This window comes from Strongylocentrotus purpuratus, unplaced genomic scaffold (assembly GCF_000002235.5).
Source record: "Strongylocentrotus purpuratus isolate Spur 01 unplaced genomic scaffold, Spur_5.0 spur5_scaffold_1, whole genome shotgun sequence".
NCBI classification, from domain to species: Eukaryota; Metazoa; Echinodermata; class Echinoidea; order Camarodonta; family Strongylocentrotidae; genus Strongylocentrotus; species Strongylocentrotus purpuratus.
In genome coordinates, this window is record NW_022145594.1 from 19827257 (window position 1) to 19899345 (window position 72089).

The 72089-nt window shown below is 38.2% G+C and overlaps 2 protein-coding genes across 2 annotated transcripts in view; both read right to left on the reverse strand.

The window, feature by feature from the left end:
* The window catches only part of LOC105436805, a 9947-nt gene extending 7162 nt beyond the window's left edge, over nucleotides 1-2785 (reverse strand). Inside the window, exons 1-2 of the mRNA XM_030978591.1 lie at nucleotides 2744-2785; nucleotides 1398-1455 (exon numbers count right to left, since the gene is read on the reverse strand). Coding sequence (XP_030834451.1) covers nucleotides 1398-1455; nucleotides 2744-2785 — 100 coding nt within the window. The remainder of the gene's footprint in view (nucleotides 1-1397; nucleotides 1456-2743) is intronic.
* Nucleotides 2786-27047: 24262 nt separating this feature from the next.
* LOC105441805 lies at nucleotides 27048-38533 on the reverse strand. Its single transcript, XM_030978593.1, has 3 exons — nucleotides 38347-38533; nucleotides 29069-29147; nucleotides 27048-27384 (listed from the first exon to the last, which is right to left on the reverse strand). Exons 1-3 carry the CDS (start codon nucleotides 38531-38533, stop codon nucleotides 27090-27092), a joined length of 561 nt encoding a protein of 186 aa, XP_030834453.1. The 3' UTR covers nucleotides 27048-27089.
* Nucleotides 38534-72089: the final 33556 nt, after the last annotated feature.

Here is a 72089-nt window from a genome sequence, read left to right on the forward strand (position 1 = left end):
ATAAAGTACTATGTAATTCGAATATTAGCGGCAGTCTTCCGCTAAAGAAATAGACTAACCACTTTACTTATAATATTGCTGTGTGCTGAAAAAGTTCAGTGTCATGTATTATGATGTAACAAGCGGCAGTATTTCGTTTTAGAAATATACTTCAACTTTCGACTGTAAATTGTTGTACATAGTTTCCGCAAGCTAGATCTTAGCTCGTTTGAATAAACGCTTTTGAAAAGTATCCATAGTGTTTCCATTGTTCTTTGTTTGAAGCCCTATTGTTCTCTTGTGAATCACAGTTTTTAAAAAAAGGTCTATACTTCGATTTTGAGACGTTTGATACATAATTTGATCATTCGACAATACTGATCATTTTCACCCCCCCCCCGGTTTAAGCTCTTGCCAAACACTTACATGATTGTGAGGTATTTTGTTAACAGATGTTTGCGAGAGAAGTGGCTGCACCTCAACAAAATGGATAATTGTGTTGGAAGTGAACTTCATGCCAGTTCTTGTCATATTTGTTTCTACTTTGCAGACCAGCATGCCCTTTCAAAGTTAAAAAATCAAGGGCTGGCAGATTTTGTGAAAAATACTGTGTTGAAAGTGCATTAATGTAGTAGATTTTCAAATGTAATCAATGCTATCTTTTTATTCAGCTACATGCAGAATGGAAATGCGACTGTGTACGTGCAGTAACATTGTAGTACAAGTACCATGGAACCCTCGGTATGGTAAAACCATGGTAACGAAAGGTACGGAAAAAACCATGATAACCATGGTTCTTTGTCCAAATTACCATCCACCATAAGAACCATGGTAACCATGGTACTGAAAACAATGGTAATACCATGGTTTTTGTTCTGGGCACGTCACTAGTACGTGAGGACTAAATAATGTAGAAAAAAGAGGACAAAACATTGACTATAAAATCAAAATCAAACCTGTTCACTTTTGGAGGTGTTTTAAACTTTTAACATACCTTACTTCGGACATGGGGGGACATGGGGAGTTACAAAGAAATAAATCTTCTTTAGAATACCAGGGGGTGTTTCATTAAGCTGTTCGTAGAGTTACGCATGACTTTACGAACGACTTGTATATGAAAAGCCAAATGGGATGCTCAATCATTCTTGATTATTATTTATTAAGTTGAACAGTGCAGATGTAGATTAACATTCTTATCATAAAAAACATTTTTAATGCAAAGTATATTTTTGGCTATAATTTAATTGAGGTTATCGGAAATATCAGAACAAAAATTGGGCATCCTATCTGGCACTTCATATACAAGTCGTTCGTAAAATCATGCGTAACTTTACGAACTCTTTATGAAACACCCCCAGAACACATGGACTTGGCAACGTTATTCAATGGCTACAAGTTATGCATACAAACCTCCATACTTCCCGTACTTCCGTAACCAGACAAACTAGACGACAGTCGGTTGAGTTGCTCCCTTGTCTGAAATGAGTTGAGGAAGAATTTAAGAGAATTTATAAATCATGTGATCCCAACAAGACATTTAGTGATTCCAAGTACGGTGTTCGGTGTTGGTGTTGGTGTTGAGAGCGCGGAAAGGATGTCGATTCTATGTCACTCACCTTTTTTTTGTTGCTAACTTGTCATTTTATATGGGTTACAATGTCGTTTATCCATCTAAGGGATCGCCAGTAACTTAAATCCTATTAGTTTTACATACAAGTATATCTTTATTGTTTTATATTGATTTTACTGTCTTAATTCAGATACAAAAAAAATCCCCCCAAAAAAGTATCATCCCCATATTTGTTGCTCTCATTGTCCATTAGTAGTTATCTACACGAATGGCTCCAACAGGGAAATGACCGGCGTTTACCATTTATTAAACGCGATGTACCCGTAATGTTCTTTTTTTTTATAGATCAGTGAAGCTCCATCATATGAAAAGAGTTGAGGAGGGATTTAAAGTCATTTATCAAGTATGTGATCAAAACAGGTGATTAGGACTCCTCAAAGGATAGTTTCAGATCCCCTCAAAGTCATATCAATGGTATGGGAAATTTGTGTTTTGGCAATATGACCCTTTAGATAAATAACATCTGTGTAAAAAAAAGTATAACTCCCATATAATCATATATATTTAATCATATAATCATATGTCCAAGCATTGTGTCGGGTATCTAGGTAACAAAAAATATCATTGTTTTTAATGGGGAAGACTGAATCATATAGCTTTCAAAGCTTTTCAAATAAGGGGCTAGGCATTTTAGCATACTCAAGGCAATGAAAAACCGTGCCTCTTCATAAAGTAAAAATACATAACGGGCTTTTAAACTTGGACCCAAAGTAAGTACACAAACCTCGAATGGGCCAGCCAGTTTTGCAGCTGAATCAACAGAATCCGTTCCTCCTTTCCGCAATATCAACTGAAAATAAATTAAAGCATAATATGTAGCTTCCTTTCAAATTTATTTACAAAGGAACACAAAGGAGAGTTAAAAAATTTCATTGTCTACTGACAGAGGTCAAAAGTTAATTTGTCATCATCTCAGAAAGATGCACATGTAAACTTTAGGTTCAGTATAACGTTACGTTTGTTCCCTCACAAATTATGATGTTCAGAACTTCAGACACCTACAAAATCTATGAATTTGAGTAATTCGCATTACATGGGTACAAATATTGTCAGATGCTTGTCCAACTTGAAGAATTGTTTAATTACTCCTGTGTTACTTTTATGAACCAAATGAAGAGAGTTCTATTTACATACCTTTGCCTGCTCTATAGGCTTCCTAGCTGGATCGTCAGCCATCTTTAATGTCTACCAGATGACCTGCATGGAGGATAGAAATAGAATTCGGGTTGACAACTAGTGGCAAAATATTGGAATATTTGTTTCTGCCAGAAAGAGCTGTTGGTAAAAAATAAAATGCAGTGACTGTCCTAATCCTATTTTGTCTGATTCGATTAGTTGAAAAGTAAATTCCACTCTAGCATCAAGTTGACTGAAACAGAATCACACGACGTATATCAAACAAGAGAAGCAGTTCAGTGCCATCCAGTTTGAGGAAAGTTAAAAGAAAGTATCAATTTTTAAGTTGTCATTGATCAAACACAAATTGAAGACTCTGTGACATACCAGTTGATTTTGTGATATTTTCGCAAATTACTCCGGTTGTCTCATTTTCGCTCGCTGGAACATTGCTAGCACAAATCACTGACCGATACCTCCTGGACGGATCATCGCCCATTCCAATTCACTATACGTTACGTACTAAAAGGCTGTATTGTCCGACCGTTCATGAATATTCATGTTTTTGCTTACCTCGACAAAATGTTTGCTTTTACTAAATGGAAAAATGACGGTGGGGGGTTGGATGAAATGGACATAATGAACCAAGCAGAAGTGATCTATGATAATTCATGCTTCTTATCCTTCGTGTGCTTGACCTATTATCTTAAAATCGCTCGGCAAACTGAGTCCAAAGTTCGACTTGTTTCACATGTGTATTATAGGCAATGACGAACTTGCAACCTATTTTTATCAAATTACGGTGGGTGAACTTTCAAAAGTCAATGGGACATGAGGGTTCCAATGAAAGAGTTAGTGATAACGTTCGTCGGGGTGGATGTGCTTTTCGTTTAATTTTGGGGGTAAAATTCCAAAGGCTAACATGTTAGGCTGCTGACTCTGATGATAGGGGGCGTTGTGAAATGAGACTAAACGGAGCTATATGGAAAATATTCTATGTTAATTTTGATTTTAAGTATAATATAATCATTATAACGTAAAGGCTTATCATTTCATAATTAATATAAATCTCATATTATTCGGTGATGTCCTGATAATGGGTTTCTGTCACAATACTGTAGATTAGATTTGTTTTATGTATTTGAATTCTTATACGGAAAACCCCCCAAACCAAACCATACTAAGATCAAGATTACAAATGCCGTGTGAAGATCATTTGATCTGGTTTTCGTTTGCAACTTCCTTAAAATAATTAGTGCAAAGCACTAATTGCTCTAAATTTGTTCTAGGAGAGGGAAAGGGTCGCAAAAGGGGGAAGGGTGCAAATTATTAACCCTACAACTCATTATCTTTCCTGATTCAGACTGGAAATCGTGACTATAACCGGGATCCAGACCTCATTTTAGTTATCACTTGACATAAAGCCTACATCATTTCTGAACACACATCATCTCCTACACAACATACTGCCCCCTACCATTACGTTTTTAAGGGGGTGGCATTTGGTGGAGGGAGGGGTAGGGTGAAAGTTCTGAACCTCACCATGAAGTATGAACATGTTTAAGACGCAAGTCATGTCTGTCACCTGGATAATAATATCTGCCCTGACTTGACGAAGACAATAATATCTGCCCCGACTTGACGAATACAATATTATCTGCCCTGACTTGACGAAGATAATATTATTTAACCTGACTTAACACAGATAATATCATAGGCTTTGACTTGGCATAGATGATTTATATTTTCTCAGACGCACTACTGATACTGCATTATATAATGACGAAAATGGAATTTTGTGTGTGTCTGCAGACGTCAATGTGAGTACCTAGCTGGGATCAAGAGCTCTGGATTTGTGGTAATGAGAGAAAAAGAGAGAGAAAAAAAGATCCAAACTGTGAGTGAGAGAATACCGACTGATGATCGGCGCAATGATGGAGGTGAAGTGTCGGGCGATAATGTATCAATACATGTATTCATGCATCTGTGCCGCACAACTATGAATATATATATATATATATATATATATATATATATATATTACTAGGGGCGTCATTAGAGGGACATTTGGAGTGAAAAAGTGAGTCTTTAAGTAGACACTGTCATTGGGAGGACAAAGGTTTGTACGTTTTATTTATCATAGAAGCCCGGAAGGCCAATTTCGTTATATATAATATTACTTAAAGCGTCATTGGACGGACATTTGGAGTGAAAACGTGAGTAATTAAGTATACACGGTTGTAAGGAGGACAACAATTTGACAGACAAGTTTTAGGGTTAGGGTTAGAATTTAGGATTAGGGTTATGATTATGGTTAGGGTAAGGGTTAGCATTGTTCCGATGTTCACGTAATGTACCATATATGGTTATACATATATATATATATATATATCCTTTAAAAGACCCCTATCTATGTAGCGACTGTTGTGTTGTTGGTTATCCGATATCATGTAATAAGAGTGGTAAATTTCATCTTAACCGTTTTTAAGATGAAAATATTGCCGAAGAGACGTGACATTTTATTCCACAACTTTTACCAAATAATGCACTGATTATACACTTCAATAACAAGCTGATGCAAATATATGACTCGAAATCAGTTATGTAAATCACAATGAGTAATACAGCCAATTTCTTTAATCTTTATTTTACATTTATCGTTGATGAATGGTTTTACAAAGGCCATTGTGATGAGAAGTCCAGGTAATCAATATATATGTTGATTTGTTTGTATAACTTGTGATACCAATATGCACCTTCTTGGAAAAAACAGTATATTTTATGTACTAAAGAAAAATCATGCCTGTGTGTCCTACAGTAGAAATTACCATTTTATCTTTGACCCAGAATGATATTATTTCTATATTAAACACAAACATGTTCAATAAACATTCAAGTGTTCAGAAAAGAAATTAAGCAACCTTTGTCCTCGGACCTGATACTAAGGGGGTGCGGGTGCATGCGCATGTGCACACCCCCCCCCCCTCCCCCCGCTACCGACAAGCTGTCCTCTAAAAAAAAAAACAACAATGCAAACATCATAGGTAGGACAAAGCAATTATTAGTGAAACCCTTTTGATTTTCAGACAGATAAATACAAAAGAAATCCCTACAATGGGAGAGTGGACACCCCACCCACACCCTTCCCCGCTCAGGCGCTTAGTGCTCTAATGAAAGTTTCCACCTCACATAATGTCTGCAACCCCACCCTATTAAATCCTAGTGACGGCCTGGTCCTTGATGATGTGAATTTAGTACATCTAATTTTATTAATTTTCACAAGTAATAAAGTAACAATGCCAATTATAATCCTTGTATTATTAACATGTAATAGCTAATTGATATCGTTGGAAGAAAACAAATCCTGAGGAAGAAAGACAAATAAACCTCCCCCCTAATTGCTCAAAACCCCAAACAAACAAACATTATAATTGATAGCTGTATGAAGAAAAAAAAATCATATAAAAATAACAACACAATCTTGTGCTTTATTAGATACATAAATCTTATAGTTTGCACGGCTTTCTTATGCCTCGTTGACACTTGCCCGCATTTTGGTCCCGCACTGGGGCAGTGCGGGACCAAAATGCATAGCTCTGTTGCGTGCCAATGCGTGCCAATTAGTGTCACGCAGGGTCACGTATAATTTACGAATAGTTCACGCAATGCATAACCACCAGGACACGCATTCGTAGACTTTGCGCATAGCATGCGAAAACTGCGCGGGAAGTATGCGCAGCCAATGCGCAAATTGTTCGCAAATTAGTCGTTAACTAGTCGTGAACATGCGTGCCACTAGGCCATCGGACACGCATCGGCGCGCACTGGCACGACAAAGCAGCGCATATGGTGCGCATAGTTCACGAACGTTGCGAAACAAAATTGTCGTGCCAAAATTTTGAACATTTTGAAAATTCTGTCACGCATTTTACGCACGGCCCGCATCCGCCCGCATCCTCCCGCACGCTACCACGAATACTTCCCGCATTGGCACGCAAGAGTACGTGTCTATGCGCAAACTATGCGCAAACCAAAGTGCGGGCAAGTGTCACCGGGGCATAAGAGTGTCGAAAAAAGTACAGACTAGGCTTTTAGACTTCTCCCTCTCTCTCTTGTTTGCTTTCTCTTCCCCTATTGCCATTTTTGCTATTTGCCATTTGCCATTTTGTTATAAATAAATTTTTATTCACGGTGCAGCAAGATTGTAGCATGGGCGTATAGTCCTCCAGGGTATGGGGATATAGTCCCCATCCCCTTAACCAGGGGCGTCGCTAACAGGGGAGTGTGTGGGGGTGCGACAGTCCCCACCTATCAGGATATTGTGCTGCCGTCGGGAAAAATGAGAGGGAAAGAGAAAGAAAGAAAAAAAAAGAAAGGAAAAGAAAGGAAAGAGAAAAGAAGAAGGAAAGATTTTTATAAAAGAAAAAGAGAAAGGAGAATAGAAAAGGAAAAGAAAATAAATCAAGGAAGAAAAAGAGAAAAGGAAAACAGATAGAGAAAATTAAACAAAAGAAACGGGGAGATAAAAGAAAGGAGAGAGGGAGTATGTAGAGTGAGATGTATAATGCCGTTCGGCGGGCGATTTTTCTTTTTGTACTACGACTTGTTCCTTTTTATCTGCTTTGACGACAAGAGAGACCACAACTATAATACTAGGCGTTTTGGCGTGCGCCAGTAATCTAGCTAAAAAAAGTGGCAGTTACAAACTGATTCAGCCGAGGACGTAGGTTCCAAACTGAGTCACGTCTTTCGGATGGTGACGTATGAAGGTCGGTCCCCAGGCTTAAATAATCATATCTGATTGATACACGTCTTTAAAAACCCAATACACACACACACACACACACACATATTTTTTAAAAGTTCAACCCGCAATCATTAAAAATTATTGCCAATTGTCATTGCATATCATTGTCAACCTTCAAATAATATCAGCAAAAGAAAACAGGGGATCAAAAAATCGCCCCACCGGGTTTCGATAACGCCACACGGAATGATTGCTCACTTTGGTTGCACCTTTGTTTAAATAGTTACAATGCTGGCTAGTCTTTACGAAATAAACTGTATATTTATGATGTCGAGGAAAATGACCACGTGCACATGCGCATCGATAGATAGTCCGTATGAAAATTTGCCCCCGGTGTGACCGCGCCGTTTGTCCTACCAGTTTCGTTTGTCCGTCGGACATAATATGCGGGTTTTCTGCTCGCACGGATCGTCCGAGGGACGATCCGTGCGGTTTGCTATCCGCACATTCTGTCCCCCCATTGTTTACGTGTATATTTGATAAAAGGAAGCAACTCGGCAAATCAATGTATTTAGACTCATTGTAAATCATGTGGTTGACATTTTTTTTCTAGAAATTACATAATAATAACTCTCCAATTTTGTTAAAGCAAATGGGCCAGTCCTTTTGAAAGTAGAAGTGAATATTTTCTTTAAAACCTTTATTCTATGAAGGCATACTCGTGATATCGGCCCCACAACTGTTGTAATCGATTATACTTTTGTACGTGGCTTCGTTGTTCAACCAACTCACTACTAGTATATACTCGTGATTCAGGCCCCGCCCCGCCTCAAGTATTTGGGGGCTTTTCGAGGTTTAATGAAGGAGTTAAATGGGAAATAAAAGTGATTAAAAATGGGGTTGAAAGTGAGTGGGGGGGGGGGGGGGGGCTTGAGCCCCCAAGCCCGCCGTTCCGCGGGACCTGACATGTAGGCCTCTAAATAGTTAATAAGCACATTTCTTGCCTGACTGTAAATTTTGATATTTGTCATTCTCCAACAAACGCATAAAAAGTATAATTTATTAAAAAAGTGAGAAAAACTCCCGGAAAATTAGGCCATTTCAGCAACATCTGTGAATCACTGGTATCAAATTAGAACAAAAAATATCACTTTTAAAGTTTATTTGGGTGGGGGGGGGGGGGGGGGGTAGTAACTAGCTGAATACTTACACCTATAGTGTCGAGGGGCTCTTTCTTTATTTTTTTGTTCGGTAATAAACAAGGTTAGTTTATGTGGGTGTCACTCAGGCGCGGATATACGGGGGGCAACGGACCCCCCCCCCCCCTCTTTGAAACAAAAGAAAGGAAAGGAAAAAAAAAGAAAGGAAAGGAAAAAGTAAAGAAAGAAGGGCTGAAAATACGAGAAAGAAGTGGATTCAATCAGGGCGCTCACTTATCTGTATCAGGGGGAAAATTACACGGGGGCTCGGGGTGAATTAACCCCCGAAATGCCAAAAAGAGCCCCCGAAAGTCATAAAAGTAGCCCCCGAAATTTTTAAAGTATTTTTCCCCGATCCGTATATGGGACAAGGCCCTGGAGCAGCTAGCCATACTCCGATATTTGGGTCGTTTTCCGATCAGAACTAGCCCTAACTATCATTCCAGGATTTTGTTTCAGAACCTAAGACAAAGTTGCCCAATCCCTTTAAGTTTCAAAAAGTAGACTTCATTGACCTGTACATAGGCTTCGGAACCGGGGGGGGGGCTTAGGGGCACAGACCCCCAACAAAAAAAATATTGGGGGGGGGGGGTTCAGATATCATTGAGCCCCCCCCCCCAAAAAAAAAAAAAAAAAAAAAAAAAAAAAAAATTGATGGGGCTTAGATATCATTGAGTCCTTAGGGGTTAAGATACCATTGAGCCCCCAATATTTTAAGTGGGGCTTAGAGATCATTGAGCCGCCCCCGATACTTATTGCAGGGCTCGGATATCATTACCCCCCCCCCCCCTCCTCCTCCCCAATCATTATATTCTAGGTATGAAACTTATGTATACCTATTAAAACCCCAAAATATTTTGGCGGGACTCTGATATCATTGAGCACCCCCCCCCCCCATATTTTGGTGGGGCTCAGATATCTTTGAGCCCCCCCCCCCATATGTTGGTGGGGCTCAGATATCATCAGCCCCCCCCCAATTGTTTTTGGTGGGGCTCCGATAACATCATGGAGCCCCCCGATATTTTTGGGGGCTCGGATAACATCACGGAGCCCCGATATTTTTGAGGGGCTCGGATATCATTGAGCCCCCCCCCCAAAAAAAAAAAAAAAAATAAATAAATAAATAAAAATATATATATATATATATTTCGGCCGGGCTCGGTTATCATGAATTTATTTCCAGGTGCAAATTAAAGACAAAGGAGGATCTCAGAATTATATTGTTTGGGTGGTGCCATATTTCAGTTTTTAAATATGTCCGATTATAGGCATGTGTGACAATAAAAGTTTTGTTTTTCAATTCAATTCAATTCAAAGTTTTATTTCGGAAAACATAAAGTACAATGATGCACATGCTGCAGCTAAAGAGCTGAAATGTATGTGTTTACAATGATCAAGGATACATATAAATACGAAAGAATATCCATTTACAAAACATATCTACATTATCATACAATGAAACCATGACAGATAAAATACTGGTCTGGTTAAAAAGACAACTGTTCATATATACAAATATAAAAAAGTTGGGTTTGAAAAGAAAAACTTAAAACAATCAGCGATTATTAAGAAGATCAATAAAATATGGTATTGCACTTTGTTTAAAACGAGAGGTTCTGCATTTATATTGACTATACTTGTTTTTCACGTTCCTGGGGTATTATTTGTTCCAAAGGTGTTAAAATGTGTGTTATTTTAACACCTAGTACTTTGTCTTACTTAATAAAAATAAACTGAATATCTTAAAATTCAACGATTTCTTCAAGTAGGCCTACTTTTATTAATTTCTTCAACTGCTTAAAATTAAGGCTACAAATGCTTTGTTACTGTAGAGCTGTAGTGTGAACAGGCTACTTAGTAATTCACATTTATAGATTGGTGCACATCATTATGCTTGATCATCCTCTCCTGTCTGTTTGTTTTCATTCCTCTGTTAGTCACCCTTTATTTGCTACCTATGATATTTGAATATTTAATATTTCCTTTATTATATAAATGAACATGTAAATACCTATATATGCAAAATAAACCCTGGAGGTTTAAAGTTGTAATGCCCAGGGCAGTTCAACACACGCAATCATGAAATAAGGGTGTCTTCATCGAAGTGTCTCTGTAAGTTTAGAACCACGCCCTGTGCCTACCCGCTCAGGCCACTCTACATTCAGGGGCGTCGCTAAAAAAAAAAAAAAGGGGGGGGGGGGTGGGTTGTGGGGTTGAAGTTGGTGGGATTTTTTTATGTCGGTCGGCCAGCAATTTTTCCCCTTCGAACTGTGACTTTTTATCGGACAAAGAAACATTTTTGAAAATTCAGACAATGATTTAGAGTTGGAACAATGAATCGTCTTCTTTTTCTAATAATTTAATGAAAAGTCGAAGCTCCCGCGCTTCGCGCGAGAGGGGAAAAACTGAATTCAGACAATTAGGGTTAAGAGTATAGAGAACGGTATACAACAATTCGTCTTCTTTCTATAATAATTTAATGAAACGTCTAAGCTCCCGCGCTTCGCGTGGGATGGGGAAACTGAATTCAGACAAGGATTAAGAGTCGAGAACGGTACAACAAATCGTCTTCTTTTCATAATAATAAAATGAAACGTCTAAGCTACCGCGCTTCGCGCGGGAGGCCTTTCACCCACCCTTCCCCCACCTAGGGAGCGCTTTGCGCGCGCTTTAAATGATTCGCTTGCTCAATACCGCCTCTCCCTAAAATAAGATCATAGCTACGCGCCTGCATTAAAATATATAGCTATGATGCTTACTAAGTTGACGAAATAATTTGTATATTTATGGCGTTGACGAAAATGACCATTTGTGCATAACAATTTAGCCGTGGGCCCCGGGTTTATAGGGTTATATTTGTAGATATTGGGACATTTAATTTTGTCGGTAATTGGTGGCTTGTTTTGTCGGTAATCGTTGGCCTCTATACCCCCCCCCCCCCCCCCCACCCACTGAAAAAGGTCTAGCGACGCCCCTGGCGACACATCAGGTCTATACTTGCGTTTTGTGAAAGGCTCAAGTATCCGGGCCAGCGTAAGTTTTGAAGAAAAACAAAACGAGTACACGCTCTCCAATCGTATTGGTTATTGAGGAATTTCGAATGTCATCAAATATGTTTTTTATCCTTTTAACACAATGATTGTTTTGCGACTCAATTCAGGTCTGACTAAATATAATTGTTTTCGTAAAGGCAACAGACAAGTAATTTAGTCATATACCTGATTAACATTTGAAGATTTCCTACACTAATGCCTGGCCGTGCGTAACCCATATTTGAACCCTAAGTTGCACCTGAAATTGCAACATGTGCATTATAAGCTCCAAACGCTTTCTTTCATACAAATACTCCAAACAAAATCCCAAAAGCTTGAATGCATACTATTTCACAAGATGTAATTAAACAATATGATTGACATTAATGATACACTTACATGTACATGCAAATGCAAGATCATTTTTGCGCTTCTTGCTCCCAGCAAGATAGTTTCCTTCTACATTTAATTTTGTTGCTGTTACGAGTTAATTTTTATATTCATATTTTTGTTATCAAACAGGAATAAATTAATTAATATATAAATACATTTGTACAATGATAGTTGTACAATGATGATAGAAGATGATAAAAGGAAATCGCAACTGATCTTCCCTAATTCCTTTTCTTTTCTTCCTCTTTTTTGTTTTGTCCCTTTCTCTCCTCTTTCCCTTTCACTTCCCTTCCTCTCTCTCTCTCTCTCTCTCTTTGCTGAGGGGGGGGGGGGAGGGGTACAAATCGGGACAAATTGCAACTGATCTCCCCTACCTTTCTTCTTCCTCTTTTTCCCCCTTTCCCTTCCCTTACTTCTCTCTCTCTCTCTCTCTCTTTCTCATTTTTGTTTGCTGAGGGAGGCAGGGGACTTTCGCCCCCTCCCCCCGATCCACATGATGTTAATGGGATTAATCGCAACTGATCTCTGCTTCTTTTTACCCTTTTCTTTTCTTCTTCCTCTTTTGTGTTCCATTTTAGTTCTCCACTTCCCTTTCCCTTCTTTCTCTTTTTTTTTTTGGTGGGGAGGGGGGGGGGGGGGGGGGAGAGGCAAAGCACTTTCTCCGCGATCCACATATTGTTTGCATGAAAATTGCAACTGATATCCTTTCTTTTCTTTTCTTCTTTTGTTTCTTTCCCTTTCCTTCCTTCTCTCTTGTTTTGCGGGGGGGGGGGGTGGAAGGAGGCAACAGCATGGGCGGCAAGGCCCTTTGGGCCCCCCATCTTCTTCTTTTCCCCTTTTTCTTTTCTTCTTCTTTCTCACTCTCTCTCTTGTTGTGTGCTGAGGGGCCAGGGGAGGGCAGGCGAAGGCCTTTCGCCCCCCCCCCCCCGATCCACAACGCGTTGGTGGGAAAAATTACAATTTTATTGATCTCCCGTACCTTTTTTTTTCTTTCCCTTTCCCTTTCCCTTTAGTGAGCACATTTTTATTTTATTTTTATTTTATTTATTTTATTTTTTATTTTTATTTTATTTTTATTTATTTATTTATTTTTTTATTTTTATTTTTATTTATTTTTTATTTATTTTTTATTTTTTTTTTGGGGGGGGGGGCGGGGCGGGGTCCGCAAAATTTTTAAAATTTGCATCCTCCCCCCCCCCCCTTGAGCGCCGGGGGGGCCTAACCCCCAAAAAGGTAAAAATCACGTGTTTTTACATGATATTTTTTTTCAAGGGGGAGGGGGCCCGGGCCCCCCGGGCACTCCCCCCCCCCCCCCCCCCCCTGGATCCGCCACTGGGGTCAAGACCCTCTCGCCCCCCCCCCCTCCCCGGATCCGCGCCGGGAAGACCTGTAGTGTCGTCCCAAGCTAGCTGGCAAACCTGAATATGGGTTATCCAGTCGTTTTATTCATTAAGTACGTGTGGACTAGAGTACGGACATTCGGTGCGGCAGGCGGACTATTGGTGCGAGACCTCTTCCGCACAGATTGTCCGTCGGACATTTGAGGCGCGCACGGAATGTCCGACACGGACATTCTGCGCGGATAAAATCCGCACCGATCGTCCGCTCTCGATCGATCTCTAATGGGGGGACGATCGGTGCGGGTAACATTCTACGCGGTCACACCGGCCGCGTCTTTTTGTTTACCTAACCTAACCATCCTACCGCTGCATTTGATTGGCTCAATAGAAAGATATACGTCATGCGCTAGTCATCAATATTCATGGTACGCCTTGTCCGACCATAATCATTGTGACGTACTGGTTAGTCCAGAATCTAGCCGATTGAATTTAGATCTCCACCACACCGTACTAATGAAAATATACATACATTCAAATATTAATATGCAGCGTTAGGATGGCTAGGTTAGGTTTTAAAATGTCGTCCCTGGGCCCCGGGTGTATAGGGTTAAACTGTAGACGTTGGTACATTGGCATTAATATATTTGTCGGTAATTAGTGGCTAGTTTTGCCGGCAATCGGTGGCCTCGACATCCCCCACTGAAAAAGGTCTAGCGACGCCCATGCCCTTAAGACACATACTTTTGACGAGAGAGAGATAAGATATTAGGCTTTGTTATTGCTATTAGTAAATTATCAGGGCCTATTATTAACATTTTCTTTATATTTATTTATTATCATGTTTAGTAATTTGATATAGCCATTACCGTTAATCATATTATCATTATTATACGTATTATCGTTATTATTATCATTATTATCATTATCGTCAGTATATCGAATATTTTCCTTTCATGCGCACCGTGCTTTGAAAATGGAATTTATTGAGAAACAGAAGATTCGCTCTTTGATCGCATATACAAACAAATAACAGTTTTGTTCAGGCTTTATTCTTCTGTGCCTTTCGTCTCTTCTACGACACGTCTACTCTATCTCTGCCGTCTTCCTCGGGCTGGCAGTTTCCCAGTGGAACGTTATAATCAGGACCCGACACGGCACTTGATTCTCCGCTGGGAGCTACCACGACAACGAAGCTACATCTCCGCCTCTTCAAGCCTCCGCACCTTTCATCCCATAAGCCCCTTCCTTCGTTCTCAACTCTCTTCATCTTCACTGGACTTTCGACGTCATTTCATATATGTCGTAAGCTCTATTCATTCATTATGTACATCGCATTTATGCATGTTCATTCTCATCATTGATCATTATGTAATCTCCGTGCCATATTCACATTTACCATTTATGCATTTTTTATTCTGAATCTTCGTCTTGTGCTTGGCTACTCTAGTACGTGTACGACCAGCCTCATCAGTTCCCAATAAACATAACGAAAAGGGAATACTTTTATTCTTGTATTTTATTGTCAGTGCAACCTTGTTTCCTCGTAGCTAAAATAAAAATAAGAGTTATGTTGTGTGACTAGTGAACACGCTTTCAAATATCCATTCACAATACCCCACACAGTCATATCTCTACAAGTCCTTCTTTGCGGTCGACAAGGTTCCTGTTTTAAACGTGAAGTTTCTTTTGTGTCTCTACCTCATCATCATTAACTTTTCTCCGCCCTAGTTAACTCGATCTTTAACAAAAACATGTCATAATAATGTTGCTGTTGTCCGTTTTTATTCTCTCTCTGCTAAATTAGGCGCATGATAAAATGCCACATTGCCTGATCTTTCGTTTAGAGCTCAACAGAACTCAACGGCGTGGTGAGGTGAATGATAAACAAATCTTTATGAACAGATCTTTTGTTCAATAATTTATCGTTTTTCCGCTCTAGTTATCTCGATCTTTAGTAAACAAAAATTTCATAACGATTTTTTTTCCTTATCCACTACTTTTATTCCTTCCTTTAAAAAATGCCTGTTTCTTAATATCGACACAGTTCCTCGTCTTTCTTTTGAAAGCTTTAATAATTTTCATTCCACTTTTTAAAATAGATATAGAATTTTCCGGTTATTTTTAATTTTTGTATAATGAACTAAAAACACCCCTTGGCAAGGGAAAAATGTATTCTCTGCTAAATCACGGACATCTAATCTCGGCACATTTCCTGATCTTTCTTTTAGAGCAAAATTCCTTTTGTATTAGTTTTACACAACTCAACAGCGAGGTGAGGTAAAAAATACATTACCATGAACAGATCTTGTGTTCGTTTATTAATCGTTTTTCCGCTCTAGTTAGCTCGATCTTTAGAAAACGAAAATGTCATAATACAATGGCGTCAATTTAATTCACGAGCGAAGGATTCCCCCTATTTCTTTTTTATCGCTGCATTTTTTATTAAAATAATACCATGCGCATGGTTTTAAAATGAGGTAATAGATTAAATATGTAGCCTGGTGGTTGTGAAGTAAAATAAATAACTGTAAAGAAGATGACAAAACAGCCACAGTAAATATTTGAGATGTCATGGGACATCGTCTACTTGCGCAAATCATATTCAAAATGTGACGTCACACATCTCAGCATCATTCGGAGAGCTCTTCAGGTACTATGCCGGGGCTGTTTTTTAAGCGTTTTGTAATTGATACTAATCATTACTTCGAATGCTTCCAAACATTGCATTTTGATAACCTTGTCCAATCAAAGTTTCTCCTTTGCAATAATAACAATAAAGTTAGTTTTTAAAATCAATGACCCTTAATTCTCTTTAAAGTTAAAGAGAAGGATCATTGATTTAAAACTTGACTGAATTTTGTATCATTGCAGTCGTGAACTTACACTGAATAAGAATATCACATTTGTTTAACTAGTTAATAAGAGGGGAAAATATGAACTTGAAGGTTTATTAAAATTGACGAAAAATCAACCGATGTTTCAGTAACGTCACGAAATGGAGAATGGGCAGCTCAGCTGATCTGATTGACGACGTCGCGCGATGTAGTTTTTGTGCAAAACACATGTCTTGCATTGAGTACCGTAACCATTCATACCCGATTTTTTATTTCAACCTGTGGCCAAACATCCAGATCAACAACTACACTTACTTCTTTTGAAGACACACCAAAAGGCTCCTCTGTGACATAGGCTATGGTTGTTCAGCTCTATAGATCAATTTCATATCTGTTATTTCGGTTAAACTTTAGAATACCCCACCAAAACGTTGTATGTCTGCCAATTGGTATGTCTGCCATTGGCTGCCAATGCGCGAACGTACCGTTGATTGTATTCCCGTCTGTTAGTATTCGTGACCAGTTTCCGCATTTGCAAAACTCATCAACCAGAGAACGTTGACGTGGTTATTTTTATGCTTCTACTAATTTCTCTTTTCTCTCACACATCCAATTAGCTTAGTTTTAGTGTGTATTTACAATGATGTTCGTTCTTATGATTTACGCTTGAAACGCTTGACAATCGTGATTAATAAATATGATTATTGTCGTACATTATTATATGCCTTCAGCGCATGTAACTGGCTTGCCAAAGCCAGCCCAGCGCTCGAGCTAGCGCTAGCCATGAATTGCGAACCGGCCTGATTTTGGTCTTCTCTCAATTTCCCTTTTCCAGATTTATCTGGTACTGTGACATAATTTATCAAAAATCAAAAAAAGAAAAAGAACATAACAATCGAACAAACATTTGTAGAAAGTAATATTTATTCGGTGTATTTCATTTAAAGTGACAAAAAGGAAATATCACCACTTGTGGTGAAAATACAAACAACGTTAAAACCATATCTCAATATTGCAATGGCCATCAAACATTGTCCCAAATGTGTGATAGGGTTGTTCTTTCTGCGACATCACCGTTGTCGCGTTTGTTTTATTGCCGTCATCTCACTTTGCGAGTGGGTTCGTGAAAGAGTATCAAAATTACAATTCATTTATTCCTCACACTAGTTAGGGCTTAAAAAATATTTTTCTTAAGGTTCTCAGCAAACTGTACAGGTACAATCTGCCTATTTTTCAAATTTCGATGAACCTTCTCTTTAAATGTTATACAAAGCGATCGTGACGCGCGTCTATAGTTAAAAGCTATATAGGAACAAGTGGTGGTGGTTATTTTACCTGACAGCTAAGTAAGTTATAAATGCTTGTTAATAAGCAACCAGGAGACCAACGGCTTACGGTCCTCTCCGAGGGACCTGGTAATGAGGATTAATGCCTTACCAAAGGGCACAGGTGTCGATTTGTACCCGTGGTTGGGGGGGGGGGGAATGATAGGTGCCATAATATTTTCGGCAATGGATCAAAGCAACTAAAGTGGTAGAAGCGTGTGGCAAGTTGCACCCCTCCCAAGCGCGTAGCCAGGATTTAATTTTAGGGGGGCGGTAGTGAGCACGCGAAGCGCGGTTCCTAGGGGTTGGGTGCAGGGAAGGGGAGTCCTCCCCCCCCCCCCCCGCGCAAAGCTTTGACGTTTCAATAAAGTATTAGAGAAAGAAGACGATTCGTTGGACCGTTCTGGACTCTTAATCCTTGTTTGAATCAAATTCCCCTTCCTCCGCGTGTAGCGCGGTAGCTCCGACGTTTCATTAGATTATTAAAGAAAGAAGACGATTCGATATACCATTATCGACTCTTAATCCTTGTTTAAATCAAGTTCCCCTTCCCCCGCGCGTAGCGCGGAAGCTCTCACGTTTCATTAGATTATTAAAGAAAGAAGACGATTCGATGTACCATTCTCGACTCTTAATCATTAATGTTTGAATCAAGTTCCCCTTCCCCCGCGCGTAGCGCGAAAGCTCTGACGTTTCATTAGATTATTAAAGAAAGAAGACGATTCTATGTACCATTCTCGACTCTTAATCCTTGTCTGAATTCAAGTTTGCCCATTCCTGCGCGAAGCGCGGAAGCTTTCACATTTTATTACATTATTAGAGAAAGAAGACGATTTGTTGTATCGTGTCCTTCGTGAATTCAGTTTCCCCCCTAACAGCTTTGCCCTGTTCGCTAAATTATTAGAGAAAGAAGACGATTCGTTGTACTGTTCTCTATATTAATCCTTGTCTGAATTCAGTTTCTCCACTGAAAATAAGTTGTGTCACAAATAAGTTTTGACATATTAATCTTTCTCCAAAAAAGAAAAATGTTTTAGGAAATATCAGGAAATAAAATGAGTGAAAAAAATAAAAATAATGAAACAATGACGTGAATTTTAAAAAAGGGTGAACGGAAACAACATAACACTAGTGAACTATTTTATAAGTCATACTAATCTCCGAAAATCTTTCTCCTTGTCTCCGATCTCATCACGAAATCGTCACAGAGTGCATCTATGTTAACACTGTCCAGGATTGTCTAATGTGCATTGCAGATTGCTACTTTTGTGCTTCGCGCTTAACATTTAGCTCGTTGCTTTTGATGCTGCGTCTTTGCATTTGACGCACTGCATTTCTACGATGCTGTTGATTGAACAAATTGAATAAATTCATCAATTCATGATGAAGCCATATGAGCGAGAATTCAATTTATTCTTGTCTCATATACGGTTGTCTTATTTACTTCGTATATATGTATGTATTATGAAAATGAGATAGCAAAATGTGTATATTGATGGTCATCTTGCGAGTAATAACCATTAACTACTCTCATCGGACTCTCATCATTAATTTTTCTCTTCATTTTTTAATATTTTTTTATGGTGAATTATTGGGGGATGATTGTACAGGCCATACCCCCCCCCCCACCTGAAATATTGGGGGGGGGGATATATCCCCCCCCATCCCCCGGGATTGACACCCATGCCAAAGGGCACTAACGCATCGACTTGGTTTCGAACCCGAGTCACCTAATTACGAGACCACTGCTCTACCGACTGAGCTATTGCGCCTCCTATATGGCTTTGTTTCAATTATATTTCAGTTTGTATAAAATAGGACTTTGGCAAGGGCTTTGCTTCTATGGTTTGTACGGAAAGGAATTAGACTTTTAAGAAATAAATTCAATAAAAACCAAAAAAAGAATATTTCCCATGATGTCATTAATATGTATAAATATTGAAATCTAGATAATTAGAAATACATGAATACACACGAGGGGGAAGACAGAGAGAGAGAAAAAAATAGAGTGGGGGAGCAGAGAGGAAGAGAAAAGAGGGGATCTAATACCTACTTAGCTTTAAAGCTTCAGTTTTTATAGAAGAAAATAAAAGTAAAATATAATGCTTCATTCCGCTTCATTCACATCAAAAAATATATCACCTTCTTTTCTCCTCCTCTTTGCCTCTGTAACGCTCCCGCTCATAAATCTAGTAATACACCCCAAAACACATAGTCTACCCAGCTACACTCGTTTCTTCTCATTAACATTTTGATCTCACCTCCGTGTTTAAAATCCCAAATTTGTCATACGCCATCAAAGCTACACACAATATAATCTCACCCAAGCTAGACGTCAACTTCTATTCTAACCTTTGTAATATAAAATCCAAAAGAACGTTGTCAACGTAGAAACTCCTTCGATGATAAACATATGTTTTCCCAATTTGTGCTTAGACGCAATCAAGGTGGCACCGTGTTGCATATCGTCCGATTTCAAAGTTCTGCGCTTTGGCTGTGATATTCCTTTACAGTTTAAAGAGAAACTCACATAACATGCTTGCATAAAATGCCAAAGAATGGCAATTAAGAAGACATTAATAATTATGACAATTGATAGGCACCGTTACACTGTGCAAATAAAATGCTAGTAATGTGAATGTGGGGGTTGTTTAAGTCATTTCATTCGATTTTGTAATACGTTCGTAATTTATGAACTGTACCAGAAACAATTAATTGAAATGTCATTATGACCACAAAAAAAATGAAATAAAAAAAAACAATTCGGAAAAACAAAACAGTGTGTGTGTGTGTGTGTGTGTGTGTGTATTTGTGCGCGTGTTTGTGTGTGTGTGTAATTGTGTTTTACAGACGCGCACCAATCAGAAATGATATACGTGTTGGACCGCACTGCGAAAGAAGCGAGTCAGTTTCACGAACCTTGTTCCTATCAGAGTCAGATTGTAGACGAAGACAGAGAGCACAGACATTATCACTAGACCAACTCACATCATTAATACTGATGACACTTAACAATAGACAATAACCAATGCATATGAAGCTGATATCTTCAGAAGACAAAACCAAAATCTGTTATAATTATCGTCTACTTATAGACACTGTGCAAGATATCTTTTAGGAATTTGCAATCATGTTTTACATGTGACATAATTTCAGTATGTTATGTTTAAAGAAGAACTACTATGTTTTCCATCTCATGTACGATATTTTGTTGTTATATCCGGACGATTAACAATTAAATTACATGTTTGGAATTCTGTTTTATCAAACTTAAAGACATTGTGCAATATATAAAGCTTATTTGGCGTTTACATGAAAATAAAATTCACTTGGCAAAGTGATGCTAGGAGTCCACTGGGCCGGCGCCAGTTGGCGCCAGTTTGCGCCAGTTTGCGCCAATGCAATTTACTGTGGCGCCTAGTGTCGCCAATAAGGTGCCTAGTGGCGTGTAGTGGCTCAAACTGCCTCCCAACTGGCTCGTGGTGGCCCGTAACGGCACCAAATTGGAATGTGGCGGCAAGAAAATTTCAAAATGTTTGAAATTTTCGTCGCGCCACTTGCATCGAGCAATCAGCGCGAAGTGTCCGCCAAGTGGCACCAAATGGCGCGAACATATCGCCCTTTCGCGCAAACAATCCGCCTATTGGAATCCACTGGAATGTAATGGCGCGCGCCAAGTTGCGCCAATGAGATTTCGCGCCACATGGCGCCACTTGGCGCCAAGGGGCACCTTGTTTGCGCCACTACGCGAGCCAAACGGCACCCGATTGGTGACTACTTCGCGCCAAATGCCACCTGATTGCCCGCCATTCGGCGCCACTTGCCGCCTATAACAGCAGGGCGGCATCGCAGGACTTTCTCACAGTGATGGCGGCAGTTCTCCAAGCTCTAGGGATGAGGTTGTGCTGGGCATCCTCCTGGTCCAACATGCGGACGTCCAGTGCCTGATAGTGCTTCCTGATGAGGTTGTGCTGCATGACGGCAGCTTCAATGAGCAGGCGGACTGTGTCTGGTTCCTGTCTCATCTGGCCAAGGAAGCACTGGAACCGCAGAGCCAGAATACCAAAGGCATTTTCAACCACACGCCTTGCCCTGGACAGCCTGTAGTTGAAGATCTTCTGCTGTTTGTCCATGTTACAAAGGTCATAGTGCTTCATCATGTACGTCCTCATGGCGAAGGCATCGTCTCCCACGAAGAAGTACGGCATAGGGTGCTCTTTATCATCTTGGGGAAGAGGAGCTGGATCTGGGATGCCTAAAGTGCCAGCTTCAATGCACTCCTTCAGTTCACTGTTGTTGTAGATCTGGGCATCAGACTGATGGCCAACCCCACCTACATTGATCCACAGGAACTGGTACTTTGAATCTACCAGAGCCATCAGGACAACCGAGAAGAACTGCTTGTAGTTGAAGTAAAGGCTGCCTGATTTGTTGGGTTTCTAGAGACGGATGTGCTTTCCATCATAGGCTCCCAGACAGTGAGGAAGATTCCATCTGGCTTCAAAATCACCTGCAACCTCAAGCCAGCCTTCATTGGTTGTGGGGAGGGAGATGACTTCTGCAGCAAACTCATCCACTACCGCTCTGGCTACATCAGGGACAAACTTCTGGATGGTTTTCTTGCCCACTCGGAAGTTGTAAGACAGCTCGGCATAGGTGGCCCCAGTGGCGAGATGGCGCAGGAAGACGGACAACTTGAGACCAGGGGAATGGCCTTCCTGATGTGGGTGTCCTTCTTCTGCAAGTGGGTTGTAAGCCTGACCAACAGGTCATCAAACATCTCTGGGGACACCCTGCTGTAGTTCTTGAACTTCCTCCTGTCATTCTCACTCAGCTCTTCCATCAAAGTGTGATACTGTCCACGTTCGGCCCTCAACTGTGGGTGGAGCATGGGTCTAAACCACCAGTTGTGCTTCCTTTTCTTCTTAGGAGGCTCTTCTTCTTCAGGATTGGCCAGCATAAGTTGATAGGCAGTGGCCACCTCAGCATCTCTCATCATCTTCTGATGGAGCAGCATCATCACTCCAACATTATCAAAAGCCTCAGACATATCAAAATTGTAAATATTTAGTAGAGATGTTGTTCATACAGCAGCTGAGGAGGGTCTGAACCAGGTAGCCAATGGCTGGTATTTATTTAGTCGGCAAGTAGCGCCAAGCGGCGGCAATTTCAAGCCAATTTGGCGACCTTTGGCACAAACTAATCACCAATTGGCGCAAAGTAGCCGTCTATTGGCGCGAATGGCGCCAACAGGGTGAATTTTGGAATCAAATGGCCGTGTAATGGCGCAAACTGGCGCGAACTGGCGCAACATTTTGGAGCAAGCCGGGTGGCATTTGGCGCACGCCATATGGCACCCAGTTTATTCCACTTGGCGACACATGCCGAGCGGACATTAATTCGGCGCCACAGCGAGCCACTACGCGCCAATCACATAATCTTTGGCGCGAACTGGCACCAACTGGCGCCGGCCCAGTGGACTCCTAGCATGAATGACTCAATGAGGATGACTGGAAGAGCTCCAGAAATTTCTTTTTCGTGTGCATTGATACTTGCTAGTAATATACAATTTCATAAACATTTTCTTTGTATCACTAAAAGGCTCAGTCAGATATAACGCAGCAAACCGTGCTTTTTTAAATAATTTTATTATGGTGACGGAGAGTCAATACGCTTTCAATTTCTGTATTGTGAGGCACAAAGTTCAAAGTTGCTATTTGTAATAGTTTATACGTTTAAAAAACGTTTATTGGCATACATCTTTAACGATAGTATTCATGACGGACAGAAGAGTACAATATAAAGAGAATGATATACTTTCAGCACACACACTTTTGAAAGACTGGAATATTAGAGGAAATGAAAATGGAAGGTCGTTATTTAAAAATGTAAGGACTTTCGGCACAATAACATAGAAGGAATTCTCACAAGTATATATCAACAACAGATATTGGAGCATTCTTTGTTTCATTACGAACAGTGTATTCACTGTTTGACATGATATGTGGATAATAGGACATTGTAATATACACATTTGAAATACACAAGTCACAGTCTACAAAATAGAAAATATATTTCTCCTTGTAATAACATGTAAAAACAAAAAAAAGTCTTCATGGAATATATTAAAATACGTTAAAACAAAGCTTGTTCTCTTATTTGTTAATATCTGAACGCTCAACATTATATCTGCATACATAGGGTATATATAGTCGGTAGAAATTTCAGTACCTAATTTTTAATGTCTGAGTTTAATCATGCTATGTACAGAAGAGGGCAATCAAAAGTTTGCATCCTTCAATAGGCAATACTTCAAACTATTAATGATAATGGCAGAGCTTTTATGTAAATAATTTCCTCACTGCAGAGTATTTTGTAACAATTCGCAATCATATTTCACACTTATATATTTCAGTATTTTATGTTTACAGAAGAAGTACTACTAAGGGTCTATGTTTTCCATCTCAAGTTCGATATTTTGTCGTAATATACTGAAGAGACGATTACATTAATGACATATTGGGATTATGTTTTAGTAAACAAAAACAAAAATCCAAAATAGAGGGACTTATAATGATGAGTCACTATTCCACAAGGTACAGTAAATTACTATGACAGAATACTTGGTGAATTATTTGTGTATAAGTACTTTTCCTTACTCCACCAATGGTGAGAGTTTTAGGAGGATTAACATCGTAAATATAACACACAATTAGTCCTATTTCTCTGGATAACGCCTTGAATCTCACGTCTTTCATAGTTTCATTTGCCTTTTTGTATTTTTCTAAAAATTTCAAATATAATCTACTTTCATTGCAATATGGTTTATACATTGTAGTGCAAACTTTGTATTTCTTTCAAATCCATATGGATTGGATTATAGGGATGAGTAAAAATGTATCAAATTAGCGAGCATGTACAGCTACATTTAAACTAATTTAATTTCACTTTATCTTTATTTTACGAACCATGATAAAATAACATTGTATAGATATAATGTATATAAATCTGATGGTAAATCAAATAAATACAACAAATATTGATAAAACTAATATTTTTTATTTTATTTATTTTTTATTTCCAGGCAAGACGAAAACATACAAAACATCACAAGGTTGACAAAATTATATAACATAAACATAATGATAGTTAGCATCAGCCAATGCCTGAGGATCACCTAAAAGAATTTACAATTCTGTCTAGAGGCTCTCCACATTGGCTGGTGCATACATAAAACAAAATACAAAGATAGGGTCAACATAATTTATAAATGAATGTGTAACTAAAACTAACGGTAATATACATGTAGATTAAATAGTGTTAGAATTATTATCAAAAAGGATTGAAAAAAAAGCTGTTCAAACTATGCATGTATGATAAATGCATGCTAAATACTTTAGACATGAAAAAAGAGGGCTATAGAAAGAGTGCTGAAATTACTCTTGAGTTGATTTCTCCAAAATCTTTATGATCATGTTTTAAGAATTAAAAAGTAAACTATATTATCTTAGATCAGGCTTATGTACAAAATCATGCATGATACTTGTAAAGCCAATGCAATTACTGATGAATTCACTTCAAAGTGCAGCAATGTTTAATATTCTTCATTCCTATGAAACCCTGTGTTGACAATCTTTTACATCAAATAATATATTTCAAACTTTAAACATTTAATGCCAAACAATATATAATATACTTCCAGTAGCAATATAAATAGCAAACCTTTAATTTCATGTATAAAATGTATTGCACAGCCACAGGCTCAAAGTAATTTACCTATCATACAGTAAACTCATATCAGATATACATGTACGTACACAATTGCCCTTTATAAACAATGGCAAGTAAAAGGTAGACATTAGATTCAATGTGCTATCCTAGAAGTGTAACTCTGTACATCAAGACAGGAGTATTCATATACAAATGTATAATAAGTTTTTGTCTGAAAATACTTCAAACCCCAACAATGATAATCAATAGTTTAGGAATCAACTGCCTTCATTTATTATAGAACATTTTTACATGTATATACACCAGCATGAAACTTTGTATACCGTACTAGCACAAAAAATTGATCATATGTTGTGAACAATATAATACTGGAGCATTAGCACTATTAAAAGCCTTACCTGGAAATTACCCTGGCACACTTTTATTTCAGTAAGCAATTCATTTGATCTAGATTGCTATTCTCCACCCAGGGGTTAATTGGATATCGAGTAGGATGAACAAAAGGAATTGTAGTTTGTACAGCATTATAAGTGTCTGTAAAATGTTGTCTGACTACCGATATAATCCTACCAAGGGAGCGGAGAATGTGCAAACATTGTGTGCGGGCAAGCCTGAATCTGCTTTCAGGGATAATGATATTTATGTCAATCGATTAATTGGACATTGTAAAGGTATTATATGCGATATCAACCCACAATACGATTCAATTTACAATTAAGAAATTTGGTACATGGCATAAATACAAATTGAGAAAAAAGAATTTTAAATAATTTTTATTTTGCATGTACAACCATCACACATCTTTTTACAGAACTGTCTGTAACTGAAAAGTACTTTCAATAATAATTGAAAGTAAATGAAAGAGAGCTTTAAACAATAAATATGCATGGTGACGATTGACGTCATAAATTGCTCAGTAAAGATAACACGAAGAATAAACTGAAGAAAGTAGGACTGAAAGGCGAAACAAATTAAATAAACTTGTTTGTAATTGCTAGAAATAGGCAAGATTATGAACCTGAGGCTGATATATAAAAGATAATAGTGATATTGGCTGGCTCTCATTTCTGGGAGTATGAATACTGAATATGTTGCTCTTAAAAACGGATACTGCCCTCATCTCATGACTCTGGGCAATATGATTCTTATATCCTCCTCAAGGCCATCCAACAATGGAACTTTGATTGAGCTACGCAACCATTATACACTAAAGTCCTCAATAGAGAAGCATACAATTGCATTTCATTAAAGGGGATAGTTGAGTTTTGGTACAGAGGGCAATACACAAATATTTATTTTGGTGAGATAATGAAAAACTGAATGTCAAATTTGAAAGAGGTTACAATTTATTTGACAAAATCATCTGTTTTATCAAAATCGGTTCAAAGATGGCTGAAATATCAATAAATATAACCATTTCTAATATTTGTGGGGCCCAACTAATATTTAACAATTTTCAACCAGCCGTTAAAAAACGAGATAGCGCGTTGGTTATAATACACACAACCAACCAAACCATGTATTGTTATTATTATTATTATTGTTGTTATTATTTGAAATTAACGGTCACAGTATTTTTTTCAAAGTGAAGCTGGATTGGTATGATCGGATTTAATCTAAATTTCACACATTTGGGGTCTAAAATTACCTTCATAGCAATTGTAGGTCCTAAAAGGGCACTAAAATGTCATAAATAAGAATAAGAGCAATAACCATGCACTCTGAAGGCATTTGCAGTCTTAAACAAGAACTCAACTGTTCCTTTAAGTACCAAATAGCTCATCAGCGAGATGAATTTGACCAGCCTTCCTTAGAACACCCTTTAGGGCTTTGCACTCTATGGCCCTGGTTTGCTTCTTTCTCCAGTATCGGAGCATTGATAGTGTACCCATGTATGATACATCTGGATTCTTCATGTTTGTGTCGACATAACGTTGGATATCATCTGGCTCGAAGCCAAGAGCCTTCCCGAGTTTATCTATCTCATCACGCTTGCCAACTTTTTGAGCAACAGTGGTCAGCTTTTCGTCAAAGTCTTCCTGTCTACCTGAAATGTTCCTGCAATAAATGATATTTTAAAAAATATGTTAGTATGTTTCTTATTACCATTCCATTCAAATTTTATTGATTACAATCCAAACAAATATGATCATTCTCAAATGTTTGGTTTTAACATTGGATAACAAATTTCAAAATTATAGAGTAAAAAAGATAACTAAGTGTAAGAGTAAAGATGACAATAACCAGGAGTGAAACAAAAATTAACGTACTACGTACTGCATGTCTCTCCTGAATTATTTTTCTTTTTTCTTTTTTCTTTTCAAATAAAAAAAAAGGTAAAAGAAAAGAGGAAAAAACTCAACCTGACAGTAAAACAATATATACAAATAAGTTTTAATGTTTACTAAACCCTCCTCACGAGATGACCCTATTCCGAATCCGACCTCTTGGGAGACAGCGAGCATGGGACGACAAAAAATATTGCTTTTTACAATACTACATTAAGCGAAATAAATAATATGGCTAAAAAAACATACAACAACAACAACAAAACAATCAATGATCTACTAATCTCGTATATGGGCGATCTCTAACATTTAACGACTCAATATAATTGCAAAGTCAAAATATATTAATTGCATTACGATAAACAGCAATCTTAATGAAAAAGGTAAGAAATTAAGAGGTCAATTAACAGCAAGACTTGAACTTTATAAATATATATATATATATATATATATAGGCGTGAAGAAAATGGTCTAGGAACGTGAGACGTAGCTGTACTTTACAATTTTATTACGAGCTTTCGGCTTGTGAGGCCTTCTTCAGGTTCTGAAGTGCAAACACATACAAAAATAAATACATCGTATGAACAAATATACATGGCATACAAACTTAATATCACTCAATGATAGTCAAGCATCATGAACATAGCAAAAAATAGTACGAGAAATACTTTCGAAATAAAATTGTATAGTACAGCTATGTCTCACGTTCCTAGACCATTTTCTTCACGCCTACATATTCTGGAACACCCGTTGTCATGTCAGATTTAAGAATTCTCGCACTTTTATATATATATATATATGGACCCTAATTTGCCTGGACAGGTATAATGCGACGGACATTCATTTTCCCCCATCTCCTCTAAATTTGAAATGTTATGATTTTGATTTTGATATATGTACCATGAGTAACAGTGACATTAAATTAATATTTGTGAGTCAGCCTCAAACTGGTTTTAAATCACAGCGTACGAGCAGCATTCAATTATATATATATATATATATATATATTGGACTTTAATTGTAAGATATTTGAGCCGAGTTTTCCCTTCTCTTCATTTAGACTTGTTTCTAATTGTAAACTTAAATTGCAACCAATCAGAATATATTTAAGGAAGATAATGCCCACTCGCATCCTGCAGTTTTTGCAGCAATTTGAATGTCATTTACCTGGCAATAATTTCAATATATGTAATAAAGTTGGCTAAAATATCATTGTAAAAATATTATTGGATCAATAAAAACTTATCAACACACACACACACACACACACACACCACAGTTGGTCATTTTTTAAACAAATTGTATTGGGGAATTCGGGCAAACTGCTCCCTTGCCTATCCCTCCTCCAAAGCCATTGGTGATTTCAGGTTTATACCTGCATATGCTATGATCTCAGTCTGAATCTACTTGCCATGCTGATAGTATTAAAAGTGAGAACAATTATTATAACTTACTCGAGAGTTTCACCTGTACTTCGATTTGATGTTTGCGGTGTCTGTGAACTTGATGCACCTTGCAGTTGTCCTGCAAATTCTAGAAACAGGAAAAAGTAACATTGAACTACATGTACTACTCGTTATCCTATATATCACCAATATAAATTCTCAAGGAGGACTTTTTAGTCTTAGTTGACAGACCATAATCCTTTTCAAAGTTATGCATCATTTATTAAATTAAGATCGGTAAGAGTTTATTAGATGGAGGAAATTACAAAATGGCTCCAACAAGAGTCTTACATCTCCTTACTCTAGCCGCAAACGGAGACAATACATGTAGGAGCGCATTTATGGTAAAATTTCACTTTGCTTGTGCCTCAATCAGATGATGGTAATGCAGTGGGAATGACTATAAAGAGAAATACAGAGATCTAAAAATGATGAAAATAAAATAAAGTTGAAATTGAAATCCAAACCTTGTAGTATGTTTGTATTAATGCACAGCTTGTACTGAGACATGGATATGATATTGCGTCTATATATAGACGATAAAGGCAAACATGTGCCTGATTTGTGATGGTCACGGCAACAAATTTAATTGCCACATTACTTGATTTAAGATAAAGCCCAATTCTGATCATACAATAAGATTGAGGAAGGATCTATCTGGAAGTAATGGTTAATTGCCTAGTACATAGGAGCTAGTGGACACTGTGAGGTTTCGAATCATCATCTTGATATTTACTGGATCCAGCTTGATGAAAAACACATGCGCTGCATATAGGAATTAGTAAATGGGACTACACAAACACATGGAATGACTGTTTGGTCTAAACAAGTCAGGTTGTTCTTGTCATTTTTCTCAAAAATAAGGGCATTTGAAGAACAATCCTTTTGAGGGGACATTTCTATTATGAATTTCTTCCAACCAATATAGCAAATAATACATCTCACAAATTGATTCTTCACCTTTACCAGAACTCAAACTTGTCTTTAAACCAAAATACCTTTATCTTGTGTGGAAGCTTCCTCTGTTCTGTGAGGTGTTGAGAAATCCAAACGAAATACGAATTTGACCCGTAGTTTCTCAATTTGTCCTACTTTCAGTAACACTAACACACTGTCTGGCTGGTTGGGAAAATCCAGTACAAAGGGCTCACAGATCCTGGCTCCACTCATTAGTATTTCAAAGGGGACAACCTTCATAAATGTTTGAAAAGAGAAGGTAAAACAATATTTTAAAAACCTAATTTTCCCATATCAATCATCTAAAGTGTGCATTATACATTATTGTCATCCAGTTAACTCCAGCAACCATTATAAACCATTCGCGAGTGCTTGAAGGAGCAATTCCCGCACAAACTGTGTGTACAATTCTCAACTCCCTGGGGAGCATTCCAGCCAGGCGTTAGTTGACACTCAACAATTGTTTGACCAACAATGACCAAAGTATTAATAAATAATACTCTCAGATAACCCTTTTTATAAAGCAGGTACATGCCCCCTATTTCAATCAAGCATAATTATAAAAATAAAAACGGTTATGACCTATCAGTGTCTCAATCACGTGTCCTTGGTAAAGTGTGCACCCTCTATCAATCTAAAATCAGCTCAGAAACAAAATCTCTTGCAATGTTCAGTTGCTCCGACCAAGTTTTTAGGAGAGCGATCATTTACTTATGCTGCCCCTGCACCTTAGAACACCAACCTATCTCATGTGAAAGAAGCATCCACAAGTTCTAATTTTAAAACTCTCCTCAAAATGGACTTGTTTGAAAAGCATTTTGACTCAAATAGAGAAGGGCAATTACAGCACCTGTTTTTCCTTTCATATATTTTCTACATATAAATATAGCATTGTATTATTATGACTAGAATTATTATTAATAGTGGAAGTATTATTGTCATTATTAGGTGGTCTGTCATCGAAAATGTCATCGACAGACCACCTATCGATTTCGGCAGATTTTTCTTTCTTCTATATTATTTCTTTTTTCCAATTTCTCTCTCAACTTTTTTGTGCAGAAGATAACTCAAGATCGATCAGGTCACTTTCTTTCAATTTTGAGACAGTCATATGTCATTGTCATAAGACGTGACAGCAACATTTTCAAGTTTATCATGACGTCATCGAGGCGTCATTTTGTGAATGATCGTATCTTCATAACGCATTATGATTTCTCATTCATATTTATCATGATAAAAGTAACTATCCGTCCGGTCAATAAATGCGCGCGTATGTGCGCGCGCAAAATTTCAAAATGCTCAAAATCATTTTTAAATCAAATTAGAGTACGTTTTAGGTAATTTCAAGCACTTTAAAAATGTCCGAACGCAACATAACATAAAACCTTCTTTTTTGGCATGATATTCCCCATTTTTGTCTGAACAATTTAATACTATGTTTATCTCTTTATGACCATCAATAACGGAATGAATGTCGGCGTTCAAGATAAATGTCCGTGCGCACGAGCTCTTGTAATACAAAGCATATATATATATATATATATATATATGAGGGGGGAGCCTACGGTATACAATGTGCTCTTTGGGATGTACCCGGACCCCCATTTTTTCCTATTTTGACGGAATATGAGTCAGAGATATGACTTTATGTCTCATTTGGCTATCAAGTACATCTTGACGTCATCATTATGGCCTTGTAACTTCAAATACGAATTTCCATATTATGACGTCAGCATATTTATGGAAAAACTTATTGTATCTCTGTAAATATTGATCGATTTCTTCCAAATTTTGATACGTTGTAGCTGTGACAATTCTTAACAAGATCGACGTCCACAGGATTTAGTAACATACCACCTAATTTGTTCAATAACGAATTAAATTTCTCGTTATTATTATCATTATTATTATTATAATCTATGGATGGATATAAACGAAGTTGCACTCATATAGGTGGAATAATTATTTTTACCGCATTTTATGGAATGATTTTGACAATGATTTATTCCTAATAGATCTAGATAATAGTATAAATTCTCAGATTTTATTGAATAATAATTTCTGAGTGTTATTTTTGCGTGACTGTTAAAGCCTGTGTATGTTACTATGATAATGAAATAGGGGACCTACGTCCTTAAGTCATAACTGACAGTAATGAGGATTAATGCCTCATTAAAGGGCACTGATATACCTGATCGACACGGTTTTTATTACAGGGCCTCACAGTAACAAGGTCATTGCTTAGCCACTGAATCATGACGGTACGCAGCGGGGGCTAGGGTACGTCGCCGCCCCCACAAATACACAAAACTAAGAAAGTGCAATAATTTATCAATAATTCATTGTATTCCCGGTTCCCGACAGGATAAATTCCTCTGTAGGGCCATGCATTATGGTTCAAGGCATGTCCACATAGAGGATTTTTTTTTATGTTAAGGGTCGGGGCAAAATGCAATGTTCAACAACTAATAATCTCAAGTTGGATATCCTTTTAGATGTTCAGATTAAAATATGAGCCTTTGTGTACCTGTATGTTTTGAAACAAGTAGAACAATACACAAGATCATCCGACGATGCATGGATTCAACTTTGCTATTCAGATAACCACAATCTTTAAACACATTACTAAACTTACAGCAGGTCCTCCGATTAGTGTCGCGTTTACGTAACAGTTCATTTTGAGATCACCTTCTGCTGTCTGTACAAGGACCTGTAATTCCATATGGGCAGGTATGAATTCGTGATCCCCTTCTTGGCTTTTTACCACCTGTTACCAAAGAAAAAAGAAATAGGCAACAGAGGAAGCCAATCATGGTTCTTCGCTCGATGACTTTGTTCTTTCACATTTCATAAACCGAGTAACTGCCCCCCCCCCCCCTCAGCAACCCCTTGGTGCCCCTTTAATACTGAACTGATTCATGTTGTTCCACTGTTAAACAATAGTGTGCCAACATTTAACTTTTTCCATTTCCAACTGGGCAAGATTGCATGTTCTGAATGTAGGAACACTTTTCTACTGACATCTATACGACCGCTTACAGCGTAGCGGTAGGGACAAACATACTCGTCGAGTTGTACAGGCATAGTTGATATTCAAAGGGAAATTACAACATAACACACTTTTTGGAAGTGCTTTCATATATGATATATGTCAGTGTGGGTTAATTACTGAATGTGCAAAATATGGTGGTTTTAGACAAAAGTACACAGGTTTTCTGCTATGCCACCATACTATTAGAGTTATTCTTTTCAGTTTGAGCAAATTGATAGAAAATCACCTAGCTAATAACGGATATCTATGGCAGGGTTTTACAACCAGGGAGCCGCAAGGCATCGCTGAGGGTGCCACAAGAGAAATTTTGTTATATCAAAACATATTTTGGAATAACATCAACTTCATGAAACTAAAGTATCAGAAACTGAAAGATGACCAAATATATATCATATTAATGTGCATTTTGACGAGGAAATAACATTTGAAAGATTAGCAGTGTCCTTAATACAGATTTAGAAACATGATTGTTTCGGGCAGCAAGGCAGGCGCGGGTCCAGGATTTTCCAATAGGGGGAGGGGGGGGGGGGAGGGGGGGCGGAAATTTGAAAATTGTGCAGACCATCTTTTCAACTCAACATACCACTACTGCCAAGGTCATATAAGAAGCACCATACCGGTACCTACAAGCAGGCACAATTTTGGAAAGGGGGCAGGCTCACGTCACGTCTCTTGTCCGATATCAACATTCCCCGTATTAAAGTTATACACTTTTTGACATTTTCATCGGGGGGGGGGGGGGCTGAAGCTTCTTGCCCGAACAAGTAATTTTCTGGTTTTACAATTCTGCTACTAAGCGGAGCAAGCGAGCAAAAATTTGAGCATAATATATACTTTGTGAAAGTGTTATTTATCACCAAAATATACGATAAGAGATATTAAAACAATCATATTCGGGCACCTCGCTTCCCCCTCCCCCCCCCCCCATTAAGCGCGAAGCGCAGAAGCTTTGACCTTTCATTAATTGTTAAAGAAGACGATTTGTTGTACCATTCTCGACTCTTATTCTTTGTCTGAATTCAGTTCCCCCCTCCCACGCAAAGCGCAAAAGCTTAACGTTTCATTAAATTATTACAGAAAGAAGACGATTCGTTGTACCGATCTCGACTCTTAATCCTTGTCTGAATTCAGTTTCCCCCCTACCGCACGAAGGGAAAATGAAACAATCATGATTGTTAGATTAGTAGAAATGAAGAAAAAAGAAAAGAAAGATCTTTTACACCAACCATGGATAAATCACGGCCGGGAGCGTCATTTGATAATGTTGTGTTATTGGACGAGGGGGCGTATCGACCAAGCGGGATTTTGCAATGTTAAATGCTGAAATTATGCATTCTAGAAAAATCACTAAGCCCAATATGTCCGTTCTTTCCGCTATATTTCTTTCTAGCTATATTTCTAAATTTCCTGGGGGACGTGTCCCTCTATCGGGCCCAGGATATCTGCCCCTGTCCATGATTGCGACCAACATGACTTCAAATACAAACACAAGCGAGCGGGGGGGGGGGTCCCTAAAAAATCGCAAAGACTCATCCAGCGGATGAATAAGCGGGGGGGGGGGGGGGGGGGGGGCGGGAGAAGGGGGGGGGGGGGTTAGAAGACATTTTTTTTTTTGGGGGGGGGGGGGGGGTCACAATTTTTTTTAATTTGACATTTTGCTCCGTTGGGGGGAGGGGGGGGGGGGGCAAGGTCACCTTTTTAGGTCAGCCATTGGCATAATTTTTTTTATTTTTTTTATTACAAACAAAAAAAATTAAAAAATGGCCGGCCGGGGGGGTTATGTTTTTTAGTGCACTTTGGGCGAATTTAGGGCTGATTTTAACATATTTTTTGGGCCGCGTGCCCCCTGTGCCCCCCCCCCCCCTGGATCCGCCACTGCTTTTTTGGAGATGCCCCCCCCCCCCTGGAGCTCAAGGGGAGGGTGCGATCTTTCAAATTTGTGAGGGTCCAAAAAAAATTAGTGCTCACCCCCCCCCCCCCCCCCCCCCCCCCCCCCCCCCCCCCCCCACCTACTGAGCGATTCGTTGGGCTACGCGATTTTCAAAGCTAAAAGACCCTGAATCCGCGCCGGGTCACTTAGCGCCATTTAATTGTCGTCCCTCCTTTCTCACCTGACTTATTCTTCCCCCGGCCCCCCCCCCCTCCCACACAGTGTTATCTAGGATACGCGCATGCATGTTCCCTTTCTTTGAAAGCACCCCTCTATCTCCGGTGTGTAAAGTCAGTAAGGGCCGGATTTTTTGTTTATTAGGGGCCGGAGTATGTTGCGTGAAAATTACACCTTTTCCGGAGATTTTGGGAACACAAGTTCGGTCCCTCGGACCCAGGAGGCGCTTATTTTTTTTTACACAACTTTTTAGCCATTTTCGCGAAAAAGAATCCAAGAAGTGTTCTGGTGAAAGAGTCTAGATTGTCAGCGCACTATATTATGTGCAAGCACGTACACCCAGGGAAAGGAAGATAATAGAAAGGGGAAAACGAGGATAGTGGAGAGGATATGGAGAAGGAAAAATAAGAAAATACATAAAGGAAAGAGAAGAGGATAAGTCAAAGGAAGAACATAAAAATACATAATTGAAGAGCTTTTAAAGAGGATCATAGATCTAGACTAAGGAAAAACAGGGGAATACAAGAAGGAGAAAGGAATCTATCAGATTAAAACAAAGAAATAGATGACGAAGGAGAAAAGGATAGATTGAAGGGGAAACAAAGAAAAACAAGCAAAACAATACGGGCTTTTGACCTCAGAGTAGAAAAGTTTGGGCTAGAAAAAACTGCCTTGTTTTTGTTGTTATTCCATTTGTTCTATTGTAAGCTAAGTCTTTGATGTATGGGGTACTGTTTCTTCAGTGGGAGGTAGTCTCCATAATGTTGACCCTGTGCCTCGATGTACTGTACACCAACTACAATGTCTTGTAACAATTTGATAACATAGTATTTGTTATGTTGATTAGTTAATGCTCACTCTAATAATTCGTATTTTTCGAAAATTATGTACAAACAGTATATTGTGTCAGATTCCCCAACTTCCAAATCAACTGCTGCAACAGTAATTTACCTCACTATTCCCTTTGATGTCGTCATAGAGGTGTGCATGTAGAATGACAGGTGTCTTCTGCAGGGCTAAGTTCTTTTCTTTAAACGGCCGACAGCACATCCTCTTTTCTGGGTAGAAGAAATCTCTGAACAAGAACTTAATCATCATCCATGAAAAGTGATTCATCTTCAGTTTGAGTACATCTGTTTTGATGGTGCAGCTAGGTACTCCAGATCTCGACAACATAATTCGTTCTTTAACAACTGCATCTATATTAAAATCAACAATTTGGGAAAGAAAATCAAGAAATGTACGGCTCATTTAAGCTAGGAATAAACATATTTGTTATAGTAGTTCAATAACAAGAAAAGGCAAATACCTCTACATAGAGTCATTGTTATTCAAATTAGCAAAGTTTTGATACTTAACCCTTCAGACCAATCCCTCGAGAAATGTGTCATTTTTATAAACAGCCTAAACACAAAAGTTGATCAGGGGCAGTATTCTTAAAACTAATGTTTAAGTCCAAGTCCAAGAATTGACATACCTTTAACAAAGCTCTAAATCGGTATTATGAAAACTATTTTTAGAGGATATTATCTTTTTTTGTAGGTAACTCCCCGACATGTCTATTATGGTGGTTCGATTACCTTAGAATTAATGTAAATCAACAGACGAGGCGGTGAGACGTGATTTAGTTTCAACCATTTTAATACCACACAGCCCAGTCTCGTATCTGATGAAGTGTAATGAAGTGTAATCTTATTTCAAGTAGTACAATGATGCCGTTATACTACATCTCCTGCCCAGTATTTAACAGTTCTTTTCAAGTTACATTAAAACACAATTTGGAAGTGCATGGGTGTATATGTATTTTTTTTAGCCAACTTCTTGTTTTCATACACAAACTTTGTATTACATTATCTAATACCCCTTGTGAAAAAATGTTCAGTACAATCCTTTATCTTGATTTCTTCAAACCTATTTTATTCATGCTTCCCTATTATCTTCTATATATTCAATCGATGTGGTTGTTTGACTAGTCTACCAGAAGGGGTATGATATCCCAGTGTTGTTTTAGGGACCTGATTGGAAAGGGCGTCCCTACTTCCCTTGGTAGGCGGGGGATTGCTCAGGACCTACATTGTCGTCATCATCGAGAGGGGTTGAGGGGGGGGGGGTGGTAGATGGCTTTGTTAGGGTCGGCGACATCCAGGCTATGAAGGGCTACCAAGGCGCGTCTATTTCGTCTCACCCTACCATTATCCGTTTGGATGATGTAGGATCGTGGATACGGGTTCCACTGACCACTTGACCACGTCGAGCTTGATCTTGGATCCACCCTCCATCACCTTGCAGTAGGGTCAGTAAGAGTAATATGTCGTCGGTTGTAGTTCAGTGTCTGATTTGAACGGTATTTCTCACTTCTCACTTTTTCCAAGTCCCGAGCATGGACTTGTGGCATAAGTGTATCAGGTAGAGTGGGGAGTTCAGTTCGCAGTCTCCGTCCCATGAGCAGCTCACATGGCGCCTGACCATTCTAAAGTGGTGTCGACTGTTAACTCAGCAAAGCAAGGTCGATATCATCATTCTTTTTCAACAAGGCTTTCAATGTTTGTACACCTCGCTCCCCCCCCCCCCCCCCTCCCCCCCCCCCCCCTCTCCCCCCATTTGCTCGAGGATACCTTGGTGAGCTGGTAGTATGGACAAATCCATACTACTTCGTGAATTTCCGGAAAGTCTCATTCACGAATTGTGGTCCGTTATCCGAAATCACCACTACAGGGACACCGTGTACAGCAAATATCTCCTTCAAGAATTTTGATCAAGGCTTCAGAAGTGTGTCCATGTAGCCCTTTGACTTCTATCCATCTTAAATAGTAGTCCACTACTATAAGAAACATCTTTCCTTGATACTCGGAAAGGTCCATCCCTAGTATTTACCAATGACGCAATGGGAAGGACGAAGTCATCAGTGGCTCTTAAGATCATTTCTTCATCTGACTTCGAGAGGCCTGGCCACCAGACCGGCTGTCGAGCTCTGGCTCTGCACTTTGTGATGCCTAGATAACCTTGATGTTAGCGCTGTAGGATGTCTAGTCTCGGAGCCCTGGGAATGACCCGTCTTTCATCATACAGGAGCAAATCATCAATCACACTGAGGTGTCCCCTCTGTTCAAAGTATTGCCTGATGATAGGGTTGTGTTGCATGTAGTCAGGCCATATCCTTTCTCACAATACTCTCTGATAACACACATTCTTTATCAAGTCTCTGTGCGTCTCTAATCTCCTCCAGTCCCTGGTCTGTTGCAGGTAAGGTGAGGGTAGATGAAGATGCAAAAGCTTCGGTCAGTTTGTTTAGCTCAATGTCCTTTGGCTTTGGGGATGCTACTGGTGCTCTTGAGAGGGCGTCTGCTGTACTTGGCATATTGCTTTCCAGGCACGCATTTCGTGGTTGCATCATATCTCATTAGCCTTAGTAGAAAATTCAGCCAGAACTTTAATGGGTAGAAATCTGAATTTTATGACCTTACTTAAATAAATTACTATTAATATGCGAATGAGTGAATTATAAAAAAAATGTAAATTACCATAGTATTATATACACTTCACTTGACATGCGTGCAAATTTTCGCGGCGATCAGCTGTGAAACGGCCGAGATCTTAGGGGGGGGGGGGGGGGGTCAAATTGACCCCCACCCGGTAAAAACCTGGTCTGAAATAGCCCGGTTAAAATAGTACGCTGCCACGTATGAGGTTTGCGTAAGGTTGTGAGTATGCGTATCTTCCCACCAACAACTTTTTTGGACTTAACATCGTTTACAGAGTACCAATTATGTTAGCTTATACATACTTTTCATGCTTATACAGTAGTTTCAGAATACCACCCCAGTTCAATGACAATTTTTGTTTGTGCATTACTCCTAATTATCACTCATAATTATTTTACATTTATGGAGTGTATCAGCGGCATAGAGTGGATTCATAAGTTGAGGGGCACAGGCATCACGGGGGAGCGGGGAAACAACGGAGGGGATTATCGCATTTTTTGCCAAGCTTTATTTCCCCCCTTTATTTTTTCTTTCTTTTCCCCCTTTTTTTTTACAATACATTGTTGGGACAGTTTTCTTCTTCTTCTTCTTCTTCTTTTTCTTTGAGTTAAGTCTACCTCCTTCACAGTTGCAGATTCTTGAAGACCAAAGAGCGTGTGTGTGCTTACGAGAGCCAGGTGCATGGTGCAATGCTATTAACATGGTGCAAGTAAAAAGTTCCCGGACTTAGTTGCGGCCTCCCGTCAGGCATTGACGGATGTGGCACATACTGTTCCTGATGGGAAAGAAGGACTGCTTTATATGTTGCTCAGTTCATGAAGGGGGGGGGGGGGGGGGGAGACATGGTAGCTATGTGCATGGGCAATCCTGCACGGTGGGTCTTGTGACAGGGTTGATGTGGGTGCTGTGCCGAGTGTTACCAGGTTGTTTTGGAGCTTGTACGGCATCACCAGTCTGTAATTTTCTCTGCGTTGCTCGAGTGTGGTCCAGTCAAGTTGTTGGAGCACGGAGGTCACGGAGGTACTGATTTAGGGTGAATCTAGCGGCACGTCTTTGTACCATTTATATTTGATGGATTTGGTTTACAGAGGAGGGATTCCAAACTGTGGCACTGCACTCATTGAGTGGTCTTCCTAGTGCTTTGTAGGCAGGACTCTTCAGGTCTGGTGAGTTGATCCGGAGATCCGGAGAAGGTATCGTTGCTTTCTTGCATATACTTGTGATGGCCTTGCACTTGTCCGTATTGAGCTCCATCATCCATTCAGCGAGTCTATTAAGATCCTCCTGTAGTTCAAGAGAGTCTTGTCTGCCCTTGATTGCTATGTAGATGACGGCGTCGTCTTCAAAGAGACCTACTGGAGAGGTGAGCTTGTTTTGCAGGTCGTTGATGTAGTACATGGCTAGAGAGGGTCCGAGGACAGAGCCTTGAGGTACTTCTGAGTCGACATCAACCTCAGGTGATGCATGGCCTTCTAGAACGACTTGCTGGTTCCGATGGTGAAGAAAATTGGTGATCCACCTGTTACTTTTGCCTCTCACTCCAAAGTAATTCAGCTTGTGCAGTAGTCTCTTGTGACCGACCTTGTCGAATTCCATGACAAAGACATTTTTCAGTCCTAGCTCCATGTTCATGTGAAGGTCACTGACGAATCCCAGTAGTTGTTGCTCGCAGGATCTCTTTGCTCACAACCGATGTTGGAGGGAGTGGACTCGGGGAGGATTTCCTTTTCATCGCCATGGCTCATGATGCTACTTGCAAGGATGTGCTCCATCATCTTGCAGCACATGCATGTGAGGGAAATTGAGCGATAGTTGCCTGGACCGGTTCTATCCCCTTTCTTGTATACGGGCACCACCTATGCTTTGTGCCAGTCATCCGGTATCTCGACGATGTCATACGAGAGTCTGTAGATGCTGCCTTAGATGGGAGCGATGACTCTGGATAGCTGCTTCAGGATGCGTGGGGTGATCCCATCGGGCCCTGGCGCTCTATTTGGTTCGAGCTTCTCAAGCATCCTCTCGATGCCATTCACAGTTATCATTATGTCGGGCAGTAATTCGCGTTCAGAAGTGTCTGGCAACAGCTGAGGAGGGATTGGAATTTACAATGTGAAAACTTTCTTGAACTGTCTATTCAGGGCATCAGCTTTCTCAGCAGGTCCACTGATTAGCAGGCCGTCAGATTTGAGTTCCGCAATTCAAGCACTGTCAGTTGTTATGCTTGATGAATTGCCGGAATCTCTTCATGCAGTTGTACTTACCTGGATCTTCGTCATCATCTTCATCAGAAGTAAAGATGGACTTGACATAGTTCCAGTCAGCTTTCCTGAGTTCAACTCTACAATGTGAAAACATCAACAACTTTTTGAGTCACTCACCGTCAAAAGTGTCAAACATTTTCATAATACACCTAGTACTTTTAATGGAAAATGGAGTTCCTTTTTTTCATTTACTTAATGATTTGTGATTCATTTATTAACCAAAAAGGTTTTGACATTAATGGCATTCATCGAATACCATTGCCCCATTATGTGCATACATGTAAAGATGTACTTACCGGGTGAGTATTCTCCCTCTCCCGTGTACAAGACTGCCTCAACACTGGAGTATCGTGTAATCACAGCACAGTGAGGTATTGTGTAAATCACCGGTAACTTAAGAACTAAGTCATCAGGGGCTAAACACTGTACACCAAAGCAGACTGACATCTCTTCTTTACTGTTGCCAAGATTAGGAGTATCTGTCAGGACAAGAAGAGAAATGTCCTGCGGCGCTTCGCTGCCAATTGCACCGGGAGGGATCTCAAGTTCAATTCCGAAGGAATCTAGCTGAAGTTTGCCACCTTCAACTCCAACTCTCTTACAACATTCCATCTTGATTGGTTTGACATTTACTTCATCTGGTACTGAAAATCATAAGAGATATTTCCAATAAAACCTTTTTGCAAACCCTCCGCAAACAATATAATACATAATTGTGCTTCAACATTTAGCAAAATATGAAATATAGTTTATAAAGCACTTAAGGGCAATGTCACTCTGAAGAATCATTTTCATGTCAGGAATAAGTGTAAAAGAAGTATATTCTTAGATGCTGCTTGTAAGTATCGGCATGCATGGTGATGTAGATATACAGTAGGCTTGCGCACCATGTGAAAAATTTCAACGTATCCTTCAAGCAGCAGACATCCAACAAACTCCAATCGATACTCCACTCCCACAGAGACAAGCATCCAAACCACAAGAAAGCTGGAGTCTACAAAATACCATGCGAATGTGGAAAAGTCTACATTGGTGAAACGGGGAGAAATCTGGAAACAAGACTAAAGGAGCACAGAACCAGCTTCAGATTTAGCGATTGGGATAAGTCCGACATCGTCAAACACGCCATGCAACAACATCGAACGAATAACCCTGATATAAATAAAATCATGTATACGTCTTTTAACATTTTGTGTTATTTTATGTATTTGTGATCAATTTTTGTGTACAGGGCCTCTCAGAAAAACAGTATTTATACTGAGAGAGTTACCCTTTTTAAATAAAACGAATAAATGAATAAATAAACACCATCGAATGGGATATCAGTCATCTCATCTCCATAATGAAGCACTGGCATACACGCCGAATCCGAGAAGCCATCGAAATTCACGGGAACAACACCGTGCCCCAAGACTCAGGATTATACATCAACGATATCAGGAAACCCCTTATCAACAAGTACCCATTACCTTTTCAGGACTCCTCAATCCTCCCTCTCTCTCACATGGTGCATCCGCAAGCCTACTGTATAAGTATATTCTTACAAATGTTTAAAGTTTTTATCTTTTAAAGGCGTCTATGGCACGCCTTTAGGGAAACAAATAAGTATATGCGACACTTTCAAAAAATATATTTCACTCAAATTTATATATTCAACAATTTCAGAAAATATTTGACAAGCTTTATTTGACAAGAATTTTATTCGACATGAATTTCATTTGACACATTGTTCGTCAAAAATTGTATTTGTCAAAAAAATTAATTGACACAAATTTTATTCGACAAAAATTTCATTCGACAAAAATTTTATTCAACAAAAAATTGTATAAGACAAGATTTTTATTCGCCACATTTTATTTTAAAAAAATGTAATCGCCAACATTTTATTTGACACATTTTGTTTTGTTCTACAAAAAAATTATTCCAAGGAATTATTTTACTTTTTATTCTGCAAAAATACATTTATTTTATTTACATATTATCCAAATCAATTTATGCTGATATTGTTCAAAGCACAACATTAACCTGTTTCATGGGGCAGGCTTTCCATGGCAATGTGATCCTCTCCTCCCTCCTCCTTTTCTTCTTCCTCAGTGTTCTGGGTGTCTGTCTGTTCTTCATGCACTTGTACCCTTGCTGTGGCTCCAACAAGCTCATCTGTCAGATACAATCAGTCAATAACCGATTCACAATATAGATCCTTGTCATTTAGACTACTACTATAATGATTACGAATTCTATTTTTTTTAAATACAAAACAAAGAGCAACTTCAAAAGTACACACAATGCATTTGTATGTAATAAAGTAATTAATATAAGAATGTCTGTATTTCAAATTTTGATTTGTGACTAACATCTTCAAAGTTTATGAATGAATCATGGAATTGACTACTAATGTTTCAATATTCATTTGTACAAATATTGTCTGCCTGTATATCCCAACTAAAGGCTCATTTACATATACCAAGGTCTATTGCGGTGTTTTTGTTAGTACCCACCTGCTGGGTGTCCAGACAGGTTGGTTATCTGGACAGATAATGCTCAAACAGAAAATCAAACACTTTTTCTATCAATATTTCAATATTCATTTAAAACGTACGTTGACAATATTCTAATTAGCAAATATTCCAAGAACTATGTGTTAATTGGGGATTGCTTTACGTGAATTCAATCTAAATGTGACAGTTTCATCTTTGTTTATAAAGGGATATCCTTGATTAGAAGCAAACAACTCTAAATAAAAGCAGACAAACCAAAGAAGTACTGTTGAAAGTTTGAACGAAATTAGACAAAAATAAGATTATTATTACTTTTTTTTAAGTTGTACTTATTGGCTCTTCAAATTAGCTGAATCGGTAAGGTTTCTGTGATGTAGTCGCGTACAACCACTCATAAAGTGTTATCCGCGACTACGTCACAGTTTATTGCCGTTTAGACCGTTTAGGCTAATAGTCAAATGGTTTAATCTCAAATAAGTCTACAACCTATTTGGTCTATTGCTCATTTAGTCTAATTTTCAGTAGGTCTATTTCCAAGTTTGTCAAATGCCCATTTCGTATACTATCCAGAAGGTCTAATAATCGTTTGACGATTATGATTAAATGATTATTAGACCATATACTCACCCTCCATCACAATCCACTGACCAATTTGAAAATTCGCATAGACTTAGTGAACTCATATTTTAAACATTCATAAAAAAATGTATTACTTGTCCGAATTACTTTCACCTTCTTGTTATTTCATTTTCTGCTTTCATAGAAATGAACTTATTACAATTTTTTTTTGTTTTTTGTAATGGCAATCAGTCAAGCCCTGACTATTTTCACCAACGCCTTTCTTTTTAATATTAATTTCTTCCTTTCCCTTTTTTCTCTCTTTTTTTCAATAAGAGTATCAAAAATAAAATTAAAATATAGGCTTCTCTCTCTTTTTCTCTTTTTTTCGCCATTAAAATGAAATGAAAAAGAAAAAACATGAACAAAATGAACAAAATGTAGATTTTTGTATCCTGTAGGTTACCGCGTAGTCCTGTCCGTTCTAAGACACCGTCCATACACCGTCTTGTCTCTTGGGTGTAGACAGGGGAACCCTTTGGGATACATTAATAATCTGGAAACTCGAAAGAAGAAAGGAATTGATCAACGATTTTAAAATCAAGAGGGTACTTTTCCGGGGAAATTGGCTTTGAGCGACCTCGCAAACTTTAATGAACCTTCTATTTAAAAACAATTTTGTGATAAAGTGGTGTTTGTAATACACATTTCATCGGATAATTAAACTTTTAAAGGGGAAACAAATAAAATGTGAGCTTTTGTGAATGATGGTGCAAAAAAAAAAAAAAAAACACGATTATTTTGGGTTAATTGAAACGTTTCGTTCTTAGAACAAAACGATATAAAGCGTTTTGAATGTTAGCATCTGATGAATTTAAGAGCCTTAAAATATCGTCGGGATTTATACAATCTATTTCAGCGAGTAGCATTGATCTTTCAATTAAATATTTCGGGCACTTTGCTATAAAGTGTTCAGCGGTTTCTACTTCTCGACACGAGTTACAGTGTCCAGTTGGATATATTCCCATTCGACCTAGATCCGCGTTAAGACCGATGTGTCCCATAGTCGTAGTCGACGTATTACCTTTACTTTTACCCGCTCTAGTTTGCAATTGAAGGTTTGTGAAACCTATTTTTGGATTGTTTTGTAGTGTCCATTGGAGAAACTTGCCATCTTAATTGCCACAGCTCGGTAAAATAAAATTCTCTTCTTTTTTGTTCTTTATTGCTACTAAGGCACTTAATGAGTCGCTGAATATAACCGATCCTACATATAAAATATCTAACTGCTGTAACCAATTGAGGGCAGCATTATCCCCGCCAGCGCAGCTCTATATGAGGATGTTCCGTCAGACAATCTCTTTGATTGTTTACACGCAAAGTAAGGAACATAGAAAGCTGCAGAACAACGTCCTTCTTTAGGGAGTTTGGACCCATCTGTGAATATGTGAAGTTGGCTAAACCATTTTGTGTTTACTATCTCTAAACTTCTCTGTTGCAAAAGTAGTGGATTATCAGATTTGTTTATCTGACAAGCCAATTCAATTGATATAACAGGCTCCGTTAATAACCATGGGGGAAGTTTAGGGTTTAAATCTTTCTACAGAAAGTTGTTTGTTAAAGTTTTCTGTTCGATAACCAAACGGTTTGTTGCACTGTTTTCCTTTCATATACTGATACTGCCAACAAGGTTGTAAATTTGGAAAAACTGGATGCTTAGGTTGTTGTTCTATGCTATGCTTAAATTTTAGGGCTAGTTGTTGTCTCCTAAGATCTAATGAGGCTTCTCCCATTTCTACTTGGAGAGACGCAAGTGAAGTTAACGGTAGGACACCTGCGCAGATCCTTAAGGATTGGTATTGAATTGAATCTAACACCTTCTTTACATTTTCCGATGCACTGTCGTAGGCTTCACACCCCAAGTCCAAAAGGGGACGAATATAAGCTCTATAACCCATTATTAAGGACTTAGATGAACTGCCCCATTACGTACCAGTTAAACATCTTAAAATATTTATTTTTCTCTTGCATCTGGTGGATATATACTCTATATGTCGGGTCCAGGTGAGATTTTTGTCAAATAATATACCTAGGAATCGGTGTGTATTTTCACATTTTAGTGGTATTTTATTTAAAGTGAGGTTTATCTCATGGTTTTTGGTACTTTTGGTGAAAAGTAGGGGGACAGTCTTTTTTAGGGACAGTTGGAGACCCCAGGACGTGAACCAGCTATGTAGGTCATCGATATAATTTTTTTTTTTTTTTTTTTTTTTTTTGGTAATGAAAGGAATATTGCTGCGTGAGATCCATATCGCGCAATCATCGGCAAACAAGGATATTTTATCGCAGGATCTGTTGGGATATCGTTCAGCATTATGTTAAAGGTACTACCGTATGTCCCATTTGCAGGCCAAAAAATGAAAAAGTTAAATTCCAACTGCGTTTGAAAGATAATACTAATTTAGAACTTCCCTAAAAAAGGTGGGGCTTGAAAATGTCTTCAAGTGGGAAAATAATGACTATTAGTTGTCAAATCGACTTTAGGGCTATAGAGCCCAAAAGTAATAGTCTTGATTTTCAGACAATTATACCGAATGGTCATACGTTTTATGCTGCGCAAAGATTCAATTAGTTTAATCTTGGCCATCACAAGAAGTGGGTTATTGATGTAGACAAATGCTCATGTACCCTTTACAACTCTTTTCATGTATATTATTACCAAAGAAGAAAAAAGCCAGTCAGTCACTCAATAGTGTCTGACAGTGAAGTCTAGCAAGTAAACGGGTTTCCTTGCATAATTTGAATATGAGGACACTGCTAACGTTTGAATTTCACAGATAGGACATACATGACATATTCATAATTCCTGCAAAGTTCTACAGCATTTGAGGTTGGCTGCAAAAGGGACATAGTACCTTTAAAGAGGGTAGGACTCAATATGCTACCTTGCGGAAGACCTCTATCCATCTTGAACTCGTGCGATAGTTGTTTACCAACGCGGTCTTTTAAAAAGTTGATATAGTCATTTTTCCTGAACATAAAAAGCACATCCACCTCGATATTGGGATTTTCTGTTTTGGGGGATGCAAGTATAGCCTGGAAGGGTTAAGTTCCTTGTGTCATTGAACCAAGTCTCTTGGATACAGATTAAATGAATTATTTTAGTTGTTCTATTATGACAGTCTACCAATTTTAAGAGCTCATGTTAACGTGCGGACATGCCTTGTGCGTTCCATTGGAGAATGGAAAGCACAGCTATTGTTGTTAAATAACTAACTGCACCCATCATACTGCTCGTGATTCAATATTGTGTCAAGTAGTCTTTCCGCTGCTCCTTTAACCAGCTCATTAATATCAACTTCTCTTTTATCTTTTTCAAAAATCATTATCAATTGTACAATCGAGTGCAATATTTGTTCATTTCGTTCTGTTGTTGAGGCGTTTCCATTTCTGACATTTTTATTATTTGTATTTGTTAAATTTGCGTTCCCCGCGAGTTTTGTATTTCCGATTGATTGATTTTGATCTTGGGAGTATAAGGAAGAAGGAACTTTGGATGGTTGTTCATGATGTTGAGCACTTGAAACTTTGGTAGGGGGTTCGTAATTGGGGGAGACTCTTTTTTTTTGGGGGGGGGGGTTGATGTGCACCCTGTTGTTGAGTGCTCTTTTGAATGGGTTCTGGGATAGGGTTAGAATTTTGATCATGACGTTGTTTTTCGTTCCATGCCTTCGAGGCTTGTGCGTATGTTAGTTTGTTTTTGCATTTGAATTGCTGGACCTGTTTTGCCTTTGTTAGCTTCTTTGCAGCCATTATAGGCAGCGGAGTGGGCTTCTTCATAGTTTACACATCTTGGATCTTCTTTTCTTTGGCATTGTTCGAAAGTATGGGGATCTCCACAGCGAACGTATCCCAACTTCGATCTACAATGAGCAATGCCATGACCAAACATTTGGCATCTATAACACCTGTGAACGAGTGGGATATATAAGGAGACTCTGAATGTCTGAAAAAACATTGAAACCTTTTCTGGGAGTAATGAGTTAAAAGTCAAGATGACACTTCTAGTCGGAAAGTACTCTGGCTGATTTGTTTCGTTTTCATTTTCTTTGTTTTCTTTTCTTATCTTCGTGATTCTTTTAACTGCTATAACTTTTTGACATTTCAGCTCTTGTTCTATCTCTTTCTCTGTCATGTCTACCGGGATTCCTGAAATGAAACCTTTTCCACCAACGACCTTCTCTTGTACTTTAACTGGAATATTACCGATTGATTGGATTTGGTTAAGGTTTCGATGTTGTTTTTGGTTCTTTCATTGAACAAGAATTCCGGAGTACGTGTGTTTGATAAACTAAATCATGGGTGTTTGTCCCACACATTCTTTGATTAATGTAGCTATTGCTTTAGGGGTTACGTTCTTTAAGGATTTGGTCTTGTCTATGAGGACTATCAGGGTTTTCAAAAGTTGAGTGCTATGGACGGAAGTGGTTCGGTTAGAGAAGGGGGTTTTGTAGTCAGTATTTCGTGATGTGTCTGAATCTGAACTGGTCGAGGAGTCCGTTCTGAGGAAGATAGATTCTACAGTCAGACTTCCTTCACGTTTTCGTTTATTTTGGCGTTTCTTGCCAGACGTGACTGTCCGAAACTCCTCGTCCAGGTTGAAACTGTCGACCTCCGGAGCGGAAGTCGTCATGATTGAGTGTTAGGGGTGGCGGGAAAATCAAATCCCGCCGTGCGTGTGTGTTAGAGGGTGCGTAAAGAAAGCCCAGATTTTGTTTGCCTACCTTATTCTGTATAATCCAATTCACCACGCTTATGGATCCAATATCCTGAACATATATGCAATGAAACCAACTTCCAGAAGAAAAGTATATTTTTCCAGTGAAGATATGAAATTTTTCTCGAAAAGTTGACCGGATTGAAAGAGCCTGTAAAAAAACACGCGCGCGCTCGTGCAAGTCTCTTCCGACTGCCCTTTAAGTATCTGAACACCCCCCTAAAAAAAAAATCATATTAATTATGGTGAGTGTGGATTAAATAGTAGCATGTGCAACTAATTTATAGTATGTGTTCCAGGCACAAAACTGTGAAGTGCAGATAAAAGAAACACAAATGTGGTAAACCGCTGCAGTGTACCCCAGTATATGTGAACAAGTCTTCATTCATTAAGCTTTGTGAGTAATCTATTAAAACTCACCTATTGAAGGAGTTGGGGAGGGTAGGAAGGTCTTCCTCTCCGGCTTGAAATGCATCCTCGTACCCTGCTCAGAGTCTTCATGTGATGCCTGACTTCTATGTTCAACTGTGACCTTTACATTAGGATACATCTCTAAAAGTTTGTGGGTGTCACTTTGAGACAACAGGAATTCCACAATTAAGAACTTGACTTCTCGAAGCGAACTCTCTTCCACTGTGCCATGTGGTGGATGACTGATACTCTGAGGAAACTCAACCTTGCACCTGTCAAATCTTAGGACAGTAACTCCTTTGAGTTCATTTGACACAAGATGCATTAGGTCAGCCATGGAAACAACTGCTGATGCACCTTCAAACTGTAGCTCCCAACCTGAAGAAGTGTCACAGTGGGACCACCTAACAGAGGCAAGTAATGCATCTCCTAGCTGCACTTTCTTTGCCTCAACAAACTTCAAACTTGGACTTATCACATGAAATACATGTAATACATGCATTAATGTTTCAAATCTGTAGCAATCATGCTTCCCAAATGGTTCAAGATGGATGTTGGTCAGATGTGGCATCTTGCATGATGTAACGTCTTTGGCTGACTTGTTCAATAGCCATCCTCCAAAGCCTGATAACACCAGTGATACGATATTTGGACAGAACGTAGAAATATCCATTAACAAGCTGTCTGTAGTTATATCACATAAATGCATGTCCTCATAACTTAATTTAAGCTCCCTTAAGGATGATGATGAATTGACCTCAGGAAAGTATGCTTGATCGGATGGAGAATGTAGATCGTCCATTTGCACATCTAGACTCTCTGCATTTGGAAACAATTTACTGGCAGACAATAGTGCATCATGGAGTGTTTCATCAATAAACAGGGACTTAAAGCAAACTGTGATGACAGATCTCATAGGCTTAGGCTTAGGCATAGGCATTGGCATGTGGGTTAATAATGAATGTGGATGTATCATGTGGAAATCAATGGAAATATGCTTCACTGTCGGACACAATGGAGCCAGTATGGAGATGACATCTCGGAGGAAATTGGCATCCCATAGTACAAGAAGAGTCTCATCATCGTTGCTCATCCACTCGACTCCATGTAGCTCCAGTCCAGCATCGCCCGTCAAAACAGTGACCCGCCCAGATTTCTCGTCTGAATAAAACAATTAAAAATTAAACAGCCCATTTTTGTGGCCTCTCAATTCGCAGGAAAGCACACTGTCCTAGCTACTGCATACCTGTACCTTTGAGTACACGTTCATCCTCAAGTTAGCCGCCTTTACACGAACTAATTCAACATTTAATTAACATGTACTACTTTATATAATGTCGGACGGAGGAGATGAACGAGGCTAAATTCTTTATAAAATGCTTAAAAAGGCACATAAGATGTTTTCAGGCAAAAAGCTTATTTGTTTGCGTGTTCTAAGCAGAAATTCCTGTCATTTGTATTTTTTAAAACATTTTTTAAACCTTATTGGGAGAAAAGGGGAATATACCTATACATGGTCATACAGTATGTCTGTTTAATAAAGAAATTGTTATTCATGTTGGTTAGCTTGAAATAAAAACTTGTATTACATGATTTTCAAGCCATAACAATGCAATAAATTGTACATGTAATGCATTTTAAAGGGTTTCAACACCGTGATTTTCGGGTAATGATTTTGAATCTTATCTGATATCTTTTCAAATACCTTCTCTTTTCAGCCTGAAAGATATATCGCTATTGCAAATCATGCACAATCAGTCTTTGAGTGTGAAGCAGAACTCCTTCTAACTCCTTTGACTATAAAATGTAATAGGAAATCATGTAAAGTTCTCATAAGATATTTGTTTACTTTATAAAGAGCCTGTACATCATAAATGTATGTATGTGTATTTTTCACAATTCTGAACCCTGTTTCTTTTTTGGAATTAATAAAACTCGTTTTAATTACGTACCTTTTTTATCGTAGGAATTATGAACCTTCGGAATTACATCCTTTAGACTTAGTGTATCAAACGTTGATAATTATGGACCTTACTTTATATTTACAATTACAAACCATTACCCATGGTAAGGAAACGTAGTATTTTGGAATAATGAACCTTCTGAAAAATGAGTCACTCCCATATAGTCATATATCAAGCAAAGTCGGGTATCCAAGGTAGATCACTGTATTCAATAAGGAAGACTGATTTCTTTGACAAGGCAGATCACCCAGGCTTTTGGAAAAGGCAACTCCTTCATTCTTTTGGATGGCTCTTTGTAACTCAGATTGTTTCTTAACCAGTAGGATGAGAGTTTAGAATAATTTTATCCTTAGACAGTTGACCCTGGCACTACAAGTTATAGACGTAATATTATATATTTTTCACCAACAATTCTGTTCTGAACATGTTGTAGTCCAATTAATCAGTCCAGAGTATTTTCATAGGAGACATTTTCTGCAGTTGTATAATTGAATATTTTATGGTACTTGTCCAAAGGCGCGAACATTTCATATTTTCAGTTCAATAACAAGTTACAACAAATTGTGTACGCTACTAACATCAATGCATTTGATTGGCTGTGACACGATTTGTCATAGTACTATGGTAATTGTTATTCAAAATCAGTATTAAAAAACAGTGCCCTGGGCCCGTCTTATAAACAGTTGCGATTGATCCTAATCAATCGCAAGTTTGCAGTCTCTTATCTCTCATTTACATACATGTGTAGTTGCGATAGATATCAATCGCAAATAGTTTGCAATTTATATCAGCTCTCTTATAAGACGGGGCCCTGATCTACCTATCATATACGAGATTTATTTAATACAGAACTTTAGGGAATCGTAATAAAGTCTGGAAATGCTGAAGAGCTCGAGTGTTAACAAGTAAGGCGAGGCGTCAAAAATATCGATACCAGCAGGCTGCCGCCTCACGTATTGGCGCATCGAGGCTGCAATTACGGCCGAAGCCTGGCTGGGGCAATTATTTTTCACTTATTAGCCCAGCCGGCTTGCGCCAGGCTGGGATCTGAGGCTCGGTTTACATTCGAAAGGCGGCAGCCGGCGCATGCTTTTGTTCGGAGACCATTATGATGACATCATGAGTTAATTGAGGGTCCTACCGCCAGCGGTAGCCGGCTGAGCTAATTTAAAAAATGCAGCCAGGACGCACAAGTGCAGTTAGCTGCCGCTGGCTGGTATATTTATTTTTGACGCCTCGCCTAACATAATTATGTTTTTTTTTTTTTTTTTTTTTTTTTTTTTTTTTGGGGGGGGGGGGGCATTATACCACCCCCCCCCCCCCTCTTAGATCTCGGCCGCGAAAAAATTGCGCGCATGTCAAGTGAAGTGTATAGAATACTATGGTAAATTTATTTTTTTAGAAAAAATTCACTCATTTGCATATTTATGGTAATTTATGCAAATAAGGTCATAAAGTTCACATTTTTACCCATTAATCATGTATTCTTTATATTAAAGAATTATTTTTCACTACATTTATTCGTAAAACCATTTGAAACAATAATACGACAACAAAATTAATTTGGTTATTTCTTATATTATCTCTAGTTTTGATAATAACTTATGTATTTCAATGTTCTTTCAACTTTTGTATTTTATTTGTATTTATATACCTCACTTAAGAAATCCAGCCATCTGATTGGTCGAAATTGCAGTCATGGTTTTAGCCATTCCCGTAAATAAACGAAAAATGCCACGCCCATGTGATAGTTCGAGGGTAAAATTCAAGTTACCGGGAATAGTTCAGTCTTGCTTAAAAACTGGTTTGAGCGATCGCGGATAACATACATTGTGTGTGTGCGAAGAATTGGTCGCTATAGACAGCAAAAACACCAAAAGGGTAGGCCCTACGTTTTATTATTAGCCGTAGATCTAGGTCTAGATAAAGATTGTGATTTTATTGCACGCGATAACGGTGATACAGGTATTGAAGATTGTATAATGCAAGTGTTTTAATTCTTTTGGTGGATGAAAAGTTCAATTCTACGCCGTTTTGTGCGTCATTTGCAGCGCTGAATTTGGTGTGTTTGTCGCTAATTTCTGAAAATTTTAGATTGCTTTCCTGATGGTATTTCATGCAAAATTTCTGTTATATTGATAAGCACTGATTCTTGTCCTTACCTTTGACTTGTTTCTTGCCTGTTATAGTCATTTAATAGATGAATTACTTGAATTCTGAGCACATTTTAGTAACGCAAAAAATCCAGCCCGTTCATGGTCCCACACACGTATTTGTATGTACATTGTGCCCTTACAATGTCTGCTGTCTCGATAGCGTAAACAAACTTGATTACCATGATTGGTAAGTCGCACATGTATTCTATGACCCTTTTCGGTATATAAAAAAATTAATGACTGATTAAATGTTAAGCCTCGGGCAATAGTTTGATTGTAACCTTCCCTTGAGCGTATAAAAACAACTATGTTTCTCAAAGCAGTCATTAATACTTTATTGTATTTTTTGTTCTAACTACAATTCAACTATGTTGACTCCAAAAACAAACACCTAAACTTCAAACTAGACCCAATACCCAATGTTTTATCTCTTTTTAGGAAAAATTATATATCCATATGTTTTGTACACAAATCACGAAAATGAGAGATTTTCGGGCTGACATGCAAAGACAAAAGGTCACGTGACCTTGTAACGTGACCCCGATTTTTTCAAAAAGATGCGCAAGACATTGAAATAAAGAAGTCAGCGAGCGGCAGGGCGCCATCCGTATGCGTTTCCGAACAATCAGAAAAATCGCGGAAGGGGGGGGGGGCATAATAACCCCCCGGCCTTATTAGGGTTAACATACTTACATTTCGAAATCTAAGATCAAAGAAGCCTGATCATATGAAAACAAGTTGGGGAAGAATTTATTGGCATGTGATCAAATAGAACGTTTCGACCCCCTCCCCCTCCTAAGGGGATATTGAAGGTATGTGAAATAGGTGTTATGGAATTATGAACCTTCAGAAGAATAAATCTTTGGAAAGACAAGTAACCCCCATATGATCATATATCTAAACATTGTGCCAGGTATCTAGGTACCAAAAGAGGCCCTTGTTTTCCAAGGGAAATACTGATTTTTCTGACAAGGCAGATTCACAAGCAAAACAATCAAATACATGGATTAGGCAGCAATGATAGATGGCTACAATACATTTGTGCATACAAACCTCGCATTCTGTAGTCGCGTAATCAGACGACTCTTGGTCGGCTGTCTTGCTTGTCTGAAAAGAGTTGAGGAAGAATTTAAGAGCATTTGTAAAGCATGTGATCCCAACAGGACATTGTGACCCAAAAGAGGGTTGTTTTGGAGTTGTTTCCCTATTAGGGGACATTAAAGGTTTGGGAAATCTGTTTTGGAATTATGAACCTTCAGAAAAAGTTTTTTAATACTTGTTTTAACAGTGTATATCATAGATCATTGTTTCCATGGAAAAGGCTGATTTTTCTGACAGAGCTGTTTAGCTAGACAAGTAAACCCCAATACAATCATATATCTATTAAAGCGTTTGGTCGGGTTTCAAGGTACAAGGAGATCTTTCATTTGAATGGGGACGACTGAGGCTGCGTTCATGCTTAAATTTTGAAGGCAGAATGAGCGATCTGAAACGCTCATCGTAAACGCTCATCGTGATCGCAGTTCCACGATGTAGTGTTCATGCTTACTTCTCTGGCTCCCCAGGCAATTCTAAGTGTGTGGCCTTAGTTGGTCTTCCAGCTGGATTCGCAAACCTTCACTGTGCATGCTACGTAGACCCACTAGAGGTCAGTGCGTTGACCCCATTTAAACGCGTTTACAAATTGTAAACGCATCTTTTTGTGAGTTTACGATCGGCGATCGTGATCGCCGTTTTTCGGTGATTCTACAAAAGTGAGCATGAACGCAAGCGTGTTTTAAACTAAACGCGTAACAGATGCCTGATTCTGGCCGTCAAAATCAAGCATGAACGCGCCCTAATTCTCTCGACAAGGCAGATCACCCGGCTTTTTGGAGAAGCAACTTTTTCATTCGCTTCTTTAAAAAATATTTGGTTGGCTCTTTGTCATCCACGTTGTTCCTAAACCAGTAGGATGAGAAGTTTGAATGATTTTGTCAACAAGTAACATATGTTCGCTAATATAGATACCGAGCTTAAATCTGAAAATGCTGCAAAGTGGTGGTGAGTGGGGGGGGGGGGGGTTAATGACACTGGTACAGTGCTCTCACCTAATGTTGGTTATAAACTATTGTCTATTGCACTGTTACATGATTATGAAGGACTAAAAATATGGTAAGATAGGCAAAACGTTGATAAAAAAAAAATCAAAATCAATATAATTCAATGGGTACAAGTTATGCATATACAAACCTCGTCCAGTTATATACTTCTGTAACCAGACTCAAGATGACCATCGGTCGGGTAGCTCGCTTATAAAGCATGTGGTTCAAACAGGACATTGTGGCCCAATAGAGGGTTGTTTTTTATTTCTTTAATCCCCTAAGGGGATATTACAGGAATGGGAAATTTGTGATTTGAAATATATACACCTTCAGAAAAATGAATATTTGGGAAGACAAGTAACCACTATACAATCATACATCTAAACGTTGTGCCGGGTAGCTAGGTACCAACAGAGATTATTGTTGTCCATGGGAAAGACTGATTTTTCTGACAAGGCAGACTACACAAGCAAAACAACGAAATGCATGGAGTAGGCAGCAATGATAGATGGCTACAATACATTTGTGCATACAAACCTCAGAATCTGTGCTTTCGTAATCAGACAACTCTTGGTCGGCTGTCTTGCTTATCTGAATTGAGTTGACGAAGAATTTAAGAGCATTTATAAAGCGTGTGATCCAATGTGACCCAAAAGAGGGTTGTTTTGGAGTTGTTTCCCTAAGGGCAAATTAAAGGAATGGGAAATCTGTTCTGGAATATATGAATCTTCAGAAAAATAAACCTTTGGAAAGACAAGTAACCACTATACAGTGCGTCCCAGAAAAAAACGAAACCGAGAAGTATCGATGTTTTATCATAACTTAATCACAACCATAATTAATGAATGATACACATTTGGGAAGCTTAGAGTCTCCTCTTGTAGTTGATGCTACTCAGATGATGCATATTTTACGCATGAGTGATTAAAAGCAATTTGAAGGAAGGAAACCAAAACAAGGCAGACTACACAAGCATAACAATCAAATACATGGATTAGGCAGCAATGACATATGGCTTCAAGTTATGCATACAAACCTCCCAATCTGTAATTCCGTAACCAGGTAGCTCTTGGTCTGCTGTCTTGCTTATCTGGAAAGAGTTGAGGAAGAATTTAAGACCATTTAAGCATGTGATCCCTACAGGACATTGTGAACCAAAAGATGGTTCTTTTGGAGTTGTTTTCCCTAAGGGGAAATTAAAGGTATGCGAAATCCGTTTTTGGAATATATGAATCTTCAGAAAAATAAACCTCTGAAAAGACCCGTAACCACTATATGATCATAATACATTGTGCCAGGTATTAAGGTACAAAAAGAGATCATTGTTTTCCGCATGGGAAAGATTGATTTTTCTGACAAGGCAGATTACATAAGTTTTTTGACTTCGCATTACCGGTATATAGATTTCACAGCTATTTAGATGAAGGTGATAGAAATTTTAACCATATGCATCATAATTGTTTTAAAAAAAGTTACTCTCTTCCAATCATTTAAATTGTTTGCATTAACTCAGTTTAGTTTTCGTATAGTTCATATAGTAAATGGACATGTTGGGTATTTAAAATTGGACCCGAAGTGAGAAATGAAGGTGAAAATCTCAGTTGAATCATCAGACCTCTTTCCTCTTTCCTGCTCTATCCACTTAAAAGGAATTAAAGCACATTTACATTACAATGATATGCCTTCCAACTTCATTCACAAGTATGCAAAAGATTTAAAGCATTTATGTCCATTGGTAAAGGTCATAACTTGGCTTCTCATATCTTGTACACACAAACTGTGGATTGAGCATAACACAAAGATTGTTGCCTCTTATAATGTTCAGAACATCAGACATCTTCAAAATCCATGAAATCAATTCAATTTGCACTTAATAGGTTGGATATTTTCAAATGCCTTTCCAACTTGAAAGGTTGTATAATCAATAGTGCTTTTCTTCTATGAGCCAAGCCAAGAGACTTTAGATGAAATATTTCATTCAAATTTTGGTTATACTCTAATACCCTTTTTTGTTATAAAAATGACTAAATCTTGTGGAGGAAGGGAACAAAGCAATCAGAAACAAATCAATTTTTTTTTATTTATTTAAACCTATGAAACATTTTGTTTATCATGATAAAATCTTTCAAATAAACAAGGTGTGCTTAGTTTGTGAGGTATTGGTAGGCAAACTGCTCTTATCTGACGTTGGCCCTCTGCTCACTACAAGTCATAGATCTAATATATTATATATTTTTCACCAACCATTCTGTTCTGGATATGTTGTAGTTCAATTAGTCACTCTGTCAAGGCTTTGAGGGTGTCTTTTAGTCAAAAATTTCCTGCAGTTTTACATTTAATACCAATTTATGTATAATTGAACATTTTTTGCCACTTTTCAAAAAATAAGACTTTTTCATATTTAATGGTGAATAACAAATTACAACAACTGATTGTACTCAAATCAATGCACATTTGACTAGCTGTGACAAAATTTGTCATACCATGTTGGCAATACACCAGTTTGCGGTTATGGGCGCCATTTTAACTTGTGGGTAAAAAAACCACTGATCCTTGACTAAATTAAGATAGCGCCAAAGCAAATATGATGTGAGCGCACAGCGCAGGCAGTGTCATCAAAGTTTTCAGATGCCCATGTATTGTCGCGTCACAGCCTGCGCTGTGCGCTCATATCATATTTGCATGGGCGCCGTTTTAATTTACGCACAAACCACTGACCTCTAGGGGTCAGTGGTTTGTTTACCCACAAAATAAAATGGCGCCCATGTCTGTGCATGCGCACTGCTATAATCTTAAACTGGTGTATTATTATCAAAATCGGTTTCATGAAATGGGCCCCGATCTACCCATATGATATGAGATTTATTTAATATTATACATGTAATAAATACATTTCATTACAAAAATCAGTCTGCGTCATTGTTTTAAGTTTCAATTCATGTTTTAGAAAAGGTAACACTTTCCCTGTTGGAGCCAATACTCAGTGACATGGTTTAACGGCTAAAAATTGTGGGAGGAAAGAACAAAATATTGGGGCAGCTTGGCAGCAATGATCGATGGCTACAATTATGCATACAAACACTGTTTTCTGCAGATGTGTAAAGAGACAACTCTGGGAAGGCTGGCTTGATCATTTGAAAAAGAGTTGAGGGGGGATTCAAGATCATTTATAAAGCATGTGATTCAAAGAGGATAGTATGACCCCCACAGAGGGTCGTTTAAATTAATCCCCCACCTATGGTGGCCCTGAAGGGACATCGCGAATAGACTAAATCGTGAAAAATATGCGATAAAATTCACGATATCGTCAATTTTATCGCATATTTTTCACGAAGAAATTCACGAAATTGACGATATCGTGAACTTTATCGTGAACTTTTCACGATGAAATTGACGATATCGTGAATTTTATCGTGAAAAGTTCACGATATAAAGTTCACGATATCGTCAATTTTATCGTGTACTCTATCGTGTACTCTATCGTGTACTCTCTGACGGGCGCTTCGTAAACAAAACCAGCCCTAGCTGGGGGAGACAGAGAGAAGGAAAACAGGGAAAGGGAAAGAGAAGATAAAAGGAAAGAAAGAATAATAAGAAGAAAAGAGGGAAACGGGGGGCGAAGGGCTCTTGCCTCCTCCTCACTCCCCCCCCCCCCCCTCCTTGCCAAAAAATAAATCAGAGAGAGAGAGAGAAGGGAAAGGGAAAGGGAAAGAAAATATAAAAGGAAAGAAAGAAGAGGAAGAAGAAGAAGAAAAGAGGAAAACGGGGGAAGGGCAAAGGACTCTTGCCCCCCCCCCCCCGCCAAAAAATAAATCAGAGAGAGAGAGAGAAGGGAAAGGGAAAGGGAAAGAGAAGATAAAAGGAAAGAAAGAAGAGGAAGAAGAAGAAAAGAGGGAAACGGGGGCAAAGGGCTTTTGCCTCGTCCCCCCGCCCCCCGCCAAAAAATAAATAAGAGAGAGAGAAGGAAAGGGAAAGAGAAGAAAGAAAGAGAAAAACGAAAAAGAGGGAGAATAGGAAAGAAAGGAAAAGAAAGAAAAGAAAGGAGGCAAGAGCCCTTCGCCCCTGTTTCCCTCTTTTCTTATTCTTTTTCCTCTTCTTTCTTTCCTTTTATATTTTCTTTCCCTCTCCCTTCTCTTTCCCTTTATGGCGGGAGGGGGGAGGGGGAGGTAAGAGCCTTTCGCTCTTCCCCCGTTTCCCTCTTTCCGTCTTCTTCTTCTTTCTTTCCTTTTATATTTTCTCTCTCTCTCCCTTTCCCTTCTCTCTATCTCTCTCTCTCTCCTATTTATTTGTTGGCGCGGGAGGGGGGAGGAGGCAAGAGCCCCTCTTTTCTTCTTATTCTTCTTATTCTTCTTCCTTTCCTTTTTTATTCTCTTTCCCTTTCCCTTCTCTCTCTCTCTCTCTTATTTATTTTTTGGGCGGGGGGATGCAAGAGCCCTTCGCCCCCGTTTCCCTCTTTTCTTCTTCTTCTTCCTCTTCTTTCTTTCCTTTTATCTTCTCTTTCCCATTCCCTTTCCCTTCTCTCTCTATCTCTTATTTATTTTTTTGGCGGGGGTGAGGAGGGAGGAGGCAAGAGCCCTTCGCCCTTCCCCCGTTTCCCTCTTTCCTTCTTATTCCTCTTCTTTCTTTCCTTTTATATTTGCTTTCCCTTTCCCTTCTCTCTCTTATTTATTTTTGGCGGGGGGGGGGGGGGAGGAGGCAAGAGCCCTTCGCCCTTCCCCTGTTTCCCTCTTATTCCTCTTCTTTCTTTCCCTTTCCCTTCTCTCTCTCTCTCTCTCTTATTTAATTTTTTGGCGGGGGGGGGGGGGAGGAGGCAAGAGCCCTTCGCCCTTCCCCTGTTTCCCTCTTATTTCTCTTCTTTCTTTCCCTTTCCCTTCTCTCTCTCTCTCTCTCTCTCTCTTATTTATTTTTTTGGCGGGGGGGGGGGTAAGAGCCTTTCGCCCTTCCCCCGTTTCCCTCTTTCCTTCTTCCTCTTCTTTCTTTCCTTTTATATTTTCTTTCCCTTTCCCTTTCCCTTTTCTCTCTCCTTATTTATTTTTTGGCGGGGGGGGGGGGGAGTGAGGAGGAGGCAAGAGCCCTTCGCCCCCCCCCCCCCCCGTTTCCCTCTTTTCTTCTTATTATTCTTTCTTTCCTTTTATCTTCTCTTTCCCTTTCCCTTTTTTCCTTCTCTCTGTCTCCCCCAGCTAGGGCTGGTTTTGTTTACGATATCGTCAATTTCGTGAATTTCTTCGTGAAAAATATGCGATAAAATTGACGATATCGTGAATTTTATCGCATATTTTTCACGATTTAGTCTATTCGCGATGTCCCTTCAGGGCCACCATACCCACCACCCCCCCCCCCCCCCCTTGGATATTAAAGGTGTGGGAAAATTGTATTTTGGAATATATGAAACAACAAACAAATAAATATTCAGAAAAATGAGTAACTCCAATATAATCATATATAAAAGCATTGCACCTGGTATCTAAGTACTAAAAGAGATCATTGTTTTCAATAAGGAAGACTGATTTCTATAACAAGGCAGATTTCACAAGCTTGTTGCCTTCTTATTGTATAACTTTCATAGCTAATTAATTGAAGGTGATAGGCCTTTCTTTTAATACGGCAATGAAATACCTTGCCTGTTCACATAGTAAAAGGTCATGTTGGGTATAAACTTGGACCCAAAGTAAGAAATGGAATTGAATATCTCAAGCACACAAACCTGGAATCGGCTAGGCTGTCTCTTAATTGGAGGAGCTTTATGATACCTTTCTCCTACTTTTTCCTCCATCGACTGAAAAGAAATTAAATCTTATTTACATTAAAGTGTATCCTCCTTCCATCTTTATTTACAATTTGCTTACACTCACTCAGGCTTTTTGTAGCGGCAACTCCATCATTCGTTTCTTTACAAAAAAAATTCAAGTTGTTCCTCAATCAGTAGAATGAGAGTTTTGTATGATTTTCTCCTCAGAAAGTTGATCTTGGCACTGCAAATAATAGATCTAATATTATATATTTTTCACCAACGATTCTGTTTTGAACATGTTGTAGTTCAATTAATCAGTCCAGAGTATTTTCATACCATTCATGTCCAGGCTTTGAGGGTGTCTTTAAGTCAAACATTTCCTGCAGTTTTACAGTACAAATTCATGTATAACTGGATATTTTAAGCTACTTGTCCAAAAGCTAGACATTTCATATTTTCCGATCAATTAAAAGTTACAACTGAAGATACTAAAATCAATGCACATTTAATTAGCTGTGACAAGATTTGTCATAGCATTTTGGCAATTGTTATTCAAAATCAGTTTATGAAATGGGGTCTGATCTACCCATTACATGAGATTCATTGAACAAAGAACATTGTAATAAACTATGAAAATGCTAAAGAGCTTGAGTGTTATCAAAAAGCATATGAACACTGACATAACAGCAGTAAAATATCAAGCTGAAATCTTAAATGGCTGCAAACTGGAGGGGGGGGGGTGTTCATGACATTCATAGAGAGCTTTCATCCGATTTCGGTTCAACTCTACTACACTGTTATGCGAGGACTGAATAACGTGGAAAGAGGGGACAAAACATTGAATAAAAAAGCAAAATCAAATTTGTCTTCTTTTGAGGTGTTTTAAACTTTTAATATGCCTTAGTTTGGACATGGGAAGTTACAAAGAAATAAGTTTTTTGACTTCTTATTACCGGTATATAGATTTCACAGCTATTTAGATGAAGGTGATAGGAATTTTAACCATATGCATCATAATTGTTTAAAAAAAAGTTACTCTCTTCCAATCATTTAAACTGTTTGTATTAACTCAGTTTAGTTTTCGTATAGTTCATATAGTAAATGGACATGTTGGGTATTAAAAATTGGACCCGAAGTGAGAAATGAAGGTGAAAATCTCAGTTGAATCATCAGACCTCTTTCCTCTTTCCTGCTCTATCCACTTAAAAGGAATTAAAGCACATTTACATTACAATGATATGCCCTTCCAACTTCATTCACAAGTATGCAAAAGATTTAAAGCATTTATGTCCATTGGTAAAGGTCATAACTTGGCTTCTCATATCTTGTACACACAAACTGTGGATTGAGCATAACACAAAGATTGTTGCCTCTTATAATGTTCAGAACATCAGACATCTTCAAAATCCATGAAATCAATTCAATTTGCACTTAATAGGTTGGATATTTTCAAATGCCTTTCCAACTTGAAAGGTTGTATAATCAATAGTGCTTTTCTTCTATGAGCCAAGCCAAGAGACTTTAGATGAAATATTTCATTCAAATTTTGGTTATACTCTAATACCCTTTTTTGTTATAAAAATGACTAAATCTTGTGGAGGAAGGGAACAAAGCAATCAGAAACAAATCAATTTTTTTTATTTATTTAAACCTATGAAACATTTTGTTTATCATGATAAAATCTTTCAAATAAACAAGGTGTGCTTAGTATGTGAGGTATTGGTAGGCAAACTGCTCTTATTTGACGTTGGCCCTCTGCTCACTACAAGTCATAGATCTAATATATTATATATTTTTCACCAACCATTCTGTTCTGGATATGTTGTAGTTCAATTAGTCACTCTGTCAAGGCTTTGAGTGTGTCTTTTAGTCAAAAATTTCCTGCAGTTTTACATTTAATACCAATTTATGTATAATTGAACATTTTTTGCCACTTTTCAAAAAATAAGACTTTTTCATATTTAATGGTGAATAACAAATTACAACAACTGATTGTACTCAAATCAATGCACATTTGACTAGCTGTGACAAAATTTGTCATACCATGTTGGCAATACACCAGTTTGCGGTTATGGGCGCCATTTTAACTTGTGGGTAAAAAAACCACTGATCCTTGACTAAATTAAGATAGCGCCAAAGCAAATATGATGTGAGCGCACAGCGCAGGCAGTGTCATCAAAATTTTCAGATGCCCATGTACTGTCGCGTCACAGCCTGCGCTGTGCGCTCATATCATATTTGCATGGGCGCCGTTTTAATTTACGCACAAACCACTGACCTCTAGGGGTCAGTGGTTTGTTTACCCACAAAATAAAATGGCGCCCATGTCTGTGCATGCGCACTGCTATAATCTTAAACTGGTGTATTATTATCAAAATCGGTTTCATGAAATGGGCCCCGATCTACCCATATGATATGAGATTTATTTAATATTATACATGTAATAAATACATTTCATTACAAAAATCAGTCTGCGTCATTGTTTTAAGTTTCAATTCATGTTTTAGAAAAGGTAACACTTTCCCTGTTGGAGCCAATACTCAGTGACATGGTTTAACGGCTAAAAATTGTGGGAGGAAAGAACAAAATATTGGGGCAGCTTGGCAGCAATGATCGATGGCTACAATTATGCATACAAACACTGTTTTCTGCAGATGTGTAAAGAGACAACTCTGGGAAGGCTGGCTTGATCATTTGAAAAAGAGTTGAGGGGGGATTCAAGATCATTTATAAAGCATGTGATTCAAAGAGGATAGTATGACCCCCACAGAGGGTCGTTTAAATTAATCCCCCACCCCCCCCCCCCCCCTTGGATATTAAAGGTGTGGGAAAATTGTATTTTGGAATATATGAAACAACAAACAAATAAATATTCAGAAAAATGAGTAACTCCAATATAATCATATATAAAAGTATTGCACCTGGTATCTAAGTACTAAAAGAGATCATTGTTTTCAATAAGGAAGACTGATTTCTATAACAAGGCAGATTTCACAAGCTTGTTGCCTTCTTATTGTATAACTTTCATAGCTAATTAATTGAAGGTGATAGGCCTTTCTTTTAACATACTTACGGCAATGAAATACCTTGCCTGTTCACATAGTAAAAGGTCATGTTGGGTATAAACTTGGACCCAAAGTAAGAAATGGAATTGAATATCTCAAGCACACAAACCTGGAATCGGCTAGGCTGTCTCTTAATTGGAGGAGCTTTATGATACCTTTCTCCTACTTTTTCCTCCATCGACTGAAAAGAAATTAAATCTTATTTACATTAAAGTGTATCCTCCTTCCATCTTTATTTACAATTTGCTTACACTCACTCAGGCTTTTTGTAGCGGCAACTCCATCATTCGTTTCTTTACAAAAGAAATCAAGTTGTTCCTCAATCAGTAGAATGAGAGTTTTGTATGATTTTCTCCTCAGAAAGTTGATCTTGGCACTGCAAATAATAGATCTAATATTATATATTTTTCACCAACGATTCTGTTTTGAACATGTTGTAGTTCAATTAATCAGTCCAGAGTATTTTCATACCATTCATGTCCAGGCTTTGAGGGTGTCTTTAAGTCAAACATTTCCTGCAGTTTTACAGTACAAATTCATGTATAACTGGATATTTTAAGCTACTTGTCCTAAAGCTAGACATTTCATATTTCCCGATCAATAAAAAGTTACAACTGAAGATACTAAAATCAATGCACATTTAATTAGCTGTGACAAGATTTGTCATAGCATTTTGGCAATTGTTATTCAAAATCAGTTTATGAAATGGGCTCTGTAATAAACTATGAAAATGCTAAAGAGCTTGAGTGTTATCAAAAAGCATATGAACACTGACATAACAGCAGTAAAATATCAAGCTGAAATCTTAAATCGCTGCAAACTGGAGGGGGGGGGGGTGTTCATGACATTCATAGAGAGCTTTCATCCGATTTCGGTTCAACTCTACTACACTGTTATGCAAGGACTGAATAACGTGGAAAGAGGGACAAAACATTGAATAAAAAAGCAAAATCAAATTTTGTCTTCTTTTGAGGTGTTTTAAACTTTTAATATGCCTTAGTTTGGACATGGGAAGTTACAAAGAAATAAATCTTCTTTAGCATTACAGAACACATGTACTTGGCAACAGTGTTCAATGGCTACAAGTTATGCATACAAACCCCGCATTCTGTAGTAGTGTAATTTAAGAGCATTTATAAAGTATGTCATCCCAACAGCACATTATGTCCCATATAAAGAGGGGTTTTTGGACTTGTTTCCCCTTAGAGGATATTGCAGGTATGGGAGATTTGTGTCATTCTATGGAATATATACACCTTCAGAAAAATAAACCTTTGGAAAGAGAAGTAATCACCGTAATTATGATTATACGCTGTTAAAACAAGTATTACAATTTTTAATCAAGTTGGTTAAAATTTTAATCAACCACGGATTACCAGGTGAATCACACAATCGTTGGTTAAACTTTAACCAACAGCCTGTTGATTAAAATTTAACCTGTGGTTGATTACAAATTTTAATCAATTATTGGTTAAAAAAAATTGCTTAATGTTGGTCAAAAATGGTGTTGATTAAACTTTAACCATTTGTTGATTAAAACTTTAATCTTTTGTTGGTTATTTATGCCTTGTTCGGGGCTGATTCACATGATGTTGGTTAAACTTACATGGGTCGTTGGTTAAAATTGTAACCATTGTAGGTTAATTCTTTTTTGATCATCACACGATGTTGGTTAAACTTTAGTGGGTTGTTGGTTACAGTTATAACCACTGTTGGTTAAACTTACGGGGGTTTGGAGGTCTTATCCTCGTGTTTGTAGGTAAGAAATTGTTTAATATGATTATCATCAATGCTAAGATTGTAAGGAAGAAGTGAAATAAGGTTCTTGCTCAAATTAAAAACACTTTGTGTCCCGGCCCGTAGGTTGTAGCTCAGCTAGTAAGTGTACCGGATGACCTACCCAAATTGCATGCATAAAGACGTTTCACTTTATGATGACATCTTATTTTATATTTAATTGTTTTAAACAATTAGATACAATTAGATTTAAAAAATAAGATTATTATTCATGCATACAATTTGGGTAGGTAATCCGTAATAGGCCTACACTTCTCCTTCTTTAATTGGGTCTGCCTCCTTCACGGTTGAAGATTGTTGCAGAATGATGAGTGTGTGTGTGTGTGTGTGTGCTTACGAGAGCCAGGTGCACGGTGCAAGTAAAATGTTACTTATTGGTTGAGCTACGTACAGCCTAGAGGACACAAATCGTTTTTTATTTGAGCAAGAACCTTATTTCACTTCTTCCTTACAATCTTAGAATTGATGATGATAATATTAAAATAATTTCTTACCTGAAAACACGGAGATAAGGCCGTCCAAACCCCCATTTCTCAGGTCCTCGCGACAACCTCCATTGTTCATTTTGTCGCACGCGTAAACTGCATGTACTTTCATGCTTTGCATATACTTTATTTGTATGTCGAGCGATCGCTAGCTACGCGCTTCGATATCGTTCCGTTGGGTCACGTGACTAGTACTTTAATCAACATTGATTAAACTTTAACAGGAAGGGGGCTATCATTACTGTCGGAATTTTGTTTTTAATCCATGCTGGGCTACAATTTTTGCCAACGACTTTGACTTAACCAACATAGGTTAAAAGGAATAATTTTGATCAACACTGTTTTTAACCAACGCAAGGTTAAAAGTAAATTTTAATCAACACTTCATATTTAACCATGGTTGAGCGTTTTTTAATCAACAATTTTTTAACCCGCAGTTTTTTAATACTTGTTTTAACAGTGTATATCATAGATCATTGTTTCCATGGAAAAGGCTGATTTTTCTGACAGAGCTGTTTAGCTAGACAAGTAAACCCCAATACAATCATATATCTATTAAAGCGTTTGGTCGGGTTTCAAGGTACATGGAGATCTTTCATTTGAATGGGGACGACTAATTCTCTCGACAAGGCAGATCACCCAGGCTTTTTGGAGAGGCAACTTTTTCATTCGCTTCTTTAAAAAATATTTGGTTGGCTCTTTGTCATCCACGTTGTTCCTAAACCAGTAGGATGAGAAGTTTGAATGATTTTGTCAACAAGTAACATATGTTCGCTAATATAGATACCGAGCTTAAATCTGAAAATGCTGCAAAGTGGTGGTGAGGGGGGGGGTTTAATGACACTGGTACAGTGCTCTCACCTAATGTTGGTTATAAACTATTGTCTATTGCACTGTTACATGATTATGAAGGACTAAAAATATGGTAAGATAGACAAAACGTTGATAAAAAAAAAATCAAAATCAATATAATTCAATGGGTACAAGTTATGCATATACAAACCTCGTCTAGTTATATACTTCTGTAACCAGACTCAAGATGACCCTCGGTCGGGTAGCTCGCTTATAAAGCATGTGGTTCAAACAGGACATTGTGGCCCAATAGAGGGTTGTTTTTTATTTCTTTAATCCCCTAAGGGGATATTACAGGAATGGGAAATTTGTGATTTGAAATATATACACCTTCAGAAAAATGAATATTTGGGAAGACAAGTAACCACTATACAATCATACATCTAAACGTTGTGCCGGGTAGCTAGGTACCAACAGAGATTATTGTTGTCCATGGGAAAGACTGATTTTTCTGACAAGGCAGACTACACAAGCAAAACAACGAAATGCATGGAGTAGGCAGCAATGATAGATGGCTACAATACATTTGTGCATACAAACCTCAGAATCTGTGCTTTCGTAATTTATAGACAACTCTTGGTCGGCTGTCTTGCTTGTCTGAAAAGAGTTGACGAAGAATTTAAGAGCATTTATAAAGCGTGTGATCCAATGTGACCCAAAAGAGGGTTGTTTTGGAGTTGTTTCCCTAAGGGCAAATTAAAGGAATGGGAAATCTGATCTAGAATATATGAATCTTCAGAAAAATAAACCTTTGGAAAGACAAGTAACCACTATACAGTGCGTCCCAGAAAAAAACGAAACCGAGAAGTATCGATGTTTTATCATAACTTAATCACAACCATAATTAATGAATGATACATATTTGGAAAGCTTAGAGTCTCCTCTTTCAGTCGATGCTACTCAGATGATGCATATTTCACGCATGAGTGATTAAAAGCAATTTGAAGGAAGGAAAATAAAAAGACATTTGGCGGGCGGTATCTGAATTTCGAAGAAAAATTTACATTTCTAGAAAGTTGAGTTTCTGCTCTTTCATATGACACCTCAAGCAGGAAAAATGAGCGAGGAATAACAAAGTTCTGTTTGTTTAAAGTAGCCCTTACATTTTCATAATTTTAACAAACGAATTCGTTTTCACTGGGTGCCTGCCGTAGCAAAAAGCAGATTTGACAAAAGACTTAACTCCGTTTCGTTGACAATCAGCCATGCATGAAGACTCTCGTCAACGGCTGATTGTCAACGAAACGGAGTTAAGTCTTATGTTAATTTCGTTTATTGATACGGCAGGCAGCCAGTGAAAACGAATTCGTTTAATAAAATTATGGAAATGCAAGCACTACTTTAAACAAACAGAACTTTTGTAATCGGACAACTCTTGCTCGAATATTTAAAGGAAATTAATTTTGGGATGGACTTGCCCTTTAAAAGAAAATACATGGACTGGCGGCAATGGATTAAATGGCCAGAACTTATGCATACCTTGCGTGATTTCTCTAGTTTTGCTGTTTTGTAATCAGACAACACTCGATCGGACATCTGAAAAGAGTTGAGAAGAGATTTAAAAGCATTTATAAAGCATGTCATCTAAACAGGACATAGTGACAACAAAGGGGGGAGGGGTGGTTTCAGGAGTTTTTTTTCCCCGAGGGGATATTTAAGGTAGGGGAAATACATGTTTTGGAATCATGAACCTTATGAAAAATAAACCTTTAAAAACATGGAGAGGAGATCATCGTTTTCAATGGGGCAGACTGATTTATCGTACAACGTGGATTACCCAGGGTCTTTGAGTTCTTGATTTATAGCTATCACAGCTACTTGAATGAAGTTGATAAGCTTTTTTACCATACTAATGACACAAAAATACATTGGCTGTTCTTATAGAAAACGGTCATGTCGTATAAACTTGGATCTGAGGTAAGAAATGGAATTGAAAATCTCAAGCACACAAAAGTTGGATAGGGAAGCCAATTCTGTAGTTGAATCATCAGACCTCTTTCCTCTTTCCTGCTCTATCAACTGAAAAAGAAATTAAAGCACATTAACATTACAATGTAATGCCCTTCCAACTTTATTCACTCGTATGTAGAAAATTTTACGCATTCATGTCCATTGGTAGAGGCATAACTTAGCTTGATTTACGAATTACTAACCCCTTTTCATTTTAGGAATTACAAACCTATTGAGGTAATGCATCAAATGTTCCGAATTATGGACCCCATTTCATATTCAGAATACGTACCCGCAGGTATGGGAAATTGGTCTTTTTGGATTAGGAAGCTTCAGTAAAATAGACCTTTGGAAAGACAAGTAACCAATATATAATTAAATATCTAAGCACTGTGTCAGGTATGAAGGTATCTAAGGAGATCTTTGTTTTCAATGGGAAAGATTAGTTTCTCTGATAACTAAGGTTACCCAGGACTTCTGTGTTCTTAATTTATATCTTTTAACAGCTACTTGAAAGAAGATGATAAGCATTTTGTTACCATACTTATGGCAACAGAGTACTTTGCCTGTTCATATAGAAATAGGAAAAGAAAAACCTTGGCTTGGCGAGCCAATTCTGTAGGTGAATCGTCCGATCTCTTTCCTTCTTTCTGCTCTAATAACTGAATAGAAATTAAAGCACATTTACATTATAATGTTATGTTCTTTCAAATTTATTACAAATTAAAGTACGTAGAAGAGTCCAAGCATCTACGCCCATATGAAGGGTCATCTCTTTACTTCTCATAGTCGCAGAAAGGTACACATGAAAATTGTTGGTTCAGTATAACATAAAGTTTATTGCCTCACAAATTATAATGGTAAGAACTTCAGATACCCTCAAAAACTAAGAATTAACTTCAATTCGCACTATATGGGTACGAATATTTTCAGATGCTTTTCCAAATTGAAAAGTTGTAAAATCACTCCTGGGTTACTTCTATGAACCAAACTAAGAGAGTTGAGGTAAAACAGTTGGTACTATCTGGTTCCATTCACAAACCTTGGCCTGCTCTTTAGGCTTCTTAGCTGGATCGTCAGCCATCTTTGATGTCTACCAGATGACCTGCATGGTAGATAGAAATAGAATTCAGGTCAACATATAGTAGTAAAATCTTAGACTTTTGTTTCTGCCAGGAAGAGCACTTGTCCAGCAAGAAGGTGTTGTGACTGTCCTAATCTTATTTTGCCTGATTCGATTAGTTTAAAGGGGAATTCCACTTTGGCATCAAGTTAACTGAAACAGAACCATACAATGTACAACAAACAAGAGAAGCAGGTCAGTTACATCCAGTTTGAGGATAGTCAATAAATTGATTCACTTATTAACAATGTTATGGGTTTCGAAGTTGCCATTCGTCAAACACAAATTGGAAGTTCCATGACACACCAGTTTAGTTTGCGGTATATATATCAGAAACTATTGTAAGTTAATATTGATTTTATGTATGAGAACATCATCACAATGTAAAGGTTTTTCATTTCAAAATTGCAGTTTTCCTGCTAATACTTTCTTAATTCTTGTAAATTACATCGGATTTCTTGTTGTAATATTGGTCTACTGTCATAACTGTACTAGGAATGAAACTTACAAGTTATAGATATATTATAAGCTGTGAACCCTAAACGAGGAAAGGGGGGGGGGTTCCGAGTTGGGATATGAAAACAATTTCACACATATATTCATACTGATTGAGTTACTCTATTCACTACCGAGATTAGGGGGGGGGGGGCTAAATAATCCAGCCTATTAAAGTACCTCTAAAGTGTTTGGAGCCCCAAATGTTTTTTTTCTTCAATTTTTTTTTCTTTTTCTTGTAGGCAGAAAAACTTCATTAGGTGGTATATCGTTTTCGACAGATCACCTATTGATTTGGTCAGAATTTTCTTTCTTCTTTCATTATTATTCTTTATGTTTATTTCTCCACTTTTTTGTGTAGACTATTACTTAATTACATACTCCCACCCCACATTCTTAATGACCCAGCCATTGAATCATTCAAAACCCTTCTTAAAACCCACCTTTTTAATCCTGGAGGCGCACACAAGTAGTTAATTCCATTCAACTGAATTGTATTGTATTAGTAATATTTTATTTCATTTTGTTGCTTTTAAGCTATTGAACATGTTAAATAATTATACTAGTTAGAAAGCACCACCTGTGCGCTTAGAAATACCTGTATAAAGCGCCCTATAAATGTAATTATTATTATTAATTATTATTAATAGAGATGGTGCACCAGTCCTTAATAATTTTATACAGAGAAGAGATAGTTAAATCTTTTAAATAAAAAACAAACATATTAGTAGCACAGGTCTACAGTGTGCTTTAGATTGCAGGATATTGAGCTGAATATTTAAAAACATTCGAACAAGGGGTGCTAATGCAAATATAAATATATTCTGGTTGACAAATTTCTTAAATTATGATGTCATAAACCATTATGGATAGGATACCCAAAGTCGCATCACCACAGGCACGCTGCCCTAAATTTCCTAAGAACAAACTGTGCCTCTTTAAGCATACAATCGTGCTCGTTTTTAAAGTTATCCCTTCTCTAGATATGTATAACAAGTGTGCTCTATTTACACTAAATTGTTTGCCCCTTCAAACTACTACGACGTAATCATTAATCCACACCTACGCGACGCATTTTTAACCCTTCATCCTTTAAACCTCATATCATTTTGAACATCATAGAATGCCAAAGTAATCGAATTCTCTTTGTTCAGGAATACACTGTACAAAGGTTTAGACAATGTAATAGTTTTCAAACTAAAGGCAACTGCATTTACATTACCAA

What these genes read in the sequence shown, in the direction of transcription:
- LOC105441805 (XM_030978593.1), bottom strand. Translation starts at nt 38,533, where the DNA reads ATGCCAAGTACAGCAGACGCCCTCTCAAGAGCACCAGTAGCATCCCCA. An exon ending in AGAATGTGTGTTATCAGAGA is followed by an intron (nt 29,148 to 38,346) that starts GTATTGTGAGAA and finishes TCCTGTTTCTAG; the next exon opens with AATTTGCAGGACAACTGCAA. An exon ending in AGTACAGGTGAAACTCTCGA is followed by an intron (nt 27,385 to 29,068) that starts GTAAGTTATAAT and finishes CATTTATTGCAG; the next exon opens with GAACATTTCAGGTAGACAGG.